The sequence below is a fragment of the Bactrocera tryoni genome, chromosome 1 (assembly GCF_016617805.1).
Source record: "Bactrocera tryoni isolate S06 chromosome 1, CSIRO_BtryS06_freeze2, whole genome shotgun sequence".
NCBI classification, from domain to species: Eukaryota; Metazoa; Arthropoda; class Insecta; order Diptera; family Tephritidae; genus Bactrocera; species Bactrocera tryoni.
This window is the reverse complement of record NC_052499.1, coordinates 53,113,827-53,185,915: the sequence shown is the minus strand read 5'-3', so window position 1 is coordinate 53,185,915 and position 72,089 is coordinate 53,113,827. Positions and strand designations below refer to the sequence as shown.

The following is a 72,089-nucleotide window of genomic DNA, read 5'->3' as shown; positions in this document are numbered from 1 at the left end:
TTTCTATAAAAAAGGTAAAGTCATTAAATAGCCTTCAAACTTGATTGAACAATAATGCACATAGGGAATACCACAATTGACAATTTGTCATTGCAAATGCAACTCTATGCATTTGATTAGTTTCCGCGCTCCTTTCAGTTGTCTTGTAGAAGTTCCAAGTGCGTTGGTTAAATAGTGTGATACAAAGTGAAAACTCTGATTTTTAGCAATAATAATCTCAAAAATTTAATTTTCAAGCATAAAGCAAAGCAAGCAGTGTCCTTTTTAAGTAAAAATATGTGCAAAGCTTGTGTTTTAATAAATCAAAGGCTTAAGGAGCTCTTAATACAAATGTATGTAGATGCGCAGCGCAGACAAAAAGGCTAATTTATGCATGTGAGTGCCATTGGATAGAAAAGTGTTGTATAAAGACAATTCTATATCAAATTCTGCATCATCATATAGGTTTCGATATAAAATACGGCAGAAAGTTAGTCTTATTAATGATATATAAAAAATACTAAATCAAATACTTGTACTTAAGGCATTGGCCGTAGAAGTCGCCTGACCACAGCCCAGTTTATTCACCAACACATCGGCAACGTTTGAAATGGCGGCGGAAATAGGATAAAGCAATGCGAAAAATAAAGTTGCCGGTGCGTAATAAAATTTGACAGTTATACTTTTACTTTTCAAACTTTTAATCGATTTGGCATCATTAATCTGTTATTGCGCTTCGCACGTATCCTGAATGGTTATTGCGCCATCTTGTAGTCGCATATGAGTTAACAATAATATTGTTAGTGTTTCAATAATCCATCTAACCGTGATTCCGAACCGAACAATCTGTCAATGCAAATGCAACTCTATGCATTTCATTAGTTTCTTCCGCATTTTCAATTGATGCGCATACATTTCCTACGCGCTTGTGAAATATTGTTGAATATTTGTACTTTTAGTATTAATATCGATATAAAAAGGTGTTTTGTGGCAAAAAATAGATGTAGTTTGTGTTTTAAGTAAAAGAAAGTCTATGCATCGTTTGTGTTATGAATAATCAAGTGCTAAAGGAGCTCTCAATAAATGTAAATGTGAGTGTGTGAGATGTGAGCAAAAAAGTTTTGTTGTGCTGTGTGTATATGTGGTGCTTTATTAAATAATTGCCGTCTCTTTATATCAATTTCGATTAAAAATATAAAAAACTGAGTTTTATTAAAAATCTATAAAGTTTGAAAGTGATTGTGCCGAAGACTTTGGTTATAGCAGTCATTTGTGAAATCATGTTTTTTTTCATTCGTCAATAGGAAGCGAATGCAAGCGATTTGAAATGGCGGCGGAAATAGGATAAAGCAATTGAAAAAATAGCGTTGCCAGTAGTTCGCAGAAATGTCAAATAAACTGTTTTATTGTCAATGTCGCTAGTGCATGGTAGGATTTTATGCTTATTATGGTGCCATCTTTCGAATTCGGATATCAATAATATATTTGAATATACATATGTATGTATGTATATTTAATATAAAAGTTGTGGCAATTATTAGGTTAGGATATCGCGAAGTAAAATTCTTTAGTAAATGGCACGGGAAGATTAAAATTGATAAAAGGCCTAAGAGTATAATTAATATGTTCTTTAGATATAAATGTATATACATATATTTACTATAATATATAATATATATCATATATATATAATTTAATATAAAAAGTTGTGTACTAATAATAATTTGGTCATACACATACGAAAAACGAGTTTCAAAAATTTAATTTTGTTTATGAAAAGTTTTAGTCTAATGTAGTTTATTCGATATATTTTTTTGTTATTATCATTTATCTACACAAGTCAGTAATGTTTCATGAATTGCTGAAAGATATATAATAAATTAAATATATATAATTACTGAAAATATTTTTTAAAGCATATATTATAAATTTAAACCTTTTTCCATTAAATAATAACACACTATTTTTTATTTACTATGCTATATACTACTTGCTGTAGTAATAGAAACAAATATATAATATATGTAATAATAAAATAATTAAAATTTAGTAAATGATTAATTTTAATCATTCCTCAAGTTGTAAACTTACAAATTTCCATTGTAAATATTGATCTATGCTTCTGACAAATTTCCGTCGCCAATTCAATTATCGTATACATGCTTCCGATTCGTTTGTAAAGTTAGGGAAAATTAGTGAAATTGTGTTAATCCAAATGTCAAATAAAATAAAGCGTTTCATGTCAAATGAAATAAAGTGCTTAATATCAAATGGTAATGCAGCAAGTGCCTTTTAATGTAAATATGTATGCGTTCACATATGTATAAGCTTGTGTTTTAATCAGTGTTCTAAATATGAATGCCTTGTGCAATCAAAGTTTGTCTCACTTGTGTGAAGGAGTGTTTAGTTCTACATTTATAGGTTTATTAAAAAAACTTCGGCTTCATCGGAAGAGTTTCATGGATTGATCGCAGGTGAGTCTTCTTAAAGAAATCTTTTTAATTTATGCTTGTAAATATTTCTAATGAAGTGTCACTATATTTTTACTTGTCTTCAAATTGCTTTTTTTTTATTCCATGATGAATTTGCTTTATAGTTTTATATTTATGATAGAAACATTTGTTAGATACTAATACTTTTGGCGATTTCAATATATCAATATTTTTTGGCAACAGCCAGTATATTATAGCTTCGGTGCAGCCGAAGTTAACGTTTTTTCCTATTTTCCTTTACTTTTTGTCATAAATTTGCGCAAACCAATAAACGAAAAGTAGAATTTAGAATAAACTATTTTATACTTCATACGCTAAAAAGGCGAAATGCGTTTCTTTTCACATTTTTGGTAGTGGTTATCTTATCATTTAAGTTCTGAAGACATCTTTGCATATCTTCATATAAGCTATGTATTTATTACCAATATAAAGTGGAGTAACAGAATAGAAATAACATTATATGTGACCTGGTCTACGAAAAGGGAGCTAACGTGCGAAAACTAGTTTTCTGAGAAAAGCTGTTAAAAATAATCGTCAGTTTCTAGTTATCTCATTAATTGTTCTCCTTTTTTTTTGACACCTAAGCCTCCTTTCCGTAGACCAGGTCACATATATATTTTAAAGCATGAGTAGGCGATGTGCGATCGTGTTCATTTTTAAAGTGGATTGGGCATAAAAAGTAAAAATACATATCGTACTTACTATATTTTTTAAAGAATTTTAAGGAAAGCAGTATTTAATATCCAAACTCAATTCCTTTGTATAATAACTGTCATTTTAACCAATTCCAATATAATTACAAAACTCATATATTTATCTCATTATATTTCACAATCAAATAATTCTAAAATTGTTATTAATTCTTGAATACAGCGGGTATATGCGTATCGTTTTAAATTTTTATTTGAATAAATAAGCCTTTTCCGAACTTAAATAAAATTGTCACTTGTTATTTTCGTTCAAGTATGAAGAGTTTAGTAATTAACAGTCCATTTAAAAATAGAAACACTTAACAAAGGCAACAACTTTTTTAAAATTCCGGTGAAGAAAGACCAAACTCGAAAATAATTCAAAATTTCACAGCACTCTGCGTTGATTTTCGTCACTTGCCGGCAGTAAAACTTAAAATGAAACACTTCTTCCGCAAAACACAACCGATCACGATACAAGTCCAGCGCAGACTGAATGTCATGACCATAGCTTGTGCGACTTTCTTGAGCACCAAAGCAGTTATGCAGAAGAATTGCTCGGCTAGGTGCCAATGCCAGTTTCAGTGCTAAAGCCAGTCTCAGCAGCAACAAAAGGCAAAAAAAAAACAAAAACAAGTGCTTAAAAGGTGTAGGCTAGACTGTGGCAGTGGCACTAGAGTGATGGGGAAGCAATGGTAAGACAAGCTGCTGTTGTGTGGTGGCACTTGCCACAGTGAGGTTTTTGTTTGCGTTTTCTCGAGCTTCGACCAACAAATCTTCCAATTGACACAGAGAGTTAAAAGCAGCAAGAACAATAGAAAGAGATAAGAAAGATAAACAAATTTATGAAATAATTAAGAAAATTGCTTAAGGAGAGAAGAGAGAGCTTATAATAAGATAGTATATGTATATGTATGTATGTATATGGATTAAACTCAGATACTACCATAATTACACTGATTTCCAGTGCAATTGTTGCAAGTAACTTTGTTGTTGTGGTTGAGTAAGCATCAATGCTTATGCTTATATTGATCACATTTCAATTTTTAAGCTAATATTTTATTCACATTTATCATTCATTAAGTTTAAAATCTGGTTTTAATTTTTTTCAGAAAATTCTTTACAATAAGCAGAAAAGAAGAAGATAAGAATTAAGACTAAAAAGATTATCAGACATGTTCTGAATTTCGACTCGTTTATAAGTACTTTTCCAATCAAGCATAGTTGGACTAGAATGGCATTTGATCACTCTATGAGCCGATTTGCAAAACAGAGCAGGGCAGAGAGATACACTAGCTTACATGTTTAAGGATTTAGGCTTAAAGTGCACTTAAGGCATCTAAAAACCATTATACAATGGGTAGCATTGTGAAAGAAAATCCTCTGTCTTTTTCTGGGTGCCGTAAGAAACTTAAACTTTAAGTACGTTTTTATCTTAATTGCATTTTTCAAGTCGTGCGACAATGGTGACAGGATACTCTTGTACATATTTTCTTAAAAATTACACTGTATCTGCGATCTACAGATTCAATTATTATATAAACATTTTACTACTAATTATTTCTGAAAAAAATTGGAATCTTAAAATATACTTACGCATTATGGAAATTAAGATCCCATTTTTTAAATTTTCTAATTTTCAAGAAATCCCAAAAATCCCACATCACCTAAAGAGCCTCTTGAAAAGAGTGATTCTGGAGATTGGTCCAAAAAGCCAATATTTTATAAAATTTAAATATATATTTTTTTCCATACGTTCAAAACACTAAAAAAGAAGTTCTATTCCGTTTTTTCTACTCCCAGAATAAATTATCAATGTTAAGCCTTTGGTGAGAGCTTTAGACCAAAGAAAACTTTGACTTTGCCTTTAAAGCCATAATGGACAGCTTATAACGCCGGTTCATTGTGGTTTCTAAAACTCTTATAAAATTGATAATAACGACCTTCATTAATCCACCTCACCTTCTTCCGTACAACTTTGACAACTGGTCTCCAACTGGATTTTTAACATTATAGCATGAATTTCTTTTGGACAATGTCCAACGATTGCGACAAGATGAACTACTATAGGTCAGAAGAATCTCGCTGTCGGACAATAGATGGTCGTGGTACAGGACCAGCGTTAGCACGAAAACAAAAGAGATACATGTCGTTTCCATGATGTGAGCGGGGTTGGTTCATCGGGTTATAGTTTCCGCTATGAAAATTTATTCCACTTATGCTCATGTAAGTAAAAAAATAAACTTTCTCTCTATTTCTCTTAAGACATCTAACCCTATACTATGAGGAAAAAATAGAAGAACTTTGTTTATAACTTAATATTTCTTAACTTATTCTTCAAAATCTCCCCTCAAAGTAATCCCCCTAGGCCCCAATACACTTCTTTTTTTCCAATCCTCGAAATAGTTGTTAAAGTCTACTTCCGGAACAGTATTCAATGTGCGTAGCGATTGACTTTTACAGTCTTCCGCTTTCCCGGAGCGGTCGTTTGAGTTAGCTGAATAGCTAGAAGTCACACAGAGAGTGGTTGCAGCACGATATTGTTTGAAAATTTGCCGAAAAATCACGAAGAATCAATTCAGTAGTGGACGGTGCATTATCGTGGTGCAAAAACCAGGAGTTTTCGCTTCGCGCAAACGACGCACAACATTTAAATAGTATTTCTTGTTGACAGTTGGGCGGTCGGAAAGAATTCGGAGTGCACCACACCTAAATACCGAAGAAAACTGTCAAATTAACCTTGATTTTTGACTTGAAATGTGACTTTTCGGCTTCGACTGACCTTTGCCAAGAAATTTGGCCAATTTATTGTCTGTTTCCGGGAGTCAAGACTTACCGCCACTAATAATAGACGCTGTTTTCGAAAAAATTTAGTGACTTTGGAGCCAATCGTGCAGTTTCACTTTTCATATGCCCATATTATCTTCCAAAATGGTTTTTACTGATCCTCCGATATTCCAACAATGTCAAAGATCCCTGACTGTTATTAGTTGACTCTTAAGCACCAGTTCCTTTGTCTTATTCACGTGTTGGTCATCAGTTGATTTTGACGGCTGTCTTGAATAATTTGTGCTAATCAAGAACACTTGCTCGCGACAAACAATTATCACCGAAGCCCTTTCCAACATTCTGAACTTTTCGGCACCAGAAATTTGATTCCGCACATAAAATTTATTAGAATTTCTTTGTTGAATAATTTCACCCATTGTAAAAATCACCGAATGCACCTTATGTACTTGAGAAAGAATAGCGAAGACTAAATACTAATAATTATTTTGCACAAATGTTACAGACAGTCATACCAGCTTAAAAAAAATATTGCGACGAGTTATTTTTCGCGCGAAATATAAATTAAAAAAAAAAATCTTGCTAATTTTTGTCCACAGTAGTATATAAAAAATATTTCATGAAAAGTAGAAAGATTTTTTCGCTATTCCAATTGACAGTTGTTAGTGGACTGAAGTCTAAAATGCTGCCAAACTCCTTCGAGAAACTTTACTTAGCATTTTAATCAAACTCTGTGCATTTTAGTATCGATTGCTTACAAAAAACCAACACCACTTGAAATGCAATAAAACTTCAATATTTCATAAGTTTACCAAATTACTTAACTCATGTTAATGGCTTCATTTTTACAGTGATTTTTTGGCGGAGAGGGAATTTACATAATCATTTTGCAAATAAAACCATGAATTAAGCATTTGGGAAATAAAATAAAGAAAAAATATGAGTAAATGTCTTTAAGCACTAATTGTTTGCTAAAAGTCAAATTAGGTGAGCGAGCGGTGAATACACTCATATACCTAGCTGGAACCACTTCGGCGCACAGTTTGGGGGCCAATGTCTAACTAATTTATGCATACCGCTGGTTTCACCCGTACAAAGTTTGGGGATGTCGAAATTTCTAACTTCTTATATGCATTTGTTACATATATTTTTATGTATAGATATATTTATATGTTTTTTTCAAATTTTTTTATTGTGGATTTACTCATACATAAATAATAGCATCTGCTCTTTCAGCTCTTCTATGCAGAAGTTTTCTTTAAATAAATATTGTAGTTTGACTTTTCTTGTAGCCGTTAGTGGCTGTATTTTTTGTTTAGCAATTTTTTTCCAGCAAATAAAATATCGTAAACAATTATTAAGGTTACAACAGCGTAAAACTATGTAAATGTGTTCATATAAAGTTCACATTATCTAATGTGTAACATTTAGACTAAATTTGCATACCGCTATAGTCATATGCAGTCACTATGTTATGTTGTGTACTTTGTTAAATTAGGTGTTAAGAAGTCAAGGTTATAAATAATGGTAGTTGTAACTTCTTCAGTGTTAACATCCGTAATTATAACCTAAGAATTAATGCAATAAGCGTACAAAAATGCATATACGAAGTAATAATGATAATGTGGCTCACGTAATAAATTTTGTGACGGAACTTCTTCAATATACTTATGTATGTTAGATGTCAATAAGATGTCCCGAAAGTGAACGATTCTTTAATGCTAAAATAGGTGCAAAGCGGTTTTGAATCTTAAGAGATTATTAAACAATTGCCTAATTATTTTGGGGGGTTTGATGCTATCGTTACCATAACAATTTCTCCAGAATTTTGGAGTAGTCGGCAAATTTGTCTGAACGATTAAGAAAATGTAGATAAAAAGTTATAAAGTTAACACCAGTCACGTTATTAAATGGTATATACATTATTTAGAGCAAACATTTTACCATATATGGTATACAAAAAAATTACCCGAAAACGCAAAATACTTAATTATTAATCAGTATTTATTTTGTCGCTTTCAAGGTTATTCCCAGCAGATGTAATACACTTATGCCAACGATTTTTCTGGTCCTCGAAACATATTTCAAAACCACCTTTTGGAATGGCCTGCAGCTCCTTCAGTGAATTTTGTTTTATCTCTTCAATCGACTGAAGTCGGATACCACGGAGTAGAAATTTCAGTTTGGGGAATAAGAAAAACTCACAAGGAGCCAAATCTGGTGAATACTGTTGCTCGATGGTATTCATTTCGTTTTTGGCTTTAAATTCGGTCACAAATGTGACTCGATGCGATGGTGCGTTATTATCGCGTAAAATCCATCAATTGTTCTTCCACCATTTCGGACGTTTTCGACAGTTATTCTTACCCAAATGCATCAATACGGCAAAATAGAACTTCCTACTGACCGGCTGCTCCTCCGGAACAAATTCATGATGGACCAAACCACGAATATCGAAAAAATAATGAGGATCACCTTGACTTTTGAGAGGCTTGGCGTGAGTTTTTTGCTTTCGTCTCATTTTTTTCTCTCCATTCCGATGATTGTTTACTTGTTTGCATGTAAAACTCATAAACATATGAATATATCGGCAGTTAATATCTCTGAGATCGGAATTTGCACGATCAATCACTGTCCAAAGAGACCTGTTTACGGTACTCTTTTTACACAAATTCAACTTTATAGGGACAAGTCGATCAAGAACGCGTTTCATACACAAAATTTCCACCAAAATCATTCGAAAGCACTCGCGAGAGATGTCGAGCTCTCTTGCCATCTCTTTAACGCCATCTTTTTTAATATTTTCTCTTGCCATCTCTCTAAACGTAGCAGTCGACGTTTTCGGCGGCTTTTTCTTTCGTAACAGTTGCATTTGCGTATATTTTTTGAAATTAATTTTTGAATATATTTGCAATTTAATTTTCATCTTTTGGTGTATACAAATATACATAATATAATATAAATATTTTAGAAAATGGAGCATGACGAAAATCGAATTAATGAAGATTGCCTGACGATTTTCAAGCCCCATTCTCAAAAGGTTTTAATATTTCCATCAGTTGAAGAGGTCGAAGGTAGTCCAAAACGAGGCATGTCTCTACCCTCATTATGGCATAGTACAGGACAGTCCTACCAATTAGGAGAATACATTTTTTTTGAAATTTCATTTATCTGTGGAGTTTAATTACAATTCTCGGATGCTTTGTTGTCACAATGTATAATATCTAACCAAATTTGACAGACTTAGTAATAAAAAATAATTATAATACCCTTCATAATAAACTCAAGAGACATTACAAGCATGCAAATGCTTAGTCCAAATTTTCATACACTTCAATTTTGGTTTATTGATAAGTACCAAAATGATACGGATGTTTTACTTAAGATTATATTAAAAAGACTAGTTAAATTGCATAAATTGTGCATTTTTGAATGAGTAACTATTTTATTATCTTAATTATCCTAACTTCACATATACATACTTATAAGAATATGAAATGTATCATTGATTTAATAATAATTTAGCAAAGTGTAGAGACCACCTTCCAAGATGAGTTCATGATGAGCAATTAGAATAGTTTATGATTCTCAAAAACGTTATTGTTTTCTTTGCTTAATATACGCTTTGAGAAGTTTAACACATTACTCACTTGGTAGGTAACTAAAAAACTGTTTTTTCTCTGTCCAAATCGCTGTAGTGTCGAAGTGTTCGAGTCAGTCAGGTCAGCATATAACATTTCAAAAACGTTTTTCTCAAGAGCGCACTTTTCAAATGACGTACTCGGAGACTTTAGCATTTCTTGATTTAAAATTTTAATTATACATAGCTTCACAGCATTATTACCTAATAAACCACTTAAGATTTCTTGTGCTATTTTCGAAACTTTTCGTATAAACAAATTACTACTCCGCCGGCATTAGTACCTCAATTGTCGTCTACCATAGAGGTGTTTAGAAAAACTTGATTGCGAAGTTTCGCCTACTAGCTGACATTTTGTCTGAAAATATTAAGATAAGAGTTTCCTTTACCTCCATTAAATACTTGTTTAATATAGCCTCAAAGAGAGAATTTCGATTCTTACTCAAATTGTCAATATTATATGGCTTAGGACCTTGAAATAATCACTATAAGATTAATTTAATTTTTTATTTAATTATACTTTTTTAAATTAAAATTTGTATAAACTAAATTTTTTGCAATGCTTTCATTTAAGATTACATTTATTTACAGCATTAGGCCTTGAGGCTTAACTTGATGTCGCTGTTGATGCACAAAATTATCAATATTATTAAATTCAAATCATTTTATTTTCTCTTTTCGCTATATATATTATATGCGTAGCTAGCTACCAATCCATGCAACAGATATGATAACTATTTAAATCAAATACAGCAGCATTTCGATTAGATGAAACACTTTTACGGCCATTAAAAAATTGATGACTGAAAATCATACATAAAACTATTTTTATGCGAATGACATATTGCCATGCTTATGTACATACATACATATTTATATACAGCGCTGGACGCATGATGAGGCCATGATGATTTTATGGCGCATTAACAAAAAAAAACAAATGAATATGTATAAGTGCAGATGTTGCTGCAAAAGCGCTAAGCCTAATTGCAATAGTTGGCAATAGTGGGTATTAAGGCTTTTCGAACTTCTTCGCTTGCATATGTTTGTGTGCGCACCTTGATTGTGTTTGTGTGTGTGCATTCCGTGCAACATTGCTCATTGTCGCTGCATTTCCACATTAACTTTTCCATGAATGTTGCAGCTATGCAGTGGAAAATGGATTTCTCTTTCGAGGAAATTACTTTGAATGACTAACAAAGTCAGTAATGACAATTATTTTTATAAATACGCACAAATATGCACTGCCAATAATTATGAATAATGCAACGATTAATCGGTAGTTTTGTTTTTTGCAAAGCAGGGTGATGTATCTGTTTCTCAGATGAGCAGACATATTTGTAGAAGCTGGTTTCTGGTGTGAGGGCAAAATAATTTTTCAACATTTGGAGAAAATTATTGCAGAAGTAATAGCAATTACTTTATAAAATATTTTAGTATTTTTTAAATAAAAGAAACCTTATTTTATTTTTGTATTTTCTTATAATTATTATTTTTTTGACCAAAGAATAATAAAATGTAGAACTTGTGTATCAAATTTTGTTAAACTATTTTTCGTGTAATAAAGGAAGAAAGCTTTAAGTTCTTGAAACAACAAATATTAGCGTTTTTGGCATCTTTTATTATCTGTCTTTAATTTGCCAAGCGTTACTCTCCAGCCAATCAAATGAACTAAACAAGTTGCTCACACAAACGGGCAACACTTTTAATGCAACCTTCTGACGCATTCGCAATAGTGCTAGGATTCTTTCTTAGTGTAGATCACTTATTATTATTGTAATTGTAATACACTAACCTATACCAACGATTTTTCCAGTTCTCGAAACTATTTTCTTAAGCACTTTTTGCGATGGCCTTCAGATTCAGATCAGCGAATTTTATTTTATCTCTTCAATCGACTGAAAACGGGTTCCACAAATCGGCAATATCAGTTTGGGGAACAAGAAAAAATCGCACGGAGTCAAATACGGTGAATACAGGGGTAGATTGATGGTATTCATTGCGTTTTTGGCTTTATATTTGGTCACAATCATGCTCGATGCGATGGTGTACTATCATCGTGTAAAATCTATGAATTCTTCTTCCACGATTCCGGCTGTTTTCGACGGATGTTCTCACGCAAACGCCTCTATATGGCCAAATAAAACTTTTTATTGACCGTCTGTCCCTCTGGAACAAATTCATGATACACCAAACCACAAATATAGAAAAGAACAAGGAGAATCACCTTGATTTTGAGCGGCTTTGACATAATTTTTTTGGTTTCGTCTCATTTTTTCCCTCCATTCCGATGATTGTTTACTTGTTTGCATGTCAAACTAAAAAATCCATGTCCCATCGGCAGTTTTAATGCTCTCCATGAATGTGGAATCGAAATTCAAGCATGTTCAGAGACCTTTTTACAGTACTATTTTTTATCGGCACGAGTCGAGCAAGAACGCGTTTCATACCCGAAATGTCCACCAAAATCATTCGAACGGACTCGCGAGAGATGTCGATGTCCTTTGCTATCTCTCTAACACCTGTCTGATGATTTTCAAGGCCCATACCTTCACGTTTTTATACTCTCGCAACAAAGTTGCTAAGGAGAGTATTATAGTTTTGTTCACATAACGATTGTTTGTAAGCCCTAAAACTAAAAGAGTCAGATATAGGGTTAATATATACCAAAGTGATCAGGGCGACAGTAGAGTCAGAAATCCGGATGTCTGTATGTCCGTCCGTCCGTCTGTCCGTCCGTCCGTGCAAGCTGTAACTTGAGTAAAATTGAGATATCATGATGAAACTTGGTACACGTATTCCTTGGCTCCATAAGAAGGTTAAGTTCGAAGATGGGCAAAATCGGCCAACTGCCACGCCCACAAAATGGCGGAAACCGAAAACCTATAAAGTGTCATAACTAAGCCATAAATAAAGATATTAAAGTGAAATTCGGCACAAAGGATCGCGTTAAGGAGGGGCATATTTGGACGCAGTTTTTTGGAAAAGTGGGCGTGGCCCCGCCCCTACTAAGTTTTTGTACATATCTCGGAAACTACTACAGCTATGTCAACTAAACTCTACAGAGTCGTTTTCTTCAGGCATTTCTATATACAGTTCAAAAAACGGAAGAAATCGGATAATAACCACGCCCACCTCCCATACAAGGTTATGTTGAAAATCACTAAAAGTGCGTTAACCGACTAACAAAAACGTCAGGAAACACTAAATTTTACGGAAGAAATTGGCAGAAGGAAGCTGCACCCAGGCTTTTTTAAAAATTGAAAATGGGCGTGGCCTCGCCCATTTATGGACCAAAAACCATATCTCAGGAACTACTCTTACCGATTTCAATGAAATTCGGTATATAATATTTTCTTAACACCCTGATGACATGTACAAAATCATATGGGTGAAATCGGTTCACAACCACGCCTTCTTCCAATATAACGCTATTTCGAATTCCATCTGATGCCTTTTCTGTATAATATGAGTATATTACATTAGGAAACCAATGATGATAGCGGAATAAAACTTTACAAAATACGGTATTTGAAAATATGTAAATTAATTTTACAGCAAAATAAAAAAAATATGCAAATGACGCATAACGACGAGACGAGAGTATAAAATGTTCGGTGACACCCGAACTTAGCCCTTCCTTACTTGTTTGTTTCTTGTTTTGTCCAGTTTTTCATTCTTTTTATACGGAAAAGCTTTATGAAAATCGATCCATCCATCCATTATTAGCAGTAAAGAATACGGATCTTTTACTTAAAGTTTATACATATGTAATTCATTCACTGTGTCTCGCCCCAGATAAGCAAAGAGCTCCATATTATAATTAAAAATACATTTGGCCTACATTAGAATCTTTTTTTTTTAATACTTTATGGATAACTTTATATTTTTACATAATTTTGAAAATTAAACTAAATCGGTTATACTTAAATACAAATATATAGTATACCACTCAACAACTTGAGATCTAAAACCCACAAACATGATAACCTGATCGTCGATTTACTCAATTGCGACATAAATCAAATAGCCGAACAACGATTTGTGTTCGTCCACGCAAAGACTCGTTAAAAACACAGTCACTTTCACATCGATCCTGTTTGCTTCTGCCAACATTCACTGCTGGACATCATCAGACAGGTTGGTGGCGGTTACTTACTCACTCACTTATTTACGTACGGTACTTACGCGCGACGGCATTGACACAGATTGTGTGTGGATGCGTATGCGGCTAGCGGCTAGCGGCTGGCTACGGCAGTTCATACATTTTGATTAGGCGGCTTAATTGCGCATGCGCGAGTAGCGACAGCGAGCAATAGATTTCGTTTTTCACAGAAATGACAACGAAAGTCATCTGACCGGTAGTAATTTGAATTGAATTATAATAATAAAATGCAAACTTTCAAGAGCAAAATACTTGAATATGCAATATGGTTGCAACAACATGCATAAACACCGTTATGCATACACGTTGTTTGTGGTTATGCAGAAAGCGAAGAACTTTTCTTTTCATTCACCAGTTGGTATGTTTTGTTGTTGTTTCCAGAATTCACTTTTCTTTATGTGTGCCATTTGGGCTACAAGTTTTGCCGACGGAGTAAACGGGTCACTCGCCGGGCGACATGCTTGTGTTGTGTTTGTTTGTGTATGCGTTTTGGCTAGTTTTTGCTAATGCTGCCCGATTTGGGCGTTAAAGTATTTATGTGCACAAGTGTATACCGGTCAAAATTAGAAAGTAAAACTGTTTGAGCTACAGATCGATAAGCAAAGAAAGCTTGTCAGTCTACATAAATGGGATGAAAGGAAAAAGGCACAAAACACACATGCACAGGAATACGTTCAGAGCGCTGAAGCGCATGTGTAAATAAATACGAGCATTTTGTTGCTGACTTTGTAGTGTAATACGTAGTATTCTTAGCCATTAATCATTATTTATAAATGCATTAAGGCTTTCATTAAAATTAGGGATACTGACTTTTCTTAAAAACATTTATACTATGTAAAATCGGTTTGAACTCGACCCATTTAAACTGCTCACACAAACCGAATGGATAATAAATATTTAATTACCCCAGATTGATTAAAATCGTTTTTAAGTTAGTGTGATATGATCTCGATATGTCAATTAGTATGCGTTTGGTGCCTCTTTCTTTAAGATGCGAACAGTTGGTCAGGCGAATTTTATCATGACACAAGATTGCATAACGAATTTGCTTAAAATTATGTGTTTCTAACGGTAAAACGATTCCGGGATCGTTGATAAGCTTACAGAAGTGTTTTAGGGAGTCTTCTTTATCACGAACACAAGTATTTGAGTGGCAAAAAACATGCAGTGAAGGTCGTGAAGTCGTCGAAAACTTGCCGCATTCGAGGCATACATCCACCTCTGTTAATGGCAAAAATGTCGAAAAAGTTGAAGAAACAGTGCTTGAAAGTCATCGTGTTGGCATCAGAGAAGTAGTAGGGCGATTTCAACACCTCGTAACGAATGTCGTGAATCTTTTGCAAAAATTACGTCAAGTAGAGATCGCAAAAGATAAGATTGTCAACATAGCTGAGAACCCTATATTCATCAGGCGCATCATTATTGATGACGAGGCATGGTTTTGCGAAACTGTTTAACTGCTAATCTAGAGATTGGCACTCGAAAAATGCGTCGAAACTGAAAACACCAAAAATCGCTGAAGGCACTGAAACCAGCCGAGGTCTATAACAAGTGTATGGGAAAATGGATTAAACCTTGGCACGCTTGAATTCACTCAGGAGTATATTTTGATAGCGATCATCGAAAAAAAATCAATTTTTTTATTGGCTTTTAGAGAAGCATTCAGATATCTTTTTTCTTCTCTGAAATGTTACCAGATAAGCTATTACTCTACTTCGTTCTGATGATCTTCGTGTTAGGTACTCACCATATAAATTAATGCGCAACTTGTGTTACAAAAAAATGGATCACAAAGCATTTCGTGTGTTAATTAAGCATTGCTTTTTGAGGGAATAAGGGAAAACACTATTGGACCGTTTTTATACAATAAAACCTTAAATTTACAAAAAAAGCGGCGGAAGTAAAGTTTTAGACCTAATGTTAGCGAGCTTTATTCGTTTGATTTCTTCGTGTTAACTCACCAAAATTAATGCGTTGTAAATAATATTCTTTGGAATTTATGCCATCCTTGTGATGATTATTCGCCAATATTAATCAGAACGTGGATAATGTTTATTATTCCTTTGGAATTTATTTTGTGATGATTATCTTTTTCAAATGTTGGCCGCGGCTACGTCTCAGATGGTTCATCCGTTGAGTCACTGACTCACTGACTCGTTCGAGCATTTGTGTGGCGAATGCCACGAAGGCCTGAATCGAAGCTGAATTATCAGCATATACTTCAGTCTTTACACAACCTGGAAAAAGTGTGATATCACATTATGTTGGTGGTCTATCGACCGGCCCAAAACGTGAAATTATCTGCTCACCGAAGTGTTCCTCAATAAATCCATTGATTGATGCGATGTGTGGGAAATGGCACCGTCTTGTTGAAACCAAATGTCACCAAGATCACTAGCTTCAATTAGTCGGTTATTATTTTGGCTCGAAAACGTCAGATGTTTGTGGAACTTTTCAATAGCCCGTAGATCGAAGCGATGTCGCTTGGGAAGGTCAAGCGGTTTCAGTTCTTATATCGGGTGATTTTTTAAGAGCTTGATAACTTTTTTTAAAAAAAAAAACGCATAAAATTTGCAAAATCTCATCGGTTCTTTATTTGAAACGTTAGATTGGTTCATGACATTTACTTTTTGAAGATAATTCCATTTAAATGTTGACCGCGGCTGCGTCTTAGGTGGTCCATTCGGAAAGTCCAATTTTGGGCAACTTTTTCGAGCATTTCGGCCGGAATAGCCCGAATTTCTTCGGAAATGTTGTCTTCCAAAGCTGGAATAGTTGCTGGCTTATTTCTGTAGACTTTAGACTTGACGTAGCCCCACAAAAAATAGTCTAAAGGCGTTAAATCGCATGATCTTGGTGGCCAACTTATGGGTCCATTTCTTGAGATGAATTGTTCTCCGAAGTTTTCCCTCAAAATGGCCATAGAATCGCGAGCTGTGTGGCATGTAGCGCCATCTTGTTGAAACCACATGTCAACCAAGTTCAGTTCTTCCATTTTTGGCAACAAAAAGTTTGTTAGCATCTTGGTTGACATGTGGTTTCAACAAGATGGCGCTACATGCCACACAGCTCGCGATTCTATGGCCATTTTGAGGGAAAACTTCGGAGAACAATTCATCTCAAGAAATGGACCCATAAGTTGGCCACCAAGATCATGCGATTTAACGCCTTTAGACTATTTTTTGTGGGGCTACGCTCAAGTCTAGTCTACAGAAATAAGCCAGCAACTATTCCAGTTTTGGGAAGACAATACTTCTTGAAGAAATTCGGGCTATTCAGGCTGAAATGCTCGAAAAAGTTGCCCAAAATTCACTCTCTGAATGGGATTCACCCAAGACGGCAGCCAAGTGGTCAACATTTAAATGAAATTATCTTCAAAAAGTAAATGTCATGAACCAATCTAACGTTTCAAATAAAGAACCGATGATTTTGCAAATTGCTCGTTACAAAAAGTTTTCAAGCTTGCAAATTTTGTATCCCTTCAATTTAAGATTTCGACGTAAAATGCGGCAAGTCGTTCCATACGTCAGTCCGAGTAACTGCGGTCGGCGTCGAATCGGCTCTCCACGATCTTCGTTTGCACTCTCAGCTACGGCTGCTATACTATTTTCTTCTCTGCGTGCTGGACATAGACCACGTCCAGCGAAAATTTTTGAATTGAAAAATAGGTGAAAATTCGTCAAATTTAACCGAGTTTTATATTTAATAGTTTCTCAAGCGCTGCAGAAGTGTTACCCAACATTCTTCAATTATAGATCGACATACATATATTTCTTTTGAATAATGAGTATTTATTTTGACTACTCACATAACTACCTATATTCATATATAGCTTAACCAGATATTGTTGGCTAATAAGCATCATAACACTATAGTCATTTAAGGGTTAATATAATAGTAAGATGTAAACATACATAACAATTAAAATAAATAATAAATGTATGAGGAAAAATTCGATGGCCAATGTTAGGAGCACAAAGGGATTTGCTATGCCGTAGGTAATCAGTATGAACATTTCCAACCTAAATTACATACACATTTGATTATGCTTAATTTGCCGAACTATAAACAGCGAGCGTTTAAGTGGCCGCAGTAGAATGGACTTAAACGTAAAGCTATAATATTCATTTACTCTTGTATAAAGAGTGATAATTGCTTGCTGCGTGAACTCTCAAATCGATTTGGTGTTTTAATATCCATCAATGCAATCAATCCCAGTGACAAAATGCCGACCAAGAATAGTGTTACCAAAATGCCAGCCCAAATAGGAGCAGTTGTAAAGCCAACACAATCGTAAACATCGCCAAAATGTGGCACACCATTCAACCACGGTTGCACCTGAGCATATGTGTATAAAATATTTGAACTTGGTTACAACAAAATATTAATAAGTAAACACAAAATTTTGTCACCTGAAAGTCATTTATGACAAGACTGTCACTGTCATTGCCAAATTGTAAGCTGCGCGAGGAGCAGCGATATGAAAAACCTAATGGTGCCGACGGAATGCTATAGATTGTACCGACAACTGGTAGCACTGCTTTGTAATCATTGTACTCCACTTCAACAGCCTTCATGTACCAATAACCACGACTCAATGTGAAATTGAAGCGCAAGAATAATTTCTGTGTCTCCACCGAGAATATAATATTGAGACGTCCATAACCTTTACCCTTTTGATCATCAAAAGTGACATCTTTGTTATGCGAAACTAGCTTGGTGTCGTTTAATCTGCCGGTGATATTAATTACTGGAGCCGAAGTTACATAAAGCACCGCCTTGTCGCCTGTAAAAGAAAGGGGTGAGATTATCAAAATTTATATAGTCGGTTTCACTATTTTTTATGGCTCAATTATTCATCCATTATAAGTAATATAGATTTGGTCTTGCTGGCTCTAAACAATTTTTTTTTTCAGATATACATATCAAAGTATATTGTGACAGAAATTTTATATTAATTCCCTTTAACAGCCTTTAAAGAAGCTTGAGAGATCGTTGCAGACATTCCTCGTTCTGGACGACCTTCGACCACTTCAACTGATAAAAATATTAGAAAGGATATGGTGCTTGAAAATCATCAGGCAAGTCTTAGAGAGATGGCAAGAGAGCTCGACATCTCTCGCAAGTTCGTTCGCATCATTTCAATGAATACTTTGTTACGAACCGCACTCTTGCTCGATTCGTCCCGATAAAACCGATTTTTTTTTAAAGAGTTCAGTAAACAAGTCTTTTTGGACATAATTGATCGTGCGAACTGCGATCTCACATTCATGGTATAAAGATCTCAATGAATGTGAGATCGCAGTTCGCACGATCAATCATGTCCAAAAAGGCCTGACCCTGCGGATTAGACATGAGTTTATGAGTTTGACATGCAAATAAGTCTAAAATCATCGAAATGGAACTCGTTTACAGTCGATCAGCGTGGCTGTGAAAAAAATTCAAGTCTTTATCGCCTTCAAAAAAGCCTTACTTTCGGAAAATTCAGTCTTGACAACATTTAGTCCGATTTTACAAATACTTGTCATAAATCTTAGTTAGAAATTGAATCCCTTCAGCGAATTCGTTCATAGAAATGTGCTTCCATTCGACCCATAATGCGTTCCAGGTGGCAAAAAAAATAGTTTCGAGAACAAAGAACTACCATAGAGTCAAATTTAGCAAATCTGCCCTCTGCTGGTAGTTTTTTTAAAACCAGCGAACAATATTTTACATAGTTGAAATTGACCAATTTGAAGTGGAAAGTAAAGAGTACATATATCAGCACCAATCCACCATAACACTTCTACTCGCCCTCTCAAAAATTTTGTCTTCCTCTCCTACAACTATTTGTATTAAGAATACATTGCGTATACCCACCAAGTGCTACGTAAATGAAAGTCTTGTCTTCTTCCTCAGCGGTTGGTGTTTGGGAAGTTGTCGTTGCACCGCGTTCCTCTTCTGTGCGTTCTTCACGTTCTTTAGCGTCTCTTTTAGAAATGTAATGTGTGTCATCTTCGCGACTCGCTAATATGCCCAACACCTCTCCTTCGCCGTAAATGGTAAGCGCATCATTATAGCCAGAAACAATTGATTCGTCTTCTTCTTCAGCATTGCCGCTTAGATTAATGACCTTCGGGTATGCAGAAAGAAAGAGAATTTTAATTCACATCTACATACATATAGGCAGTCTATATCTGTCGCGAATGGATGGAAACATATGCAGCGGAGCGCGAATAAATAAATCAATTGGCAACCCAGTGAGCAAAAAAAATTTATTATGTAATTATTAATGCATTCTGAGAAATATTTTTTAAATTTTTGGACTTGACTTTAGTTTTGTTATATATTGGAGATGACATTAGTTCTTAGCATTTTTTTTTTTTTTTGGATTTTTTCTCATATATATTTTCGTGGAACAATTTGTTTTGAACAATATTACGGCTATTTTGAAAGCAAATATTGAGAAAAATTAGTTAATTTCATTAGAAATGTTCTGATTTGTTAAAATTAAAATGGTGCGAAGAGATTTTTAATCTAACGAGAAGAAATTCTGTACAAATAGTTTACCTTATTCAATACTTCAAGTGCTGCTTTTTCAATTTTAAAAAACTTATTTTTTGAAATTATGCAAAAAATTGCTTTTCCTTACTATTAAAGGTTTACACTTGCAGTATAATTAATTAACTTCTAATATACTATAGATATGGATAAAATACATATATTGTGCAAAAAATGCATCCAACATATTTAAGGGGTTACATGGATTTACGGGTTTCAAAAAATCAATTTTTTTTGTCTTATTAAATTCTACATGACCTCTAGAACATTGTCTTAAACTTTCAAGTGGATCCGAGTAGTAGTTTCCGAGGTACAGCCTTGAGAACTTGTGCGCTCGAGGCTAGCTAAGCTATGTGCGCCGTTTTTAAACGCGCTTTTCTTGAAACTGTGTTTTTGAAGTCGGCTGGCAAGATTTTTCGAGAACTATTTCACCGATCTTTATGAAATTTTACACAGGTCTTTGAGATACAATTCTTAAAGACTTGGATGAAGAAATTTTTTTAATTTGCAACTCTTTGAAAAAAAAGGGCGCGAAATTTTCACTGAAATTTTTTATTTTTTTGAAAAATGTTTGGCAAAAAATTCAAATTCGTAGCTGTAAGAATATATTTTTTTGTTGATTTTTGGAATATTTACAAAACAAGCAAAAATATTCAAATTATACTGCATTCCCGATTTCTCACTGGGATGCGTGTTGCGAACGCACCTACATATGTATGTATGCTGTTAAGCGCTTGAGCTCAAACCAACAAACTTCCATATGTATAACTATACACATACATATGTATATGTATGTATGTGCAATTCGCAACAAACATTGACAAACTCTCGCATTTTTCATCCTTACATACTTATATACATAATTATGTATACGTACATACCTCTATATTGGCATTGTAGTTAAAGGGCTCCGCGGCAAGAAAATGTTGTGGCAAATAGGCCCAAGCGTTGGACTTCACCACTTGCTGAAATCTCGGATATGCCTTGCCATCAATGCGTCCAGTTGTATTCCGCACAAAAATCACAATTGCCTTTGTGTCCTGAAACAAATTGGTGAGATCTTCTTCGCTGGCCTCGACAAGGGCGCGTGGCTGCAAATTAATGACACTGTGATGACCCCAAAAGAGGTACGGACCACTAAGTCCAGTAGCACTGCAAGTCGTAACAGCTAAACACAAGTAAATCGCTAGAAAAACGCAATGCATTATTGATACCAATATTGTTAATTATTTGCTGTACTGCTTCTCTGGGCACACAATGGCTGGCTACAAAGGTGACTTTTCACAACTGCTGCTGGCAGGCTAACGCTTGGAACTCGACGTGATTTGCACGAAAGAATTTTTATCCATTCTTCAATCGATACTGACGGCGCATGTTTACAGCGCAGACGCAATGCCAATGCTGAGAAACAAAACAATGAACTCATTTCCAACAAGCGGCTGGGAGAAAAGTCAAATTAGGGGTGGCGAGCATGCCGGTCTCTACCAGTGAAAGGTGACGGCATTGTGGTGAAAGAGATTCAAAAGCTGTAAATATTGCTGAGCGCAGCCGTTGAGAGAGATAGAGAAAGAGTATTTGGTTTTAAAAATAAATTATGTTTATTTATTCATCGCTTTTATGCACTAAAATGATATAAAAATTATACAACAAGGTGCGATTTTTAATCAACTCTCGACTATATGTACATCTTTAAGTACATAGGTGTGTATGTATGTGTTTGCGTATTTGGGTAAACAAATATTGAAGATCAATATAAACTCAGCGCAATCAAAATTGTGAGTAATATGTAATTTGGCAGCGAATGACTTGAACGGTTGGTGAAACTTCCGTAAAACGTCTTAGTGCCTGAAAAGAAATTAAAAAAATTGATATACATATTTATTTAAATAAATTATGTAAATAAGTTTTCTAAAGTAAAAATACTTGACAATTATCAATTTGAAGATTTTTTTTATTTCGGGTGACTGATTTTATTTGAAATTAAAATGGTCTGCAGTTTTGTTGACTGAATCATTAATTAAAAAATAGAATTAAAATAGTTTTTATAGTCAAAAACTTATTACTATTAATAACAGAAAACTTCAAAAACATTCTCCAATTCAAAAAACTGTTAGGTGTATGAAACTATTATAAACTGTGTGATTTGTTCACTCTCATAATGAGTAAACATAAAATTCTAATGAGTCATGCTCAGAGAGGAAACTGTTATACACTGTGGGTTCATCATGAATAAACAACAAATTCTATTGAGTATGACAGAGATATGATCTTAAGCAACTAGCAGTCAGGTCGGGCCACGTACTGAAGGAATCCTCCCTATTAGACACTTGTAATAAGAGGCATTGCTCATACTTAGCAAGTTCCCATATCTACCCATTATTACGGATTTTCGTAATCACTTTGAAGTGAGTTTAATGTTGGCGATTTAATAGTGGGGTTTTTGTTTTCCCCTCCAGGAAGCAGTAGGATAGGTTTGAAGTGGACAACGACAGAGTTATAATCACGGAAACATTAGGATAATCGAGAGAGAGAGGTGTTGTTTTCAGCAAAATTGGATGTCATAATTACATTTCGGCTACCAGATCAGTGAAGTGTCTTCCAAGCGGAGATAAAGAAAACTTCTTGTTACGACAAAGAGAGAGCTTACAACAAATATATTTATATTCAAAGATAGTCCAAGTGGCCTTGAAATCACTGAAGAATATTGAAGATAGTGAAATAGTGCCTTAATCTAATATCCTATTTCACGAATAACCTACAATGGATTTCAGCATATTCCCGGTAACCGTGAAACAGATAAATTAGCTGAACAAAAACCACCCTACAATTAGACTCCAATTAAGAAGGAATATGTCTGCCTATGACTACTTGTAGATATTTAATCGACAAACATGTTTTAGATATAGTTCAATCTCGGGGGGAAAAATCTCCTCACTTGTTCAAGAAACCGACAAAAGTGTCATGAATGGATTATGGAATGACATAAGAAGTCTAGTAGGTGTACTAACAAGTCATTGTGTTATTGGGATACATGCCAGCAGGCTGGGGATACCATACAATGATTACTGTAGAAGCTGTTGAGAGGTAAAAGGAGAATACTAGTAGACTGTGGAAAATCTGCCATGCGAATGCAAGGATCATATCGGAAAATAATGGCTACAGTCGATCGCTGTTTTTCTGACAATGTCTCGGGAGGAATATGTGAATTGACATGTGTCAGACATCCAACCTACCTACCTATATACCGACAGAGCTATTATTCTCTCACATAGTGCTGAGTGTATAACACTTTTCTAAAGAAAAAGTCCTAAAGTATATTAAAATATTCTTAGACCACTACTTCATAATTCTCACTCAAGTTTCACACCTTTCTTAACTAATCTACCTTAAATAAAATTAAGCAATCTTCGTATAATAGACTCTAGTGCCGAAAACCGATGAATTCTATCAGATTTCTTGAGTTCTTAGAAAGCTACTTTTTCTTTAATTTGAAAAGTCTGATAAATTCACAAATAAATTCCATAAATAACAATTTTTCACTTACGTTTCTCATTTGGATCCCGCACACCACAAGTTCTATACGAAATGGTGGCTTTTCTTTTGGTGTTCACATAACCGGGAATGAACAGACTAGGCGCATCTAAACGACCAGCAGCAATTAGGCGTGACATATCCTATGAGAAATATTAAAGATTATGTTAACTTTGTTTCCCTTAAAATAACAATTGTCTCACCAATTCCAAGCGATGAGCAATCGGTCCCTTAAAGTGTATGATCATTTGAATGCAGGCGCCTCCATGCAACTCCTTCGTTTTACGCGCGTCCACATCCAACATCCATTCTGGAATACCCATCACCGAGCGTAGTTCTTCCAAAAATTGTGCGCTAACAAAGCATGTCAAGTAGAAAATTTTTTAATATTTTTTATCACAAAGTACTTACACAACGAATCTCGGTGGTTTCTGTAAATTAACATATTTAAAAACATTATGATCCGGTTCAATATTAGCGCACGCAAAGCGTTCCGAGGAGTATTCAGGGCCGAAGATGACTATTGAACGACCGATGGCACCCACAGGTCCTTCAAGCGGAAAGTTAGAGTCTGTGAGGACAACACGCTCCACGCCGAGGTCTAGGAAGTCAAACAGTTTTAATATCGGTGGATTTCATTTAAAAACCACATTTCTTACTTATTGTGCCAAGTCGCGCGCCAACATCGCCTACATAGCAACGTAGTGGATTATCGGGACCACATTCCTGCTCGTACAAATCACGCTATAAATTAGAAGAGATACATTATATTTGCTATTATATATTTTTAAAACATTCGTACATTTAACGGATCTGCTAGTTGGGTATAATATGGGTTCCACACATAACCGCCGGCAACACAACGTGTTATGGTGGGTTTGACTGCAGCATCCACACCGACAGGATTCACAAATATTTGCCAGTTGTGATTATGGGTCTGAAATTAAATATATTCCCCAATTAAAAACTAACCTTAGCATAATTTACTGTATACCAAACCATATTTCGATCGTTTTTGCCCGGATGCCTTAATTTCACCTCGATAACAGTTTCCGATTGACTACCGTCCACATGTATTAGTTGTGTCATTTTGATATAACCATAAGCATAGCCGGTCGGATGATGAAACGAAGCTATTGCACGTATCTCACGCGCCTCGCTGGGGCTGTAACCGCGCTCCAGCGTACTACAGGCCCAGCGTGCATTTCGACGCTTCTTATGTATTACCACCGAACGACCGATCACGCTGTTGTAACCGAAAAGCGGTAAATTTGTGTCATTATAGGCGTCTTCGTACTGCACAAGCTCATCGAGTGTGCCGAATTTGCCACTCAGATCGCCCATTTCATACTGATCGGTTGTGCCTTGCTTGGGTGGCGGGGATGATTTGACATTTATATCGAAGGGGTTCCAGTGACCATAGAGTGTTGTGGCTTCACAAGGAAATTCAAGATTCGCTTCAACTGGTGTCTACAAGCAATTGAAGTACATAAACATATAAATAAATAATTTTATATCCCGTAACTGTTTAAAACAATACCATGTGTATGTGATAGCCGCTGTTCTCCTTTAACCCCTTCAACTGCACCTCGATGTTGCTAATATCGTATTCCGATTGCTGTGTGATTTCCAAGCGCCCATTAACGGTCAATTCATCTCCATTGGCATACCAGTCTTTGGCCACTACTTTGCGTCGAAAGTGTCCTATAATGCTGTTGAAAGAAGTAGTAACTTTGTTAAAAATCTCCGCTAAAATTTTAACTGAATTCAAGTTTTCACTTACACAGAGCATGCTAGCCGTTCGCCGCGCGCTACGGGCCCGAAATCATCGTAGATAACTAATGACTTTCCCAATATATTATGTCTACCCGATAAGGGCAAATTCGTATCCGTAAACATGAGACGACTCAGCTTCTCGGCATTTTTCTTTCTACCCGCTATGGTTAGCTTGCCCACGCGTGTATCCAAAGCTCCCACACGACACATTGTCGGCAAATGTGGTTTACAATAGTCATCGAGCGAACGATTGCCCCACTGTACTTTGTGTGGATTGAAAACATTACCGGTGGAAAGACAGCGATTCTGCCAGTCGTAAAAATCTTTGCCCGGCGCATTACTATGTATGGCCCAACGATGTTCGAATGTATTGTTTTGTGTGGAACCATCGGCATGTATTAAGTATTCAAATATGACGGTGGTGTCTTGCCAAGGCTCTTCAACCGGCTGACGAAAGAGTACGCGTCCCACCACCGGATAGCGGAGTAGCACCTGCGCTGTATACATCGGTTTCTGATACAACCCATTCTTAAGGTATTGTGTTATAGACGAACAGCTCCATGGATTTTCAGTAATGTTATCAACATTTGTGCGATTATAAGTGAAGATGACCATACCGCGGTGTGCGATACTATTAAGTCCTTGTAATGGTAAAAATGTGTCCCAGTACAGACCGCTTAGTTCTGAACTAGCACCTGGCAGTAAATAGTTATGATAGTAATCCTTATTGCGACTTTGTAATTTTCCGCTCAAATCTCCAGTGGGATATTGATCTTGTGTGCCGAAACCTGGTGGTGGTATGGCAGATTTTTCCAGTTCGCGTGGATTATATAGGCCACCAGTGGATTCACAGTAACTTGGTAGACCTTTGCGATGTGGCACCGGAGGTAGAGTATGTACACGAAATGCAGAGACGTCTTCAGCAAATTTGCGATTAACAAAACGTGCCTGTTTGCCAGCCGATTCGAGCGTGAAATTCAGAAAAGTCGGATCAAAGCGAGAGCGTTGTGTAAACGTTATTTCACCCTTAATGCCACCAGAGTTCAAGAAGGTTCTACAGTAAAAGTATTCAAAGAAAAGAACAACATTAAAAAGGGAATAATTCTTACTTGTATGTCAGTGGTTCCACATGGCGAATTTGTGTACATGCCAGAAAGTTATCCGGATGTTGATCCTCGAATAACACCAGGTAGAGCGTGCGATGCGGTATAGATAAATCTGAGGGCAACAACACAAATTTATCATCTCTATAAACTGCGCGTTGTGACGTTTGTAAAGCATTCTTCGCCACACTTATCTTGCCCAATCTAGCGTCCAGATCACCTATACCCTTGTTCTCGCCATAACCTTGTGGATCGAATACCAATTGCAAGAAATTGCAATTATCTTCAGTGCGATGATGATCATTTTTGAATATGTCGGTGACGAAAATTTTCCAACTATGACGTGTCATAGGTTTGCTGGGATCATCGTTAGGCGGTTGTGCTTGTATGTGATAGAGATCCGAGTAGATCAGTGTGTCACCGCCTGCACCATCTACTGGCGCCAACCAACGAAAATGCACAGAGCCCGCAATGGGTGTGTTAAAACGTGCCTCTGCCATATGCTCCACTGACATCTGTATGGTGGTGATGGTGGCACAAATGCGCGCATGCGAACCGACTTCGGTTAGAACGAGAGATTTGCCCCAAATACCATTTTCACCTGCAGTGCCGAAAGAATTTAAGTTTAGCTTAGAAAAAATTTTTTAAATGTATTTTTCTCACCTATTAAAGTCATATCACGATACCAGGTGGTGGACTCATTGCCGGGCAACATCAGAAAGTCAAGCTCTTCGTCGAAATTCACTATTTGTGCGCCCAATTTCTCCACACTACAACGCGACCCTGGATCAATATCAGTATAATCTACAGGAAACTGTCTGACGCCCCAACTCCACACTTGTTCCGGGTATTGTAGTGTGGTCTCTAATTTGGCGTTGATCTCCACACTTGTTGCATTCGCTTGACGGAAGGTAATCTCACCGTGAAGGCCATGCTGAGAGAGATACGCGATTAGCTGTTGTGCGCCGACTATTTACGAAATGCGCACGAAAACAATAATACGATAAACGAGGAAATTAGACATAAGGGAAAATAAGCGTGGGGTACAATGCTTGATTACGAATAACTAAGTTAGAAACGACAGTATTTTGAGGTAGTAAGCGAACGCTTAAAATGGTTGTAAAGAAACGCGAAGAAAAGGAAACCAAGCTTAAGTTTTTCTTGCGTTTTTTCCAATATTTTGTTTTGTTGGCCTCGCTTTCTCATTTACTTACCAATATTTTGCGACAAGATACAAGTAGCGATGACTAATAGCAATGTATAATTGCCAGTGGACTTCATTTTGTTTTTCTGTACCAACATTATATTTACAAATACTTTAATCAAATAAATATTTTTACGATTAACATTAAATGTGTTAAAAAAATATTGCACGAACGTATAACAAAAACAAATAATGTTGAAAAATAAATTGAAAATTCCTTTCACTATCACATCGTGTCGAAATTTTCACGACAAATCGCCTCGGCTGACCGCTTTGCAAAGTCGCTCATTAACGTTTTACGCACAACTAAATCTGGTTTTCTTCGCCAAAGCCATAGCAGGTCTGCTGAAGTCGACTTGAAACGCATTCGAGTTGGTTTGAAAGAGAATTGGCCATTTGGTGTGTGTTGAGCTAAAGCTTTCGTAACGAAAGTGGTACTCTTCCGCTTCTGCTATGCGCTGCGGTTTACTTCGCGCTTTCAAACTGGTTTTGAAGAAATCAGCTGTTTAAGTGGTTTGGCCGAAGCTGCTGGGGTTCTTAGTGTTATGCCGGTAGTATGGCTGTTTTAAATGTTTATATTTAACATCTACGTGCAATGAATAAACAAAAACGTAGTTTAGTATGCATTCAGGAGCACTTATATTGTGACAAAAAAGTTGCCGAAAATTGTAAATAAACGCGAAATATTTCATTATATATCAATATTTATTTTGTCGCCTTCAAAGTTACTCCTACCAGATATAATACATTAATGACAACGATTTTTCCAGTTTCCGAACCAATTCACATAAGCACTTTTTGGCATGGCCTTCAGCGAATTTTGTTTATCGCTTCGATCGACTGAAAATTTCGATGATTGTGGACTTGTGTATTTAAATTGCTCTCCTTGAATGTGGGATCGGAATTCGCACGATCGCAGCATGTCCAAAGAGACCTGTTTACGGTAATCTTTCTGAAAAAAAATCAGCTTTTTTGGGACGAGTCGAGCAAGAACGCGTTTCATACCCAAAATATCCACCAAAGTCATTCGAACGGACTTGTGAGAGATGTTGAGCTCTCTTGCCATCTCTCTAACACTTACCTGACGATTTTTCAGCACCATGTTCTTTATATTTTTTAATATTTTCATTAGTTGAAGAGGTCGAAGAACGAGACATGTCTTCACCGATCTCTCAACCGTCTTTGAAGCCTTTGTACCACTCATATGTTTGTGTTTTGCAACGATTCCGAACGCAAAATTTTGTTAGAAATACAACATTTCTACTCAACTCTTACAAGACTCCCAGAAAATTTTTATGAATTAAAAAATTATGATGGGCACACAGGTAAATCTTTCATTATTTTCATGATGCGAACTCCTCAACCGGAGTAAACGAATTGCCGAAATTTAATATAAGATGTGGAATAATTAGAAGAACCATCTTTTAAGGACCAAGCAATCCCATTTTAGAGAAGTGGTCGCATTGGTGTATTGGCTTTCGTATGTTAAACACTCAAGATCAACTTTGAGGTTATCAGAAAAATTTGCGTAAGTTGCTAAGAAGCGGAGTAGACCTTTCCAGAATGCTTTGTGCCACTCAAATACCTGTGCTCGCGATAAAGTAGACTACCTAAAATGGTTACCTAAAATTTTCAACGATTTCGTAGCCATGATGCCATTGGAAATATACAGTTTGAAGCAAACTCGTTGTTAAATTTTTTTTCATGGTAAAAATCGTTGGATAAACTTTTCCCGTTGTAAAAAACCAACTGTTTAATAACGGGTGATTCAAGTAGAGGTATTTTTTTCAATAACTTTTTTTGACAGGTTTGTGGGTCGGTGGAATCGTCGATGCATATTTCTTCAAAAATGATGCCGGTAGGCACGTAAACGTCAATGGCCACCGTTAACGTGGCATGATAACCGACAATTTGATGCTCGTGATCTCGGCGAAATTGGCTTCAACAAGACGGCGCCACTCCCACACATCGCCATCTATGTGATTTTTTGGACAGGTCGATTAGCCACCAAGATCGTGGCCTAAAGTTTATGTGGACAATTCCGTTTCGATTCTGGCCTTGGAGCAAAACATCACGATTGTCATTCGCCAGTTACCAGTCGAAATGCTCGAACGAGTCACTGAAAGTTGGACTCAATGGATGAACCATCTAAGTCGTAGCCGCAGCCAACATTTGAAAGAGATAATCTTCAAAAAATAAATGCCAAAGAATGTTCTTTCGAATAATAATAAACATTTTCCATTAAATCTGAAGTTTCTGCGTTTTTTCTTTGAAAAGGTAGGGAACCTCGAAATAGTTCTCCTTTATGTGAAGGTCAAACTTAAGACGAACCCAAATACATAAATGGTGGTATCAATCTAGGATATTTTTTTTGAGTCGATTTTTTTTTGATTAGTCAGCTCTTGAGTGTATATGTACCATGTTACATCAGTTTTCATATTCCCAGCAGTAAATGTGATCCTTTCAAGAATTCATCGACAAAAAAACAAATCCAAATCCTCAATTGTTCGGAAATACTTACCTTTCAATAAAAAAAATTGCTCAAAGTAAAAAAAGTTGTATAGACTTGATTCAGTATAGAAAAATTGCTACAACTTAACAGGTACTGGTAATACTCGTATAAAATGAGTTTGAAATAAAAAAAAAAACCAAAAAATAACTTTGTCACATTATTCTTCAATTGCTAAAAGGCCAACAACTTCTGGCTCACATCCATTTCATGGTTTGCACTGAGTCTCGATGTCATATTTTAAATTGTAGAGACCAGGCTTTTGCCGACTCTAAAATGTTGGCAGATTTTTCTAAGAAAAAAAATCCTCTCATAAATACTATCTTAGGTATGGTTTTGCTTAAGATTACCATGTTATTGTGGCTATAAGATAATCGTCGAATAGTCGAACCGAATCGCGATCTACCGAGTGAACAGCACCGGAGAGCCAATTGTTGAAAAATGTATTTATAATGTGTTACTTTTGCAAACTCTAGGGTAAAAAAGCTCTCGATTGTTCAGAATTTTCAGCATCTCTTTCGACCTACACTAGTCTAATAAAACCTAGCTAAATATTTCATGTGATCTTTAATTGGCAAAGAAGCGGGTATTTTATGCCAAGTTATGTTACTTTCGTCAATTTTTTTATTAAGGCACTATGTTTCACAAAGGCTATATATACAAGTACATATTTATATATATATACATATATATTTGTCACCTTCTCTCAACTTTGCTCAACCATTATTGGTTACCCAGCGACATCGTAATCCTTTTGATCGATCCTATAGATGTATAGTAGGTTCATATGATTTGTGGTACACTAGCGAATGAAAATTGTGTATGACATTGTGATTGTAAAAATTTTGTGCGTTAGTTTTTGGCGTTTTTAGTTTGAAGAAGACGTGACAAATTGTTTAGTAATGATTTTCGTACTCATTAAAAGTGTATGTACAAGTACCTGTTAAGCAACTATACAAAAAAAAATTTTAATAATAAAATTAGGATAAAAAATGTTTAATTATAAAATAAAATTTAATAAATTACAAAAAAATTAATTATGAATTAAAAATTAAAAAATTAAATTAAAAAATTGAAATTAAAAAAATTAAAAAAAAATTTAATTATAAAATAAAATTTAATAAATTAAAATACAAAAAAATTATTAAAAATTAAAAATTAAATTAAAAATTTCAAATTAAAAATTAAAAACAAAATTTAATTATAAAATAAAATTTAAAACTACGAAAAAAAATTAAAAATAATGATAAATAAAACATTTGTAAACAATTATGTAAAAAAAAAATGTTTAAACATGTTATAAGCTAAAATTTCAAAAATACAAAAAGAGAAATATTGAAAAAAATTTTAAAAAAATAATTTTACCAAAAAAATTATAAGAAAAAGTTGTTTAAAAAAATTTTTAAATTAAAAAAAATAGTAACTCATTTTCCGTCACAACCGCTTGAGCACACGCATAGTGATATATAAATGAAACAAGCGTTCTTTTTTTTCTTTTGCTGTTCTATAGATGACTTAAGTTGTTTTATTCAGCTTGTTTTAGTATTTTGTTTGATTATGTTTTGAAGTCATCTTGTTTTGCTATATACTTTTTCTCTATTGTTAACGTTGCATATTATTTTTCTATGTACAGTTGTTGGATGTTTTACAACTGTTGTTGTTTTTTCTGCTTTTTTTCTATTTTTTTCATAACAATTTGTCTATAAAAGTCAGAGTCATTATATTATATGGATTAGTAGTATTCATTTGTCATGATTTTAGCCCTCTTTCTCAATATATATATATATATATATGAATAGCTACAAACTAATATATAATTTTATATACTTAAAAATTTCGTCGTTCATTTTGTGGGTTTATAATTAAAATATTTAAATGTTTTTGTCATTAAGAGTTAATAATAGCTAGAGATGCCTTTAAGTTGCATTATATGTAATGTATGTATATATATATACATATATATATGTACATAGAAATATATATGTATGGGGATATTTCAATCGAGTAAATAAATAGCTTATATAAATTCTTTAGGATTTTCGAAAGAACGCTCGACTCAAAAACTCTAAAAAAAACGCTATTTAGCATAAGCTATAGAGTGCTTTCGGAACTGACACGCCCTAAAATACCTTTTTATATACCATACGTTTATGTGTGTTGTGTTTTTCGTCTCCCAACTGTTCATGCCAAAAACACTGTGCGTTTGCAGTTTGAGTAACAGTGTTGTATTTGCACAAAAATGTTCATAGCATTAGTATATACGTACAGGTTTGCTCAGTTTATACATTATATACAGTTAGTTTGTGTTGGTATTAGCATTTATAGGACTAGTGCGTATCTATTTGCTTATATATGCTTTATATAAAATAGATATTTTCAAAGTATTTGAGCGCTCGTTTAAATGAGTTGAGTATTTTTGATAGTATTCGTGTTACTCGATAGTAGCATCGTTCGGTTTTGCCGCTCTTTGTGTACTTGTTGTACTAGTATTGTGGTAAGTGCATGCATATATATATTTATGTATATAAATATCATATATATATATATTTATTGTATATATAAATATGTATTATTATATATATATGTATATATACATATTTATATATGCATGTACATACATTTGCCATAAAATACTTTTTTTCTCACTGTTACCTTGTTGTTGTTTTCATTAATGTTCGTTGTTTGCTTGCATGTGAGTGTAACATTTTTGAGTATTTTATGCGGTTAGTAAATATACATATATGTTTTTATGTATTTTTTTTTTTCAAAATTGGTTAGTAGCACATTTTCTTGGCATATATAAATATATGTAAATATATACCAAGCATATAATAACTAATAGTTTCTTTTATATATATATTTATAAAATAATGTATAAGTGTAAAATAGTAGAATTTTAAATATTTTTTGGTTGTAATTTGTTGTGAATAATCATTAGACTTCCTAAAGCTTTTTCTCTTTTCATATAACAGCTAATCGTTGATTAGCAACATATTTACAAACACAAGTATGTAAGTTATTAATGCATAAATTTCAAAAATGTTAAATGTTTCGTTTATATAAATACGTATATATGTATATATAAATATTGCATATAAACGCACAATAGCTTTCGCAAAGCATATGTATGAATATACTTCCTCTATACTTGCGTGTTAGTAACAGAACAATTGAATTAAATTGAAACTAATATAGAATGCATCATAAGTTATGCAATATGTATATATAGTATATATGTGAGTAAATAATAAGTTCAAACATGCATGTTGTTTTCGAATATATAAGTATTTTTTTTTAAATTTTTTTTTATATCATCTTCATATTTGTTTCGTTATATATGTATAAGTTCTCCAAGGGATGTCTCACTTTTAAATTTTATTTTAAAATTGCTAAAAGCAAACATGCAATCGCTAAAATATTTATAAATATACATTTCTTTAGAAATGTTTAAAACATGTTTCGTAATAATTGTAACTTTAACGCTTTCTCAGTTGAATTAAACTGCGCTATATTTATGTAAGTCTTTGTTAAATTGCAAAAAATCGACAGAACATCTCATATTCATATAAGTGCATGGATTCAGTGTTGCAATAAATTATATTTATATATTTTCCTAATATTTTTTCAATTGGGTTTTAAACAAAAAGTAAGTTAAGTATAACGCAAGTGACGCGCAAATGTTTAGTAAGTTGTAACTATAATCGTCATATTAAATGAACGTTTCTCATAAGTTCGTGTTAGTAAGCCAAAATCAAACACACACATTTTTATATATGTGTGTATATAATAACGTTAAATATAGAGAATATATATATATAGAAGTTCATAAAACGTACACGGATCGGGTAAGGGTTTAATAAATCTAAACTAAACGCTATAAAGTAACATAAACGGATAGGGTAAGGATAATAACAGTAAATATCGAACTTCATGAAACAAAATTAAGGTTAGTTTGGGTACGTATGAATAAATACATATAACTTGAATAAAACATTTAGATTTTTTTTTTTTAATATATGTACTAAATCGTGAAAGGTTATAGATCTTGTTTGTCAAATTTTTTGGTAAGCACTTAGAAATTAGGTTTCATGCGTACATTTCGATATTTGGTTTGGTTTGGTGATACGTATGTATATATATATATATGTGTTAAAATAAATATATAGGCGAAAAGCAATATTTATATAGCTGAATGAGAGTGATGAGTGATGGTTTTAGAAATTTTCACATTTTGTTGAATGATTAAGTGTGCCTTTTTCTTCCTTTTTACTACTTCATATCTTGTTTGTCTATTCGTACTAAGCTTATTCGCAATAATAGTTAATAACAATAAACGTGTATTGTTGCTAGTAGTTACAAATAGTTATGTAATGGCCTACAATGGTCGCCTTTAAACTGCGCTGAAACATACCCAAGTGTGACGTTTAAAACACGCGTCCCTAAATTGAGTGTGCAAAGGATATGGACAATTGTTGTTATGCTTGAAGTTGGTTGAATAGACTGCTACAACAAATAAAAATCCGCGAAAGTTTTCTGTTTTAAAGTTTTTTGTTGATTTTTCTTATTTGTTTTTTTTTTTTTTTTGGTTTTTTGCTAAAATAATATTTTAGTATTTTTTTAGTTTGTTTGTTGTTTTTATAAAATTTAAATTTATCAACTAAAAAACTAGCTGCCAGTTGTTGCTTGACATCTAACCGATGCGCGATGCAGGTGGAGAGGCGCATCTCTGCGTACAATACACAAATTGTATCGAAACTTTCTGCGTGCCGTTACACATTTGTTGCTTTGCTTTCGGTTAACTGTTCATTGCTTCATAGCGCGCACACTAATATAGGGACTAACTTTTGTAATGCTCTTTGTTTGCACTGAAGAAAAGTTGTTGTGGTTGTTTCTTGCAAATAACTGAATGCGTCAATTTACACACAAAGTATGTTGTTGTTAATTATTTTTTTAAAAAAGTAAAGATACATTTTTTTTTTGGTTTTCAAAACAGGATCTTAGTGTTTTGTATTAAAGGTTATTTTTTTTTAAGATTATATATAATTTTTTTTTTGTTTTTACTTATTTGTTTGCTGGTGTTGTTGCTAGAGTGCAGAGTGTAGCGCTGTTTATGCGGCGGCTTCCTCCTCCTCTTCCTCACCCTTGCCGGTGAGCATCTCAATAAGGGCGGCGGTATCGATTTGATTCTTATCGTCAATGACCATCTGATCCCAGGCATCGTCACACTCCTTGGCGGAGAATTTGTCACCGAAGTTCATGAGTGTTTCACGGAATTTATCACCATCAATGAGACCATCGACATCGAATGTTTTGAAAGCGGCAATGACAACATCATCTTCATCGTTGGCACCGGATGATGCCATACGGTTGGCGAACAAGGTCAACAATTGTGTGAAGTTGATGGGGCCGGAGGCCTCACCCAACATCTGGTCTAATTCCTTGTCGGCGGCGATTTTGCCAACGGAATCGAATGCGGCGCGCAGATCGTTCTTGCCAATGATGCCATCCTTGTCGGCATCCATTAGTTGGAAAGCCTACGCAGGAAGCAAATTTGTAAAGTGTTGGTATTAGTAACGTATTCGGTTTTAATGTTTCTTATTAGTAACCAAAGCAACTAAAAGTGTTTCTTATAACACTTAAACGGTACTTACTTCCTTGAATTCGGCAATCTGTTTCTGCGAGAAAACGGAGAACACGCTGGAGCCAGCGCGCTTCGATTTCTTTGAGCCACGTGAGCCACCTGACGCTCTCTTCGATCCAGTGGTTGAAGCTGGAGCTGGAGTGGCAGCTGGTGCTGGGGTTGCGGCCTCAGATGCGGCTTCAGAAGCGGTTTCAGAAGTACCTCCCTCTTCCTTGGTCTTCTTCTTCTTAACCTTCTTCTTCTCATCGGCCTATTAGATATGGAAAAGTTTGCGTTTAAAGACTTTGACTTTAACAGTTAGCAAGCGAGTTGCAGAATTTTCAAATATTCACACAAAACTCAGTAAATTATGGCAGTAAGATATAACAGTACTGCATACAGTAGTGGTGTAAAGTAATCAGACGAGGGGGTAGGTTTTGTTTAAGTAATTTGAAAAATAAAGTTCGAACATTTTTCGAAATTCTTTTCAATTAGTATAGAATTTTTAAGGTAAAACTTTTTTTAAGAAAAAATATTAAAATATAGGTCAACTGTTAAAATAAAAATTAAATTTAAAAAATGTGTACAATTTCATATTTTTAACACATTTAATTAAATTTCGAAACAATTACGCAATTTCAGATATTTTCCACTAAAGCTAAGACCATTTAGTCGACCAACACTAATCTTCAAACTATATGTGTGTATAGGTACATATATCGTATTACGAATTCCATTTATAGTAACATGTAATGAAACAATCGAGTAACGCATAGAAGTCCGATTTCGTCATAGCATTCGTATTTCTATGCGCGTATGCACGAGTGTTCGAAGGATGGACATGCGTGCGTTAATCACTCAACATTACGACGATCGAAAGTTTTGAAAAAATTGCTTTTTCACATAAAAATGGTAAGGGATATTTTCAAAATTTCTTTCGTTCGAAAATGTAAAGGGATATTTTTCAGCATTTTTTTTAATTTCGTGTGTGCGTTAAAATTTTTTTTTCACCCAAAAATGAAAAGGGATATTTTTCAAAACTTTTTCCATTAATTAATTTTTCATAACAATTTACATTTAAAAATTAAAAGCGATATTTAAATTTTTTTTTCAACCAAAAAATGAAAAGGGATATTTTTCAAAAATATTCAGTCAAAAATTAAAAGGGGTAGTTTTCAAAACTGTTTTCATTTCAAAATTAAAGGGGTTATTTTTCAAAACTTTTTCCATTAAAACTGAGAAGGTAAAAATTAAAAACTAAAAGCGATGTTTAAATTTTTTTTTTCACCCAAAAATTGAAAAGGGATATTTTTCAAAAATTTTCAGTCAAAAATTAAAGGGTTAGTTTTCAAAACTGTTTTCATTTCAAAATTAAAAGTGATATTTTTCAGTTTTTTTTTTCAATTTCACTTATAATTAATTTTCAACATTGCATTAACCGTTATTTACGCACTAATCTCACTTCCGAAACATTTTCAATTTCAATTCACTTTTCCAAAATTACTGCGTTCGAATTCCACTCATTGCGTGCATTACTTCATTCACTTTACTGTTTTGTGTAATTATTTGCATATTCAATGATTTTGAATTTATTAGTTTGGTATATATCCTTTGCTAGTCCATAGCGAGTCCTTACCATGTTGCTGAACTTTTTACTGTGCTGTCTAAACGGATCGAGCGGTCAGAGCACACTGAGTGTTCTGGCTGATTTTATCGGGAAGACATCATTTCTTTTGTAGAATTTGCGCCTCGAATCTTTCCAACCACACACACACTAACACACCTCCTCACATGCACACACAACCATACACAGGCATTGGTAATCAGTTTGCCTACCTCCCACCACCCCTCTTAGTATTAATATAGCGCCATCTTATGCTGTTTCGGCCTTTGGTCTGCATTGCCGAACTTGCCGAACTATGTAGATTCGTGTGACACATCGTTGCCACGTCGGATTTTCCATTCGTGCATTCACATATTCGTGCTACCTTTTTTAGTAGCCGTGCTGCGGTTCGCCCGGCTGCTCGGTGGGGTATATTGGCCACTTTCATGCCTGTATCTCGTACACAACCCGACATAAATTTCGTCTAGGTGCGTATATCAATGTGTTTAGACATGTGTGTGTGTGTGTGTGTGTATGTGTGTGTGCGCCTGTATGCGCACTTTTCCTGCGCATTTTTTGATGCTCGAAGAAATTCTAATTTTAAAACCGATTTCTTCTTCTTTTTCTCAGTTTCAGTGTTTCACTCGATCGCACTGCGATCTGGTGTATATGTATGCTTATAGAATTCACATACTTGATTATATATAGATATATGTACATATGTATATGTAAGTGTATGCTTGTATATACTCAAGTAAATTTGTTGGGTATTTCGATGTGTGGGCCTGATCGAAAATTCTGTACCAACGAAAACGAAATTTCGTCAGTGGTTTTGAAAGCATCTAATGTTTATGCGCTTGATTTTTATTTTAATTTTTTTTTCTTATTTTTTATTTTTCATTTATTTTTATTTTTAATTTTATTTGTATTTCGAATTGTTTTTGCTATCTTATGAACGAAATTTAAATTCGGTCGAAGGCACCTACGGACCAAAGCATTCTGTATTCCGTCTATGCGCATATATAATATATACATATTAAATATTTTATATATGTACACACACATATACATACATACATATGAGTGGTGCACAAACACTTTTACTCTCCCACACCCTAGAAAGAATCTAGGAATCGAATCCGTGGCATTCTCAAAGAATTCGGCCGCCGCACGCAATCGGTTGAGTAACACTTGTACATACATATGTTATATATTTAGTATACATGTAAGTATGTATGCATAAAACATATGTTGGTATATGTTTGGATATTGTAGCGCAATCGGTTGTGCAATAACATATTTTGTTTTGCTTTTGTTTTGCATTTCCAAATATCTTTCGTTTTACTGAAACTCAAGACTATTTTCATTATGATATTTTTAATGTTATGGCACAACATTCACACACATATACTTATGCAAAATATTATTGTGTTAACCAAGCATAATTTAATTATATAATAAATGCATTTCAATTTATTTTTGGTTGAAGCACCTTTCATGCACTCACCGTATTTTTGATAAATATTATTGAAAAAGGCCACGGAGTCAGGCTTAGGTATTTAATAATGCAAAAAGTTTTACATAATATTTACAATTAATTAAAGCTAGAAAAAAACGCTATCTTCAGCCCCTTGGCAGCAGCAATTTTTAGAGCATAAATAGGTATAAAGAGATCTTTAACTTCATTTTGATCGTTCGGTTTGTATGGCGGTTATAAGCTATAGTGGTCGAATATGAACAGTTTTTTCGGAGATTGGACCGTTACCTCGCACAATAATTCATGCCAAATTTCGTGAAGTTATCTTAACAAATAAAAATGTTTTCCATACAATGACTTGATTTTGACCGATCAGTTTGCATGACATCTATATTCTATAGTGATCCGATACTGACGTTGACGCTGACGTCCGACAAATGAATAGCTTATTGGGTAGAAAAGCACATACATATGTCGACTCAGCTCGTCAAGCTTATCATTATGTACCATATATATGGTATATGTATTTATAGGGTCTCCGACGCTTCCAAATGGCTGTTACAAGCTTCGTGGCAACCCCGTTTAGGGCATAAATATCGAATAGATTGTTATATGTATATTACTTGAATTAGTTATTTTGAACACAAATTATAAACTTATATAATATTATTCAATTTTTGAGAGTGGCGAATCGAACAAATAACTGGTATAAATCAAATTCACAAATATAAAAAAATACAATATGAAAAGTAAGCTATACTCGTTATAATCAGACCGAACAACATCTATGAGACCATTACTAAAACTCGTAATCGTCACTTTTTTCTATGCTTTAAGGAAAATTTTATATATCCACACTTCTACTTTCACCCCATCACAAAGTTCGCGTTTTGATAAAACTTACGTTTGAATAATCTCTTCAAAGGCTTAAATTTTGAACCAGTAAGGAATTTATAGAAGATACGGAAAAGTCGTTTCTTTGTTCTTATACAACATAGTTCGCTTCAAGAGTGATACACTGATAATAGCGGCTCTCCAACTTTTCGATATCATTGTTGTAGTAGTTTTTTTTCTTAGTTTGTCCTTTGCTTCAAAAAAGGCCTCAGTTTCGGTAATCACTTTTATATTCGACGAAAGTTTCTTCCCAGCGCGCATTCTTTTGAGATCTGAGAACTGAAAAAAATCGCTGCAGGCCAGATCTGGAGAATACGGTGAATGCGGAAACAATTCGAAGCACAATTCATAGATTTTTGCCATAATTTTCACTGATTTTTTACACGGTGCATTGCATTGGTGAAAAAGCACTTTCTTTTTCGTTTTTTGGCAATTTCGTCTTTCAAACTACCAAAACACGTAATTCAAGAGTCGCTGCTAATGCTCCTTCCTTTTTCAAGTTGGTCAATATCTCATACGTATATTCAAACTGAAGACACCATAACCTTGCCAGCCGACTGTTGCGTTTTTCTACGCTTTCGAGCGGGTTCTTCGTCTGCAGTCCAATTGGATGAATTTCGATTGGAATTCGGAGGGAAATGATGTAGCCATGTTTGATCCATTGTTACATAAGGACGCACAAATCCAGTTTTAATACGCTTGAGCATCTCCAAACACTGCTTCGATTCATCAACTCGTCGTTGTTTTTGGTCAAAAGTGAGCTCGCGTACCCAAATATTGGTCAATGATATGACGTAAAATTTCAGTTGATATCTTTAGAGTGCCTGAAAATTTTTTGTGAACTTTTTTGATATTTTCGTGGGTAACAACCTGCTTTTGGCGTCCATTGACTTCACCGTTTTCGGTGCTCATTTCACCACGTTGATTATTTTAATTTTGAGGACCTTTTATACTCTCGCAACAATGTTGCTAACGAGAGTATTATAGTTTTGTTCACATAACGGTTGTTTGTAAGTCCTAAAACTAAAAGAGTCAGATATAGGGTTATATATACCAAAGTGATCAGGGCGACGAGTAGAGTCGAAATCCGGATGTCTGTCTGTCCGTCCGTCTGTCCGTCCGTCTGTCCGTCCGTCCGTGCAAGCTGTAACTTGAGTAAAAATTGAGATATCATGATGAAACTTGGTACACGTATTCCTTGGCTCCATAAGAAGGTTAAGTTCGAAGATGGGCAAAATCGGCCAACTGCCACGCCCACAAAATGGAGAAAACCGAAAACCTATAAAGTGTCATAACTAAGCCATAAATAAAGATATTAAAGTGAAATTTGGCACAAAGGATCGCATTAGGGAGGGGCATATTAGGACGTAAGTTTTTTGGAAAAGTGGGCGTGGTCCCGCCCCCTACTAAGTTTTTTGTACATATCTCGGAAACTACTATAGCTATGTCAACCAAACTCTACAGAGTCGTTTTCTTCAGGTATTTCCATATACAGTTCAAAAATGGAAGAAATCGGATAATAACCACGCCCACCTCCCATACAAAGGTTATGTTCAAAATCACTAAAAGTGCGTTAACCGACTAACAAAAAACGTCAGAAACACTAAATTTTACGGAAGAAGTGGCAGAAGGAAGCTGCACCCAGGCTTTTTTTAAAAATTGAAAATGGGCGTGGCGCCGCCCACTTATGGACCAAGAAGCATATCTCAGGAGCTACTAGACCGATTTCAATGAAATTCGGTATATAATGTTTTCTCAACACCCTGATGACATGTACGAAATATGGCTAAAATCGGTTCACAACCACGCCTTCTTCCAATATAAAGCTATTTTGAATTCCATCTGATGCCTTCTTTGTATAATACGCGTATAAACATTAGGAACCAATGATGATAGCGGAATAAAACTTTACACAAATACGGTATTTGAAAAATATATAAATGACGGATAATGAAATCTCGATTATCACTTTACCATGCGAGAGTATAAAATGTTCGGTGACACCCGAACTTAGCCCTTCCTTACTTGTTTTACTTATTTTCCTGCAAGTTATCGCAATTATAACAATTAAGACTATAGGTGACGTTGATTTTCAAAATCAATTTACTTGGAGGAATACTTATATTCAGTTCATACAATTTTCTTAAATTTTTACTCTAACAGCCAGGAATTGTAGAAGTACTGAAAACTGACTCTGTGGGGGTGATATTCCTATTATATACACAATATCGCGAATATGCAAACATTACAAGTGGATTTATACATTACAAGTGGATTTCTTTATGATCGATTAAATCGATCGATTTTAAATTCCGATCGTTCGGTTTGTATGGCCTATAGCATATAGCTAACCGTCGGCATTTCTTCGGAGATTATATTGTTGCCTTAGAAAATAATGTATACAAATTTCGTGAATATATCTTGTCAAATATTTTGTCCATTTATTCATTTTGAAATATCTTCATTTTCCAAACTCTTCTCCAACACTGATTGTGCAATCCTCGTTATCGATCGATTCTCTACAACAAGCAATCGAGACTGTAGACGGATCTATTAACTGCCGATCCGTCCCCGCCCTCACAGCGTCCGACAGGATGAGTCTAACTCCATTCCCGTTTGGGTCTCCTCTCTCTTCTCTTTTGTAGCGGGTAATTCCCCCTGGCTTCAGTTAGGAGTGTCCTGAGAACCACCCTCTCGAAACAACTGCATATGACTCCTTTGTGAGCTCCAGACTCCTTATTTAGAAGTGCTTGATGCTCAACCAACTAGATCCTCTCTGGCCTAATAATTGTGTGTCTGAGAGCTCGAAGAAGCAGCGAAAGATCAGCTTGACCATCGACACGAATCTTGCTACCTTTCGTACTTTACCCGCCTTGGCTACTGCCTCCATATAGTGAAATGGCGGTTGTTCGTCATACTTATCAGTTTGTGCAAACCGTAGTTCCACACTGTCCTTCGAACTTAGCAGATTCCGATCGTTCAGTTTGTATGGCAGCTATATGTTATAGTGGTCCGATATCGGCAGTTCCGACAAATGAGCAGCTTCTTGAAGAGAAAATGATGTTTACAAAATTTCAAAACGATATCTTAAAAACTGAGGGACTAGTTCGTATGTATACAGACGGACAGACAGACAGACAGACAGACAGACAGACGGACATGGTTAAATCGACTCAGCTCAACATACTGATCATTTATACATACACTTTGTAGGGTCTCCGACGCTTCCTTCTGGGTGTTACAACCTTCGTCACAAACTTAATATACCCTGTTCAGGGTATAAAAAGGACGCAATGGAAACGAATGTGCTAAGAGATATTTGAGCTGTCCTGATTACGAATTTGACTTTAAAAATGTTCCATCACCTATTTTTGTAATTTTAGTAAGTGACGGTGGTTTGACCTCTACACCTCTTGACTTCAACAAAAAACCAAAACGTAGGTGCTAGAAAATTTTTAATATGATTTTCGGTTTTATAAACCCAAAATTAGCAAGAAACAATCGCTAAATGACTGTAAACTAGTGTAATTTATAGGTGATATCAGGTCGGAAAAATGCTAGCTTAAAAACAGTTTATCTCGATTTCTGACAAAACTACGGGTCCTATAGAAAAAAGTTTTAGGTAATGAAAAAATCTACAACTTTTGAGGTAACATACTTCTCACATAAACTCAAAATTTATGCGACAATTTCAAATAACCGAGTTTGTTATTATTTAAGTATTTTTTCTTTTACAAATACGTTTTTTCTTTAACGAAAATTGCAGTTAAGTAAACCTATTTAGTATATACCAAATATACTGTTCCATTTTATTTATATTTTGACCTAATATGCGAGAATGAACATAATTTTCAATCGAAAATTCTGTTGTCAAAATATCTGCTTTTTCAATAAAGTCGATGGGCTTTTTCTTCGCTGAAATGTCTACTTTCTAGTGGTATAAATATAAATAAATATAAATAAGTTTTCTCAGAAATACAAAACGCACTAAATGGTTCAATTTCGAAGGAAATAATATTAGCAATCATAAAACCAATACTAAAGTTCTAATCTCATGCATGGGAAGTGTTTCTTTTAGCTCCGTTACATAAGATTGTTTCTTTCAAAATGTATTTTATTCTGCCCGAAATTGTGTTGTTATTAATGATATTACTTTTAGGTCCTGACAGCATTAAAACTGATGACAAATAAAAATTTTTGTTATGGTTTGGCTTCGATTTTTAGAAGTTCTACAAAATTTCCAAAGAGCATATATACAGTGTTGGAAAACATAATAGGCACAAAGTGATATGTTTGAATGTTTACAATTATATATTTAAATTAAACGATATGCAATAAAATAATCCAAATATTATCGTTCATTTAGAAAATTAATTAACATTTGAGTAAATATTTAAGGTTTATTTGAGTTTACAAAGTGAAAACGAATAAATTTTGTATTTCAGCTTGGAAATAAAAATGGGTACAAACATTAATTCTTTATTTTTGTGTTATTTTATTTAATAACTACTTTTTTCCGTTCAAATCTAATATTTTGTTGATGCTCCTTTCGTTTTAAGTATCCTTCTTTCGCAGTATGGAGCGGAAAAGGTTAGAGCAAGTCGTGACCGGTATTGAATACCATGCTTCCTGAACTTTTCCCCATAATTCGTGCTTATTTTTCCACTTTGCTCCACTTACTGATTTTTTCAGCACTCTCCATAGCTGTTCTATAGGATTAAGATCCGGCGTCTGGGAGGGCCGTTCTATAGCTTCAACATTATTGCGCTGAAACCACGATTTTACTAGTTACAAGCCATGATTCGGGTCGTTGTCATGCATGAACTCGCATTTTAGTGACATGTGCTCTCCCGCATAGGGCAACATTACAGTATTAAGGATGTTGAGATAATCTGTTGAACAAATTGTCAGAGGGGGCCGTCGCCCGATGCGCAACGTCTTCTAGTTCCTAATTTTGTATATACTGGTTTGAACCACCTCCTAAAACTTGTAGGTTGTTTGAACCACCTCCTAAAACTTGTAGGTAGGTAGATAAAGGGGGGCGGCAGAACATCCTTGGCGCCGCGCGCCCGAAGTTGTAGCTACGCCACTGATAATGTATAATGAATGGTTTCAAAGATATTAAATATCTATGTATAATATAATACTTTGCCTGAGGCGTAATTAATCGGTGAACTGGTGATGAATTGAAAACTAAAGCAGAACCGTTTTACTATCGACATTTCCTTCTGGGATCGTGAATGGCAATATTGTTGTTTACAATTTACAAGGTATAATATTTAATGACGTGGGAGTAGAGCAGTATAATATTATTAAATTTATAAATTTTTGGTTTCGTTTAAATTGAGGATCACTCTGAGAAGGTTATTTATTCCTTTTAAGGCACCTGCAAAGTTATAACAACAAATATATCTACTGTTCCATACAACTTCGAGCATAAATTTCATGTCACTGTATATATGACCCATATTTATATGATGGTTCCACAAAATGGCATAGTAACAACGAGCATTTACTAATTTTTTTCCTGCGGATATACTCGTATACATCTCATATATGTATATATGTATGTGTATATTTAAATCATGGGTCATGCCACTTGTTAAGTAATTTAGAAAATATTTGTTTAACTGCCATTCGATATAGGGTATGTATTTGGAAAACTACTTCTAAAAGTCTCTCACATTTTTGTTTTTACTTCTTTTTTTGTTATATTTTTTTTAGTTATGCTATGTGTGTATAATTATAGTTTTTCAAGACTTTATCCCAGAAAGCACAAAATTTTTAACTTACTGTACATATAAATATGTATGTATACATATGTATATAAATATGTATGTATATCAAGAGAATATAAGCATTTTTTACTTTACCTAATCAGATAAATAGTTTCAGTAATTTCTGAAAGAAGAATTTTCTATACAATGCAGGGCTTTTAAGCTTTAAAACTTTTGCCTCTACTTGTTTACTGCAAAGGATTTTTAATTTTAGAAAAGCCATTAAAAGTGCTTACACACAAACGTATGTATGTATGTATATATAGCCAAAAACAAACTAAATATAAATTATTTTTCTTTTTAATATTTTATGTATTGTATTGTATTGTATTGGTCACAGTATTCAAAAATAAGTGATAAATTTTTTTTGATAAATAATAATAATATCATGTATGGATGAATGCTCAAAAGTAGTTTTCTCAAGCATTCGATTATCAATCATAATAAATTTGCTATTTCAATTGAATAGACACAATGGAATTTTAGACCTTTACGCTTACAAGTGTCAAAATACTTTCTTATATGCCAAATGCTTTGCTATGCATACATATAAACTTATATATCATACAAACATATGTATGTATGTACATACACTTATATAGTATATATATGCATATATGCATATTCAAACGCAAGTTTTCGTAGAAGCGTAAAAACAAATTATATTTGGGTGAATTCCACCAAAAGAGCTTACTTTTACGTACATTATATGTATATGTATAAAGCAGATTTTGAAGCATAAATAAACACACTAACATTCCCACTGGCAAAAGGCCAGCGAATTTCTTTAAGAGATGAATCAACGGCTAAATAATAGAAAAAGGTAAATTTTTCGTACTGATTATTAGGTGCCCAGAGAATATTTATGTCGGGACACTGTTGAAAATGCATGCATCATCAGTTTGTAAACTTCCGCATAAATGTAAAATCATATTTTGTAATTACATATGGTAGCTACCCACTACGGTGGTTGTCTAGGCGACCTTGTTTAATAATTTTGTGAAGTATTTGTATATAAATATTCAGAGTGGATCGTAGACCACTGTAGCTTTCGAAACCAAACTACATATAAACTAAAAATAATTAATATCAACTTGCTTTTATTAGCTTTTGTATTTTACAAGTATATTGACAATTTTCAGTTGTCTCTGCTCATTTGTGTTGAGTAAATATATGTGACCTGGTCTACGAAAAAGGAGCTAACGTGCGAAAACTAGTTTTCTGGAAAACAGCTGTTAAAAATAAACAACTCGTTTCGTCAGTTTGAAAGTGAAAATTGATTTTTTGGCACCTAAGCCCCCTTTCCGTAGACCAGCCCACATATATATTTAAATTAAACATATAATTTTAATACAAATCTTATGTTAATTGAACGCTCAAATTATTGTTTAATTTTAGGTCTAGCTTCTTCTACAATTTGTTAATCACAGTTTTGAAATCTTCCTGTTAGTTTGGCATAACATACTAAGAGTTAGGGAACAACTTTCCATTGTATGGCTGAAAAATATGCACAGAGACTAAGACTAATTGTAAATTTATGATTTTTGTTTATTTTATATCTCAAAAGATTATTATTTTTAAATCTAGACAATAACCACATTATCTGAACCTTACAGTGTGCTTTTGATTGTGAAACAATAATATTTATGTAAACATACATATATATTCTTAACGCTTAAAGCTTTTGTACACTTTTCATAGCGTATTATAACAACATAATATAAATTTACAACGCTCAAAAAGCAACTAAAAAGTCCACTACTTATTTTAGTATATATTTATGGAAGTTTAGAACGTTAAACAAGCAAGCATCGTATTCTTTAGTACGAAAAACTACTTCATTAGCGCATTAAGCACTCTTTTTCGCACGAAAACCAAAAATTGCGCTTCCAACACGCACAATAGTGCTGCCCGCCTCAATCTAGAGTAAAGTGAAACGCAAAATTTAGTAATGAGATGAGCAAAACAAGTTATGCACAAATACTATTTACCGCATGTTCAAAGTCATCAGACATGCCCATGGACACTTGCACAGCCTCTGGGTCCAGATTATTCTCTTCACAGATTTGTTTGTGCACATTTATGAGTGACACGAAGTCGGGATTCGGTCCGGTTGAATAATCAAAGCCAAATGCGCCAATTGTCATAACTCCTTCTAATTGCAGGTGCTTTAGATTTTCTTTTATATGTTTGTACAGTGCTGGCGCTTCGCTTGGTGGCACGCCATTCTTGGCTAGTAAAAATAAATTTTTAGATAATTACTTAATATTACGGTAACAACATTTTTGGTTTACCTTCTTCGCCACTAGTGTTGATTTGTATTAAAACTGAAAGTGGCTGTTTATTGTCACCTTGGAATTTTTCCCAAGCGGTGTTTAGTCCGTTAGCTAATCTTTCGTTGTCAACGGTTTGAATCATATATAAATTGGGCAGCTTCAGCACCTTAAATTTGAAAATAAAATTGTAATGATATTAATTCAATAAAAACAACTAAAAACGACAACATCGGTTGCATCGAAGCTAAAATACCCTTCAGAAATAAGGAAGTTTCCATGTATATACATACTTATATTCCATGGCGATTTTCGTGAAGAAATTTTGTCAAGTAAAAAAGTGTTGCCTACATAGACATAATTTTGAATCAGTGTGTTTGACTTGGTTTGAACCTTTTCTGGTGCGAAATTGGCGGTTCGAAAAACTGAGGAACTTCTTGAGGAGGGGTCGTGAGCCTAATTTCGGATCGATATACCGAAAACTGAGGGTCTAGTTCACATACAGACGGACAGATAGACCGACAAACAGACAGACGGGCTCAGTTCGTCTTGTTGGTTATTCAAATACACATAACATATATTTTATAGGATTTGTGCCGTTTCCTTCTTGGCGTCACAAACAAACTTCGTGGAAAATTTAACAGACGTTGTTCAGGGTATAAAAAAATGTTCGACGTAGCAAAAACCAAATCAAAATATTTTCATATAAATTTGTAAACACCTCATTAAACTTACCTTATTGATTTTATTATTTTGTAGATGACCAATAAAATGCCATTTAATATCCTGACAATGTTTCAGAATTTCAGGGTGTTGCGCTTTTTCCACCAGCTCCTGCACGTAGTTTTCACCGAAATGCCGTTGGCCAGCTTCATAGGCTTCGATAATCATTTCTACCGGCTTTGTTTTACTAACCGCCACAAGCTGTGGTTTTGGTGCTTTAATATGCTAATGTAAAATATATAAATTAGGAATGTAAATCATATTACACAATTTAAATAATATATTAAGTTATTTACCGGTGGCCGGCGTGCAAGGGCCGCATCGATGCGCTTTAAAATGCATTCTATGCCCGCTTTGACATTCACATCCGACATTGCGCGTATCATAGAGTTCGAGGCGTTAAATGTAATGAGTTTTTAACAACTTCGTTTAGTTGTTATAAATAAGTAAACGTTATCAGTAATTTATGATAAATAAATATTTTGCGATATGTGCTGGAAAACTAGTAAATGACAAAACAAAACCATGTAAAAACAGAGAACGTATATTTATATATATATATTATTTTATAAATTTACGTTCTCTGGTAAAAACATAAAACAGCTGATTGTGTATGGTGGTGACATCTGTGTGTAAGATTTTTCGAATTGAATGATGTATGAAATTTCAGACTTGGATGTCGCACTAATATTGCTCTCTCAAAGACAGTTAATAACATAGAAAACGAGTTCAATGTTTTTTGTTAGTTGCAGGAAAATATATTTATTAATTTCTTTTTTTGTAATGAAAATTGGTTTGTACACATATATAAGCATATTCATACATGTTTTTTGATCATATGTACGCGTATATATGTCAGTCACAGCGATTTTGCAGCCAAATTATAACTGTAACATTTTTTGACGCTTTTAAGTGAATTTTTTAATGGTGAAGTATTGTATTTTGTTTTTGTTACCAAATTATTACAAGGCCCAGAACTAAAATTCGAACTCAAAATTGAATTCGATAAAGAAGAAATCATAAATCACAAAATCAAAAAATAGACAATTAAAGAATTTAGAAAAATAATAAAAACAAATAAATTTGTATTCCAAAAATCCGAAAAAACTATCAAAATTTCGCAGTTTAGTCGTTGTGGTGTACCAACAAAGCCAAACATAATGGTGAACGCAATAGAAAATGTGTTCTACACCTTAAGGAATATTCTCATTAGAATAACACTGGGTCCGATATCTTTCGTATTTCTTGAACTTTCAAAATTTGTGCTAGTGCTGGCGTTGGCCTTCTGGATAACGGTTGGCATTTTTATGATGGTATAACTATTTATCTCTCGACACTTTATTAGTACGAAAACATTTAGTACAATATTTAATTTTTCAGTGGGAGAGCATAATGCCTGAAGCGGCAAGTCGCCTCTCGGCGGCAGCCGCCGCTGTTGTCGCCAATTCAAGTGGTCTTATGCCCAGTGACGAAGATAAGGATAATGCTAAAGAGTCGGGAAGTTATCCCTTTGTTGTAGATTTGCCAAAGACTGAATCGTTGTCTCTGGAGAAACATATTATAGAAGAAGCATTGCTCCAAAAAGTGACGTCAGAAGGAAAAAGTCCGAGTATAGTGGCGAGTGGACTTCCAGCTGTTAAAGGCGTTACATTAGAAGCTAAAGATAACATTCAAATTGAAATTAGCAAAGCTGAAGTGGCGTCTGCAGAAGCTGTTGTCTCCAAACAACCTTCCACAGCAATGGGAAGTGAAGCTGGTGATTCTGGTAAACTGATTGAATGAAGCAAATGCTAATTTACCTTTTGATCAAGACTCTGTAATAAGAGAGAAGCAGAAAACGCGAAAAAACAAATTTAATTTGTTTGGTTGAACTGAATTTTTGGTGAACTCTTTAAAAAGTTCGATAATAAAAGTCTAGAAATGTATGTATAAACATTTGCGAATCTGTTTATTTAACCAAGTTCTCCTTCTTGTGTGAAAATCTGCAGACTGTCTAACAGAGAAGACAACGTACACCACAAATAACTGTTTTGACTTTATGTAAAGAGTATTTATTTTTCGATTTACTCGTTTAACCCTCCATGTATGAGTATTTATGTACTCCATATCCTTACGCTATTGACCCCACCTAGTACTGTATTAAATATGAAAATAAAATAGTAAGAGTAGACTCACTCATTCTGTAAGGAATCTTTTTTTAACCAGAACTTAACTGACAGATGGCTGCTGGCCAGACATTGAGAAAACGGCCCTTAGTGTAATACTTAAAGTTTAATATTTCCATTGATACATTAGATTAGATTCTTCTTCTTTCTTTATTGGCGTAGATACCGCTTAGGCGATTATAGCCGAGTTAACAACAGCGCGCCAGTCGTTTCTTCTTTTCGCTACGTGGCGCCAATTGGATATTCCAAGCGAAGCCAGGTCCTTCTCCACTTGGTCCTTCCCCCGGCGGTTACTGCGCCGAATACTTTCAGAGCTGGAGTGTTTTCGTCCATTCGGACAACATGACCTAGCCAGCGTAGCCGCTGTCTTCTAATTCGCTGAACTACATATGTAAATGTCGTCATATATCTCATACAGCTCATCGTTCCATCGAATGCGATATTCGCCGTGGCCAACGCGCAAATGACCATAAATCTTTCGCAGAACTTTTCTCTAGAAAACTCGCAATGTGGACTCATCAGTTGTTGCCATCGTTCACGCCTCTGCACCATATAGCAGGACAGGAATTATGAGTGACTTATAGAGTTTGGTTTTTGTTCGTCGAGGGAGGACTTTGCTTCTCAATTGCCTATTCAGTGCGAAGTAGCATCAAAAGGGGGGCTCTCATTCGAGGCTGATTGCTAGTTTTCATTGGTAAGATTTTTTACGTGACGGGTCCCAAACCCAGCGCACAACCCTGCGGAGAGGATGTTTCGCGAAGTAGCAGGTCAAAACTTGGGGGGAAGTCGTCTCTTGAGTCTTTCGAGAATCGCTGATTGCGATCAAGAACTTTCCTCACTTGCGTGAACTTCTACACATGACTCTATCCTCCATTAGATTAGGCGTGGCTAATAAGCCAGGTAAAGACCAAAAATAGCGATGCCAGATGGACAGCCTTTCGGTAGTTCACGTGTAGTAACCATCATTCAAGTAGCCAACTTTTGACTTGAATTTCAATAAGTTCTGCGGCCTTACTATCGATAGCTCTTCCAGTGTCTCTTACCAAAATTGTTTGAAGCGTTTCTTTGCACTGTTTTCTTGGTGCCTTGGTCTTGGTCTTGAAATTTCCTGCAGTCATCTCGATCTGTCAGCCACATTATACAGATGTGTGCCACCACCACATCGTGTTTCTGCAGTCTCTTCTATTCAGTGTGTTTAGGAGTAGAATTTATTTTTGATCAACCGATTTGTACATGAATTTTGCAGTTTTTTTATCCTTACAGATCATTCTATCAAATTTTAACCTTCCTAGTCACGCTATTGTCCAGATCGTCGTAAAGACAACGCATTAGTTGACCAGTGTCGGTACCATTATAGTATGAGAATCATACACCATTATCTCATTGCCATTGATTGTTGGCTGCCTACGTAGATATTAACTGTGGAGTTATTTACTTTTGCTTTATATGCTAGCTCCGCGGCTTTTCCAGTAATCCGGCCACTTAAAAGTTTTCCTTATGCCTTACTCTGGACACGCACGCAACCAACTCGTCCTCCATTTTCGAGCTATGCGTATAAATGTTTAATGTGCGGCGCGCAGCTTATATACTCTGAACCATTTTCTTTTTTGTTTTTTGTAGTCTGTGCTTGCCAAACCGCCATAACTCACCGAGCTATGGCCGAAGGTTTTTTATGTATATTATCCTGCAGCGAGTAGCTGCCTTGCCGACTTTGACGCGCAGTTTTTAGCGAAGAGATCTGTAGATGGCAAGTTTAACACTTGCCGTCGTTAGAGTGGTTCATAGAGCTACTGTTATGCACAGGGCAGTGCGCCTCTGCGCTTTCCATTCGCTTCCGGTAGGTGGATTTCCGTATGCCTATTGACCATACTACTGCACCGTAGAGCAGAATTGGTCTTGTAATAGCTGCGTTGCACCAGTGAATGTGAGAGGCAGAAAGCTCCAATCATCTACCTACATGTATATAAGGCCTTTGTTCCACATAATGCTTTTACAGAGGTTTTCTGTAAGTTACTTGGTGCTGAAGAGAGTGTTGTGCCCCATTTATCGAAGAGTGCTTCAGGTGCGGGATTTTATATTTTCTTGTGAACACAAGCTGTTCCATTTTCTTCGGATTCAAGCCCTAATACATTAATTTTATTAAATAAATAATATAATAAACTATGTAGTAAAAAAATATTCAACTAAAACCTAATCGGGTGGCAACCTTTCCAAAAAATTTCAATTGTAAACATTCTTAAACCTGTTTCATTTAAGCTTTATATTGTAAAATTTAGTTTATTTAAGAAATTGAAATAATAAAATAAATTTTTGCAGGTGGCAACGTTACAATAATTTTTATTATTAAAAATTTAAAAATAAAATTTAATAAATATTTTCGACTCCAATGTGGCGTGTGTGACGGAAATTTGTTGCGTTAAAAACTTAATCAGGTGGCAACCTTAAAATCATTTTTATTTAAAATACTATAATAATTTTGTTAAATATGTTCGAAACGAAGCAGCCCGCAACATGGCGTGTATGACGGAATTTTGTGGCGTCACGGAAATTCGTTGCAGTTCAAAGATTTTACTGTTTTACTTACTTATCTAAAGGCCTCTCATACTTTATATATAAAATTACATAATTCATGTACTATATGTGCACATAATTCCCAAAATTCTCTACCGAATTTGTACATATGTATGCATTATAAATGTTTGTGCATATGTATATGTATACATACATACATATGTGCATCGTACATATATGTATGTATGTATATGTATGTATATGTGTGTGGATTTGTAAGTGACACAACAACGTCAAAAATGATCACTATTGGATATCAGCATTGCTGAGTGTTACCCACGAACCCATTATACAATAATCCATACATACACATGCATGTTATGAACTCATTTGTTCATATGTATTGATTTTTTTTTCACTCTTATGTATGTACATCTGTATGTGTTGTGTTTGAATTACGCTTAGAAAATTATTTGTGACCCTTATGACCATTGATTGTGAAGCATAAACGAACAGGTGAGCATCAAACACGAAAACACACATTCGCACACACAAGCTTCGACACATCCATTCATATATCGAAAACATAAAATATTTCTATGCACGTGTGTGTATGTGTGTATGGCGGTGCGAAACGCGTATGCGCAATAGCATCGTTATTGCGATACGAAAAGGTGTACGAAAATCTAGAAAGCATACAGAGCAGTCGTTAATGAATATAATTAAAAACACGAATATTATTAAAGTGAGTAATAACTGTACATCAAGGGGCGGACACGGCGAGCCACAAATTAAGCAAATATGTGTGCATTGCTGTTTTAATTGTCCTGACCCTCGAATTGGGGCATAGAGTACAATTTTTATCGTTGCGGCCGTAAATTATGAGCAAAAAGATGAGAGTAGATGACCACATTATCACTAATTACCACTTTATGGTGCTATTTTTGTTTTTTCTTACAAAAAAGTGTCGCAAAACCGTTAAACAAGACTAGATAACTGTAAAGGTTGTGAACTGATGTCGTGGTTTGCCTCTTTTTGAATGAAAAATGAATTTTAAGGCGTGTTGTACGTAGGTTGCCTTTTATATTTCGGGATTTGGCAACCCTAGTGTTGCAATCTGGCAACTGACAACTTTGATGTAAATTTTGATGTTTTTGATGTTATATATACTCGGATCGTTTTAACATAAGCCCGCTATTTATGTTGTTTACAGTAACTTAAAATATTCATCTCGGCCAAAAAATGAAATTATGTTTTACGACTTTGGTCGCGGATTAAGGCAACAACAGCGTATCGATAACCTCAATTAAAATTTGACATAATAAAAACAAGAAAAAACGTTAACTTCGGCTGCACCGAAGCTAATATACCCTTCACATGGGCATTTCTTTTAGTAACTATATGTTCAGTTTGTATGGCAGCTATAAGCTATAGTAATCCGATTTGAACAATTTTTTCGGAGATTATGTTATACCTTAAGCAGTAATCCATGTTAAATTTCATGAAGATACCACGTCAAATGAGGAAGTTTCCCATGCAAGCATTTGATTCCGATCGTTAAGTTTGTATGGCAGCTATATGCTATAGTGAGCCGATCTGAACAATTTCTTCGGAGATTATATTGTTGCCTTAGAAAATAATGTATACCAAATTTCGTGAATATATCTTGTCAAATGTGAAAGTTTTCCATACAAGAACTTAATTCCGATCGTTCAGTTTGTATGACAGCTATATGTTATAGTGGTCCGATATCGGCAATTCCGACAGCTTCTGGAAGAGAAAATGACGTTTGCAAAATTTCAAAACGATATCTTAAAAAGTGAGGGAATAGTTCGTATATATACAGACAGACGGACATGGCTAAATCGACTCAGCTCAGCATACTGATCATTTATATATGTATATATATACTTTATAGGGTCTCCGACGCTCCTTCTGGGTGTTATTAACTTCGTGACAAACTTAATATGCCCTGTTCAGGGTATAATTAAAATGATATCTGAAATCGTTTTTTGAGTTATAGTCTTCTAAAATGTAACTGCTCGGTTCAATCAATTTAATCAGTTTGTCTTTAAATGCGATTTTCAAAACTACATTTATGAAATTTCTTTAGCAAAGTTTTTCTACATCTTCTGTATAACATTTTTTATAATCATTTCCCTTACCAGTTTTTTGATCTGTTCAAAACGACCAAATTTTGGCCGCAATTCAGCATTTTTTGAAACACCGTCATTTTGTCAATTCTCTATTTTTCTTGGACATTAAGCTTAGAATGGACAATATCATCTCGTGGAGTTTTGTTTTTAAGTTTTATCCACAGAAAAGGTCAGAAAGGCTGCAGCATTGAATGATCTTTGTTTTAGCGCCGTCGGAGGTATTGAGTAATTAGAAAAATATTTAATTAATTTCAAAACTTTTACTATTTATTCTTAAAATAAGTATGAATATATCCTTAAAATTTTAAAACAATTGGACAATAGTTCTTTTTTTTAATTCTCAAAATTCCGTAATATGTATGCCCCTTGAATTTTTTTAAGTATCTCGTCATTCATATGGTATAAGAGGAAGTACGAATCGATTTTTGGAACAGAGATCTATAGATGACCGGAACGTTATTTCGAAATCTCTTCTAAAGTCTCATTAACTGAACATTGGAAGTTGTGGTGATTGAAACAGCGATTCATTTTCAAACTGCCGTTAGAAGATGTCATGAATCAAAACAGTCGAATTGTTTCAGCTATAGGAGTTTAGATAATTGCCATGCGATGTAAGCTGGTGGGCGGGCAACATAAAATATATTATTACAAGAGGTCAAAAAGAGATTTTATGAAGATCGATTCCACAAATTCCAAAAATGTAAAAAAACTGTAAATTTTTAAACAGACGTCTGGAACACTAATGTAAATAGTCAAGACCACTCTTAATGATTTTAAAAACTATTTTTTTGATTATAGTAAATTAGATCTGAGATGCTTTTTTATCATATATTGTGACATAAAAGGACCCGGAAATTGTAAATAAAACGCAAAATATTTAATTATACATCCATATTTATTTCTTTGCCTTTAAAGCAATCACCACCAAATGTAATACACTTATGATAAAAAATCGTTTTCCAGTCATCGAAGCACTTTCCATAAGCCCTTTTTGGGATGGCCTTCACCTCCTTCAGCGAATTTTGTTTTATCTCTTCGATCGACTGAAAACGCGTTCGATGGAGCGGCTACTTCAGTTTGGGGAACAAGAAAAAACCACACGGAGCCAAATCTGGTGAATACGGTGGTTGGTCGATGGTATTAATTGCGTTTTTTCCGTTCAAATCGGTCACAATCGTGCCTCGATGCGATGGTGCATTATCACCGAGTAATATCCATGATTTGTTCTTCCACAATTCTGGCCGTTTTCGACGGATGTTCTCAAGCAAACGCCTCAATATGGCCAAATATAACTCTTTTTTGACCGTGTGTCCCTTCGAAACAAATTCATGATGCACCAAACCATTAATATCGAAAAAAATAATGAGCATCACTCTGATTTTTGAGCGGTTTTGGCGTGTTTTTTTTTTGGTTTCGGCTCGTTTTTTCCCTCCATTCTTTAGATGACACTTGCACGATTTTCAAGTATCATATCTATTACTTTTTTAATATTTTCATCAGTTGAAAAGGTTTAAGGGTGTTCAGAACGAGACATGCCTTCAACTATCTCTCGACCGCTTTTGAGGGCTTTGTATCGCTCGTGTTTTCGACAAAACTGCAGCACCGTAATCCTTTTCCACCTTGGCAACGATTCCGCGAATTACAAAATTTCAGTTTACAATTTTTTTCAGAACATACGTGTTTTAATAAAAAAAAAATACTGATTCGGTGTCTAATTTTCAAAAAAATTTTTAAGTATGTTGAATTTCTTATTAATTTTTCGACTTTAGTCAGCATGATTCATTCAAAATGGTTTGTTAAAATCTGATATTCGAGCACCCATAAATAACTGACGTTAGTACATATTATTTCCAATAGGTTTTTGTGTGTTACACGGTAAATTATATTTGTACACATGCTTATGGGCTGATATATATGTATGTATGTGTGTATGTAGGTACGTAAAAGTGATGAAAGCTCTGCGGGAAATATTTCGTCATACTCTTCCAATCAATGAATTTCAAATAATGCAATATTTGTGGGTCAAAAATGTGTAATGCCGGCGTATGGACCACAAGCCAATACATTTCAACAGTTCACCGTATTAGCGCTCCAAAGACAGGTTTCGGCGCATGCGCATGACTTCTTGCACGCTTACCTATACACTTACATACATATGTGGCTGTGTAAATATATTTATTTTATTTTTAATTTTACTTTTGCTTTTAACATTTTCCCACTGCTTTCTTTTCGTTGGCGAACAAAGTGTTTTTTTTATTTTATTTTTTTCACTGAAAAAATGCTCGTGAGCTTAGATGTGTGTACGTATGTATGTATGTATGTCTTTTTGAAGGTTGTAATTTGCGAACTATATGAGCTGTATGTTTGGTAATACATACATATAATGCAAAACGGACGTTATGTCTCGATATGCTGCGTAATTGTGACTTCCCAAGTACTCGGCTATATAGGTGTATATGTAGATGTACATATATTGTAGTTGAAATAGTAATGAGGGTTTTTAAATATTTGCTTGTCAAATATCTCCCTTCCGCTTTTTTGCTCTTTATTCAATGCTTTATAAGAAGTGTTACAGTGGTCGGATTTAGTTCAAATATGCGCCTTTTCGTTCGATAATCTGTTTCCATCTAGACGGCAATTTTATAATACCCCCCTCGTAGAAGCCGCCCCTTTTATTTGCGAAGAATTCGGACAATCACTTTTCACAAGTCTCTTTTGAGTTCAACTTTACACCAACAGGGGCGTTCGCCATGGACAGGAATAGGTGGTAATCACTTGGCGCTATGTCCGGGCTATATGGTGGATGCGACGAAACCTCCCATCTGAGCTCCCGTAGCTTCTGACGAGTCATCAACGAAGTGTGTGCCCTGGCGTTGTCCTGGTGGAACACTACACCTTTCCTGTTGACCAATTCTGGACGCTTTTGGTGGATCGCCTGCTTCAAGCGGTCCAGTTATTCGCAGTAGATGGTAGAATTAAGCGTCTGGCCATATGGGAGCAGCTCATAGTTGATGATTCCCTTCCAATCCCACCAAACACACAGCTAAACCTTCCTGGCCGTCAATTCCGGCTTGGCCACTATTTGGGACGATTCACCGGCCTTCGACTACGACCGTTTTCACTTGATATTGTATGTGATTAATTTTTCGTCGCCAGTCATTATCCGCTTCAAAAATGGGTCGAGTTCGTTCCGTTTCAGCAGCATATCACAGGCGTTGATTCGGTCCAGAAGATGTTTTTGCGTCAAATCATGCGGCACTCAAACATCAAGCTTGTTTGTGTATTCAGCCTTCTGCAGATGGTTTAAAGTGGTTTGGTGACTAACTCCTATCTTCTGGGCGATGTCACGAGGTGCCACATGCTGATCTAACTCGATGTTTTCCGTGATTTGATCGATATTCGTCGTCACAGTTCTTTATCCGGCTCTCTTATCCATGGTGTCGTTTTCACCCGCTCTGAATCGTCGAAACCATTCTTCCGCAATTCGAAGTGATAGAGTACCATCCCCCAAAACACCATTAATCTCACGGAATGTTTCCCTAACGGATTTGCCTTTAACGAAGGAAAACTGTAGAATAGCGCGAATTCGGCGTTAGTGAACTTCATGTTTACACGTCCATAATTGTTGAACGCAATATCCATGCATATCGTCGTTTTGTAGGTTATGTCAAGACCTTTCAAAGGTGTATGGTATTGCCAGATATGAGCTCTGTAGCTTTACACATAGCCGCGAAATTCAAAAGACAAAAAGGCGGAAGGGAGATATTTAACAACCTATATGTGACCTGGTCTACGAAAAGGGGGCTTAGGTGTAAAAAAAAAGGAGAACAATTAATGAGATAACGAGAAACTGGCGATTATTTTTAACAGCTTTTCCCAGAAAACTAGTTTTCGCACGTTAGCCCCCTTTTCGTAGACCAGGTCACATATATGTAAAAGTAATGTACCTTTCTGGAATTTAATGTATTTTAAAAATTGGTGTTTTTTCATTTTGAAAATTTCTTCTATTGACTCGATCCCGTTGCGATCCGCGAAGCATCAGTCAAACATGTATTTGGCGGCGGGAAGGATTTCTCTGCTTAAAATTATCTCAACTCCAAAAAAAAAAAAATAATGAAAATATTAATTAGTCTTTTAGATGAACGGAGCAACGGTCTCCTTCTTTAAAATTAATAAAAAAAAGCTTATGAAATGTATTTTCCATGCATATTTTAAGTGCGTGTGATCATCTCACCAATTTCGTCTGTTAATTGCACAGTTTAAAAGCCAATTTAATTGTCAGATCTAACGGTTTATTTTTGAAAACTGCATAAATATATGTACTCACATCTCAATTAATTTTGTGATTACTTGAAATACTTATGTAATAGTCATCAACTCGTTGTAATTGTTTCAGCATAAATATTTTACGAGGCATCTCATATTACCACTGATTGCAAGAGTGAAGATGAACAGAGGAGAAGGGGTATGTTAAAAACGAATTTGGCTACATTATCAATTTTGTTATTTTTTTTGTATATTTGATGATTAAGATTTTTTAAAATCTTGCAAAACCGCAAGAAAAACACATTATTACAAAAAGAAAAAAATATTTAAAATTTTTCTGCACCAAACAGGTGTCTTCAAAATGATATTTTCTTCATCGACCGTGTGCGAGTGTAACTACGAGGGTTGCCTTTTTTAATTCGTGATTAGAAAACGAAAGCAAATTTTAATCCTCAAAAATCGCTTTATTGTTTTTTAAAACATGCTCCATTAAGATCTATAGATTTTTGTATGCGTTTGTACCAACTCTCGAAGCACTTTTACTGCTCTCATGCCTCTTGAACGCAACAACCACCTCTTCAGGTATAGACCTCTTCGTTTAGCTTTATCATACGGGAATAATAATAAATCATCTGTGGCACATCAGGACTATGCGGTGCATGACTCATCAAAGTGAGGGTTTGAGTGCTCAAAAACGCAATTATTTCGGTCGATGTTTGAGAGCTCGCATTGTCGCGGTGAAGAGTGATCCGTCTCTGGTGGGTGGTTTTCCTGATTTGAAAGACAACTGGCAAGCAAACGGTTGTGTACCTATCAGAGTTTACTGTTCTGTCTTTTTTTTATTGGTATGGTGGGAACACGTTCAGTTTTACCAAAGAACAGGCAAGGATCTGCTTGAAAGTGCTTGCATACAGTCAACTGCCGTTTTTTGAGCGATTGACAAATTGTATGGGATCCCACGTGAGTCATTTTTCTTTACAGTCAAATTATCATGCAATATTGAATACATGCTAGGCCCACTAATGCCAATAGTTGTCTCCATTTCAATTCGATAGATCACGAGAGGAACTTTGCGCACAACAACAATAGTTGCCGGAACAACAACTGATTTTGGACGACCTTCATGATACTCGTCTTGGAGTGATCTACGACCCCGATTGAATTCACCATACCTTCGATAGACATTGGCCGTTGATGGATCTTTATCTTCAAACAATCAATTAAATTCACCGATGCACTGTTGCTGAGATAATCCACATCGAAAGTGGTAAAATTCAAATGTTGCGAAAATGTTCGCAATTTAACTCCATTTTTTGGCTGAGATGAATATTTTCAGTTACTGTAAGCACTCGTATTTTACCGCAAAGTTGTTAGTTGCCTGATTGCAACACTAGGGTTGTCCGTGGGCGTGGCAGTGGCCCGATTACGCCCATCTACGAAATCGTATTTTTTGTACTAAGGAGCCCGCATAGTTTCTTTAAAATATCTCAGACCGACAGTTACCCGGTTTTCAACTTTTCTTGTAATATTGATCATTTATATGTATATATAACCCTATATCTACATATCTCGCTTAGTTTTTTAGGTGATACATACTACCGTTAGGCGCGCATAACTATAATACTCTTTAGCAACAGGTGGCAGGAGTATAATAATTCACCATAATAACTTTTTTAGGCGGTCACACTAGGCGTGCCCCTTAAGAAGTGGAGGAAAGCTGGCTGTAGATATCGCGAAAGCGGGAATGTCAATAGAGAAGCTGCCTGATGATGCTACCTCATCAAGTCCAGAGACTTAACAGTATTTTTTCTTGAAAAGTTTTGTATAAAGAGTGTGAAGAAGTGTTTTCGAAACAACTCACGTAGTTTTTGAGATTTTTGTAAACTATACTTAACTCAATGTCTATCTTCCACAGTCTTCACACATTCGAAAACACAAAGAGCACGCATAAAAGTAATTATTTTGCCGAAGTAATTGAAAATTTATAAAGACTACGTCTAAACCTACATAGATATGTATGTATGTATGTACATACTTACATAAGTGCTGCGCAAATTGCAAATTTATGATTTCTTTTCATTTGCTGAACTTCAGACATTTCGGCATCCCAACAACACAGTTATGTAAAATTTGCATCTCAATAAATACATATGTACATACATACATACATACATATGTGTATGTATATAACACAATTACCATGCACATGCGCAACACTTATAACAAATGAGAAGAATTTTTATTAGATATCGGCATTTGTGTGTGAGTGTGTGTGTGTGCGCGCTTCATTTTCAATACAAACGGTAATTTCTGCGACTCTAAGCTTCCGTTTAGAAGGTCGTTTTGGCAATCACTTTTATTTCAAAACTATTAAATACAGTTAAGTGCGTGTATTTGTCGTGTAAAGCATGGCAAGGTTAGAAAATCTATTTTTGGAACAGAAAACTATATAAATGCTTAAATGGTCCAACTGCAACAACGCTAACTACGCGCTGACTTAATTCATGGCTAACTTTGAATCAGTTGTAATTAGCATACGAAACTCGATAACCAATCAAACTAGTATTTTATGCCTACCGAATACACACACACAAACACACGCATATACACACATACACACATACATTTTGTTATCTGCAGTGTTTTCTTATTGTAAAAGAATGCCAACTTCTTTTGTCGCTGTCGAAAATTCAAATTGTTCTAGACGAAGTTTGTGCGCTCTGAATTTAAGCAGAAATATTATTGCTTTTGATTGTGGCATTGGAAATTGCTTTAATTCATCAGCAAAACAAATGTGGAAGGGGTAAATTTGCTTATTTTCAAATTTCGAAATTTATTTTGCTGTTTTAATTAAACACTTATACGTTTATTTTTGTGATGTGAAGCACTAAAAATAGCACCAATAAGAGAAAGAATAAAGAAAATATTACTTAGCAATTTTAGCAAGAATCTTGAGAAAAAATGATTATGAAGCCGATTTTGTGGAATTGCTGCGCTTTTGTTTTTATCATAGCTATTACGTTAGGCTAATCTAGTAGGCTTGTAGCCACACCAGAGGCCAGTTATGGTCCTTAGCGATGCCAGATGAAGTGCCGTTACGTGGCTCAAGAGTAGTAGTCATCCTTCGGGATGCCCGCGCTTGACGTAATTTTCAATAGGTTCTGCGGTTCACTATCGACATCTCTTCCAGTGTTTCAGACCCCAAAATATTTGAAGCTTTATCTCCTAAGTGCACATGAGCCTTCTCGATGTGCTAACCCCGTTCTGCAGGTGTGTGTCGCCAGCAGACTGACCAGTGAGTATTTCAATCATGTTCCTGCAGTCTCTTCTATCAAGTGTGAGTAGAAACTTTGTGTATTTTTGAACTACCGATTTGCACGTGACTTTTGCAGTCTCGATAGATCATTCTACCGAATTTCAACCTTACTTGCATTAGATATTAACTGTGGAGTTGCCGGCTAGCTCCGCGGCTTTCCAAATAACAAAGACCTGCAGTGGACCGGTAGCTTAAAAGTCCGCCTTATGCCTAACTCTGAGTGATATATTCCCTCGTATCCTGTACAAATGTTTAAAGTGTTGCTAACATACCTTCGCGCCAGCCGCCTTTTCTTAATTTTACCTTGAATCTTATTTCCCAATTGAGAGTGGTGTTTGTCACACCGCCATTACCCACCGATCATTGCTCGAAGGTTCTATATGTAAATTATCATGCAGCGAGTGGCCGCCCCACCGCAACGCAGTTTTCAGTGAAGCGATCTATAGGTGCAAGATTTAGCACTAGTTCAAGAGCCGCCGTTGCTGTAATCCTTAGAGCTCCTGTTATGCACAGCACAGCGAGCCTCTGAATCCTTTCCATTGATATCCGGCTGGTGGATTTTCGTACGCCTATCGAACATACTACTACTTCGTACAGCAGAATAGGTCTTACAATTGCTTTGTAGCACCAGTGCATGAGAGAGGATGAGAGACCCAGGGTTTTGCATAGCATCTGCCTACATGCATTTAATGCATTGCTTACTTTTCTTAGTCTCTCTATTATTTATTATGTCTTCCTCTTATCAAGATGGAAATGTCGCAAGCATATGCTACTATCTTAGGGGTTTTGCTATCTAAGTTCCTTAGCAGTTTATGCCCCTCTAATGTCCATAGGAACAGAGATAGCGTTCCACCTTATAGAGTGCCTATACAGACTTCCTTGATCATTTTAACGTCGACGTCCATTCTTCTCTTATTCTTCTAGATATCAACAGGCTTCTGATACAAAGCAGTATAGCAGGATCAATACCTATTGACTGGAAACCATTCAGGATAAGAAGTATAAAATTAAACAAAAAATCCAAAATTCATTTTCAACTAAATTCAAAACTGTTATGAAAGTAAAAAGAGTTTTTTTGATTAGTACTGAATAACCAGCTTAATTTGAGATCTATAAAAACTTGACCTGGGCATTTTGGGAGCAAGGGGTAAGGGCTAGTTTATTTAAAAATTAAATTTCCTTCCATCTTGTCACCATAATTAGAAAAAATTCGACCAAGCCTCCACCATAAACAAAGCGTTATATTTTACCAATTGACTTAAAATAAATACATGCTTACCTTTGTGATCTTATACATATGTATATCCGAATTTAAAAATAGTAGCAAAGATGGTGCGCTGAATAACGCCACGTGCTGGCATAAATCCATTCACCAATACACCAAAACGTGATTAAAGTTTGCGACTTGCACGCTTCAAATGTAAAAACTATTTTGGCTAAGCAAAACTATTTTTTTTTTATTTGCTTTTGATAAAACAAACATATTTCTTTCTACGACAGCTTATGATAATATTAAATCTGTATCAATTTACATATCTTTGTTCGAAAATAAAATTACGTTATTTGAAATGCTAATTTCGTGCCGATCTACAAATTTCGATTTTTCGTTTTTCGCACAAACTTCATTAATTCATAATTATTTTTAATACGTAGGTTGCCTTTTATATTTCGGGATTTGGCAACCCTAATGTTGCAATTGGGTAACTCACAGCTTTATCGTTAAATTTGTTTGTGTTGTTTAGAGTGACTTAAAATATTCATCTCGGCCAAAAAATTTAATTAAATTGTGAACATATTCGTGCCATAATATTTTACAACTTTCAATGTGCATTGCTGAGCTTAAGGGAGCCTGCTTTAGAGGTTTTAAAAATTCAATTTTTTTGCGGATTTTTTGGGAGGGAAAGAAATAAGTGATTGAAGCAAAATTTCTAGGGTTTATAGTTATATATTCAAGCATCATTCACAAATTTTTTGGATACGAAATCTTTGATATTCTGCCTTTGTGAAGCAATTGCCCGTTGCATCTCGCATGTACATTTGTCGGACGGCGGGCAGGATGCAGGTCGCAATTTCTATCGTAAACAAAAAAATTCAAAGAGATTCATATTTTTTAATAATTTATCTTGTAGTTAAACTAAAAAAATTCCAAAAAAGCGTAAAATTTTAAAAAAATATTAAAAAAATTAAAAAGACGTGGTTTTTGACCAAAAAATTTTACTTCACGTTGTTTAAAAATATTTTAAAACTTGACTTATTTTAGTTTAAATAGAAGATAATTTAATGCCAAATACAATAAAATTTGGGCCAATTCCATACGACGTTTAGTTTTTTTTCTATTCTGCCCGCCAATTAAGAAAATTCGTAAAAATGAAAAACCGAGAAATCACGCGTCAAAGTTTTCACTATTTCCCTTCTAGTTTCGAAAATATTTCGAATTCCCATCTATAACTTTGGGGACATACTATTCTTAAATTATTTTTAAAGAGATTTAAGCAAAAATAAAAAAAAATCGATTTTTTGAAGCTTCTAAAGCAGGCTCCCCCCTTAATTCCACTTTTGGTGATGAAGCTCCAGTGTTTCTCGATGGTATGGTGAATTTAATCCAAGTCGTCGATCACTCCAAAATGAATTTTGTGAAGGTCGTCCAAAATCAGTTATTGCTCCTGAAAAAATGTATGCTGTGCGCTTACTAATATTACCAGATCCGCATGCGACCTATCGTGAGATGGAGATAACTATAGGCATTAGTGAGACTAGCATACATTCAATATTGCATTAATTTGTAGAAAACTTTTTTCACACTGGATCTCACAAAAATTGTCAATCGCTAAAAAAGGCTCGTGTCGATTGATCGAGAGAAATGCTTCGAAACACGTCTATGACAGCATGAGTCATCGACTGAAACAACTGCAATTTTTGAACTTTATTTATACCCTGAACAGGGTATATTAAGTTTGTCACGAAGTTTAGAACACCCAGAAGGAAGCGTCGGAGACCCTATAAAGTATATGTATATATAAATGATCAGTATATCGAGCTGAGTCGAATTAACCATGTCCGTCTGTCTGTCTGTCTGTATATATACGAACTAGTCCCTCAGTTTTCAAGATATCGTTTTGAAATTTTGCAAACCTCATTTTCTCTTCAAGAAGCTGCTCATTTGTCGGAACGGTCGATATCGGACCACTATAACATATAGCTGCCATACAAACTGAACGATCGGAATCAAATGTTTGTATGGAAAACTTTCGGTCACTATTTGACAAGATAGCTTCGAAATTTCGTAATTCCATCTATAACTTTGGGGACATACAATTGGATAATTTTAAAGAGATTTAAGCAAAAATAAAAAAATCGATTTTTTGAAGCTTCTAAAGCAGGCTCCCCTCTTAAATCAACTGTGATGTTCTTGTGATGAAGCTCCAGTGTTTCTCGATGGTATGGTGAATTTAATCCAAATCGTAGATCACTCCAAAACGAATTTTGTGAAGGTCGTCCAAAATCAGTTATTGCTCCTGAAAAAATGTATGCTGTGCGCTTACTAATATTACCAGATCCGCATGCGACCTATCGTGAGATGGAGATAACTATACGCATTAGAGGGTCTAGCATACATTCAATATTGCATTAATTTGTAGAAAACTTTTTTCACACTGGATCTCACAAAAATTGTCAATCGCTAAAAAAGGCTCGTGTCGATTGATGGGCCAAATCGACCCACTGCCACGCCCACAAAATGGCGGAAACCGAAAACCTATAAAGTGTCATAACTAAGCCATAAATAAAGATATTAAATTGAAATTTGGCACAAAGGATCGCATTAGGGAGGGGCATATTTGGACCCAATTGTTTTGGAAAAGTGGGCGTGGCCCCGCCCCCTACTAAGTTTTTTGTACATATCTCGGAAACTACTATAGCTATGTCAACCAAACTCTACAGAGCCGTTTTTTTAAGGCATTTCCATATACAGTTCAAAAATGGAAGAAATCGGATAATAACCACGCCCAGCTCCCATACAAAGGTTATGTTGAAAATAGCTAAAACTGCGTTAACCGACTCATAAAAAACGTCAGAAACACTAAATGTTACGGAAGAAGTGGCAGAAGGAAGCTGCATCCAGGCTTTTTTTAAAAATTGAAAATGGGCGTGGCGCCGCCCACTTATGGACCAAGAACCATATCTCAGGAACTACTAGACCGATTTCAATGAAATTCGGTATATAATGTTTTCTTAACACCCTGATGACATGTACGAAATATGGGTGAAATCGGTTCACAACCACGCCTTCTTCTAATATAAAGCTATTTTGAATTCCATCTGATGCCTTCTCTGTATAATACGAGTATAAACATTAGGAACCAATGATGATAGCGGAATAAAACTTTACAAAAATACGGTATTTGAAAAATATTTAAATGACGAATAATGAAATCTCGATTATCACTTTACCATGCGAGAGTATAAAATGTTCGGTGACACCCGAACTTAGCCCTTCCTTACTTGTTTTTTTTACAAGTCATCCACAAAGATAAACTAAGAGGTCAACGTTTTTCGACACCTGAAAAGGCGTTGGATATGTTCAGAGCACATATTTTGGATATATGTCCGGAGTACCTCAATCAGTGTAACATAAGTGCCTCGACTGTTGGTTCGAACTCATGCAGAAGCATAGAGATCTCAATGGAAAAAATGTTGAAGAGTAATAAAAAGATTTTTAATGATCATTAAATTTTATTGTTGCACTCTAATCACGAATTATAAAAGGCAACCCTCGTAGTTTAGCGAGTTGTATCGCAAATGGCGCGATTATTCGATCCACTTTACAGCAACGGCCGTTGGGTTGAAGGCCTTGAAAAAACAAAAAGCAAAATTGACTGAAATTGGTTTACTAATTAAAAAAAAAATGGATTGTATATCTATATATACATATTTATAAGTTTTTCTTTTAGTTGGTGCTTTAAAAAATCAATTTTAATATTTTTTTTATCAAATAAATATTCAAAAATTTGTTCTTCCTAATTTGAAGTACTGCGTTCTATTTAAAAAGGCGATTTACTTACATAAATTGTCCAACAATTTAGTAATCATTTGTAATTTGCAAAGTAAGAGGCTTCACATACAATACTTATGCACTCGAGACTTTGCTTACTTTCATTTAATGTGTGTTTAGTTCTTTAAGAACCCTCAAGTATACAATATCCGCTTTGTTAAAACGATCTTGTGGTGAATTACATTTAAAACAAGTTACAACACTGATTTTTTACAACAACTTTCAGACATTATTTCCGCTTTTATAATTGCCGTTGAAAGCACTTTGTCCAAACACTTACATCCGATTTGTGAGAAGATACTTATCGCTTCCATTTATTAAGTGAATAATAGAAAACATAATGTGGAAATGAAATAAGAACAATATTCGAAGTTTTTACACATGTCCATATTAGCCTTTATTGTCTCTTCGAATTGACAATTAAAAAATATTTGTTATCAGTTGTTATTTAAGTGTAATTTAGATATATACAAGTAGTATACCACTTTTATGAGCGTAGAATAGAATTTTAGACAGATGAGCATTTCAACTGCGTTAAAAAAATCCATCCTATCGGTTGACAGGTACTGAATTTCTTCTGTCGCGACTGTATTTGGACTGGATTTAGTAGAGGGCGTTCCTAGCCAACAAATGAGCAGCTGGTCAGTTGTCTCGGAGCACCTGGACTAAAGAGACTCAAATGAAGGGTCAACCGAGTCCGAAAAGACATCGCAGCCGATTGGCAGTTGCACCACGACAATGCCCGACTCACACCGCCTTTCTTGTGAACAGCTACCTAACCAAGGCCGGCATACCAACGCTTCCGCAGCCGCCCTACAGCCCAGATGTGGACTCCCTGATTTTTTTTTTTTTGTTTCCTTGCCTGAAAAAGCCGATGAAAGGCAAGCATTTTGAGACGACAGAGCGGTTCCAAGCAGCATTCACCTCGGTTCTCAAGCCTATTCCCGAGAATGCCTTCCGTGACGCCTTCAATGCTTGGAAATCGCGCTGACAACGCTGCATCGACACAGAAGGGGCCAATCTTGAAAGCTCTTAAAGAAATGTAACGATTGGTTCAATAAATTTTTTTAAATCGGCTCAGTCCTATTATTTTCCGGAAAAACCCTGTACATATAAGTAAATAGAGGGAATAACGTCGAAAACATAAAAAACACCTTATAGGAGCATGTTAAATATGTTCGGAATAGTGTCTGAATGAAAGATGACAACGGAGATCCAACACGTTCCCTCTACCACCTCTTTCTAGCTCATCGGCATTTGTATTATGATTCTTTTGTGCACTATTATTATTTTCAAAGGCTTCAGCACTGGTCTTTTCATTCTGTCTGCAATTTTTCTAACATTAGCAAAAGGTTTTTCCGTTAGTTATTTCGCTACGGAAGGAAATGTCAAAGCTCTAAGCATATTTTTGCCATGAAATCAAGGGGAAAGACGTGAAAATGCTATAAGTTTGGTGTGGGTTTAAAACGTTTAAGTTCCTACATTTAACGGATAATACGTTGGAGCACATTACAAATTGTATGTAAAGAAAGTCTCGGCCAAGCCTCTAGTAGCGGCTTAAGCTTCTTCCTCTTAATTGTATAAATATTATTCCATCTTCTTTCTTTCCCAACAAAAATTGTCTCCAATCTGAATGAAATCGCATTAAATGTAAATATACTATACATCTACATAGATTTACATACATACATCTAAACATACGTAAATCTTAAAATATATTGCACACGATTTTATAAAAGAATACGCGCGTGTTTCACACATGCGTTTGACACGACACCCTTTACCTTACGAGATTGTTAAATTACATAGCAAATGAAATTAGAATGTCTCGCAAAAATGTGGCAAAGGTACACTAAAAAAGAAGAATAAAGGCCAGATTTGTTAGAAAACCTGTCACATAGACTCATTATTTATAAGCCAGCAGGCAAAGACTTAACAACTCTACGTATTGTCTTCTTTTGTGAATTAGCATAACAAATTAAATGGCTAGAAATATGCGTTGTGGTTCTCCGAAGTTTCACGCGGAAGACACTGTAATAGTTCTCCAAAGATCTAAAGAACAGTTTACCATATATACAGATTTGAATGTTATAATACATATGTACATATTTATATTATATTGTATATGTTGAACTGGTATTAAATAATTTAGTTGGCGTTTGTAAAATAACTGGAAAGCCCCAACTAAACACATCTCTATGCATATATGTATGTATGTAGATATTTATGCAAATACCTTTTGTAGCCCATCAGACATTTGGCAAGCAATTTGTGGCACGCTTTTGGAAGTTAGCAGACACATTTTGCATATGTATTTAACTAATTCAGATAAGAAGCACACATTTCTTGAACATAACCTCACTTTCTTTTTCTATTATTATTATTTGAATTTATTGGCTAGACTGCACGAGACGCCTAACCTAATACAGGCACGCGGCGTTGATATTTAAACATGAATATTTTCTGTTATATTTACATAAATTTATTAACGCTATTAAAAATAGTATTCTTTATGCACTTCGCTCTCAGGAATGGCTAAGCGCGAGTATAACCGAATATTTCATACTCTTGCAACTTGCAAGGTTTACGGGGTTTTCTCGGGTTGGATGATGTGAAAAAAACTGAAATTGGATTTTTGGCAGACATAAAAAAAAATGAAAATTTCGCGACATTTTTTTTCAAATAGTTGGAATGGAAAAAAACAGCCTGCGTCCAAGTCTTTAAAGATTGCAACTCAAAGACCTGTGTAAAATTTCATGACATTCCGACTTCAAAAACACAGTTTCGAAAAAACGCGTTTAAAGTTGGCGCACTTAGCCTAGCTAGCCCCGAGCGCACAAGTTCTCAAGGCTGTATCTCCGCAACTCTTACTGCGATCAGCTTGAAAATTTAGGGCAATATTCTAGAGATGTTGTAGAATTTAATAAGCCACTAAAAAAAATCAATTCTTTGAAACCCGTAAACCCATGTAACCCCTTAAAGCCAGCGTAATACCTTCAGATACATAGAACTTGTTAATTAGATTGGGTTTAAGCCGATTTTATTCATTCTAAACACAAAGATGCACCGTTATTGGAAAAACACGCTCTCTATTATATTAAAATAACTTATGTCACACATATTTTTCGATTCTTTCGGTAAAAAGTCAACTAAAGGCACTGGAGTACACACATTTGGTACATGGGGTCTGAACAGTTTTGTACCAATTTGTATAGCTTTTGATCATAAGCTGGTACTGTTCAAAAGCATTATTCATGCAAAATTTTATTCCGATCCATTGCAAGGTTTATATACTGAAAAACGAAATAATCAAGTGATTGTGTTATATGAGAAAAAGGCGTGGTTGTAGTCCAATCACACTGCAACATAGATATATCACAATATGGTCAACATCGAATCCCTTGGCTGTAATCGCTCAAGCAGGTTCCGAGATGGGTCATGCTGATCATCCAATAATCACCTTGGCTCCTATAAAGCCCTCTCATGCCATCTCAGAGTGTGTGGGGTGGTTATCCGATATCATCCATTTTTATAATGCCGCTAGGTGATCCTTTCTACAGCGATCCTCTGTGGCAAATTACAGTTCTATATCTAAATTTAGTGGTATTTTGTGGCAGTGGTCCGATCGCGGCCATCTGCGAACTTTTCCTTCATTTTTTGTGTAGGAACACGTAGTTTTTCCCAAAGTTACAGCTTGCGTAGGCAGACGGACAGACAGACAGACATATGGATTTCAACTCGTCTCGTCATCGTGATCATTTATACATATGTATATACATAACCCAATATCTAACTCGATTAGTTTTGGGTGACATAAAACTATTACACCCTGTAGCAACATGT

At 35.1% G+C, this 72,089-nt stretch overlaps 5 protein-coding genes across 7 annotated transcripts; 1 reads left to right on the top strand and 4 right to left on the bottom strand.

Moving 5' to 3' along the window:
* Window positions 1-17,518: 17,518 nt before the first annotated feature.
* On the bottom strand, window positions 17,519-21,733 carry LOC120778204 (V-type proton ATPase subunit S1). Of its 3 annotated transcripts, none has more exons than XM_040109959.1 (5): window positions 21,532-21,733; window positions 21,174-21,478; window positions 19,612-19,864; window positions 18,165-18,538; window positions 17,519-18,090 (listed from the first exon to the last, which is right to left on the bottom strand). In XM_040109959.1, exons 1-5 carry the CDS (start codon window positions 21,716-21,718, stop codon window positions 17,881-17,883), a joined length of 1,329 nt encoding a protein of 442 aa, XP_039965893.1. In that variant the 5' UTR covers window positions 21,719-21,733; the 3' UTR covers window positions 17,519-17,880. The 3 variants fall into 3 exon arrangements, with proteins under 3 accessions (XP_039965893.1, XP_039965908.1, XP_039965900.1); XM_040109974.1 differs by having other exon boundaries at window positions 17,519-17,774; window positions 17,885-18,090; window positions 21,174-21,623; XM_040109966.1 differs by having other exon boundaries at window positions 21,174-21,621.
* A 30-nt stretch (window positions 21,734-21,763) lies between these two features.
* Window positions 21,764-27,989, bottom strand: LOC120778198. Its single transcript, XM_040109945.1, has 12 exons — window positions 27,917-27,989; window positions 27,366-27,671; window positions 26,709-27,303; window positions 25,607-26,653; window positions 25,364-25,535; window positions 24,823-25,293; window positions 24,626-24,760; window positions 24,483-24,567; window positions 24,235-24,424; window positions 24,027-24,177; window positions 23,837-23,966; window positions 21,764-22,137 (listed from the first exon to the last, which is right to left on the bottom strand). The coding sequence occupies exons 1-12, from the start codon at window positions 27,981-27,983 to the stop codon at window positions 22,040-22,042; spliced, it is 3,447 nt and encodes a 1,148-aa protein (XP_039965879.1). The 5' UTR covers window positions 27,984-27,989; the 3' UTR covers window positions 21,764-22,039.
* Window positions 27,990-35,217: 7,228 nt separating this feature from the next.
* LOC120782172 (myosin regulatory light chain 2) lies at window positions 35,218-37,760 on the bottom strand. The gene is made up of 3 exons (XM_040114308.1): window positions 37,672-37,760; window positions 36,067-36,306; window positions 35,218-35,949 (listed from the first exon to the last, which is right to left on the bottom strand). The coding sequence occupies exons 1-3, from the start codon at window positions 37,672-37,674 to the stop codon at window positions 35,524-35,526; spliced, it is 669 nt and encodes a 222-aa protein (XP_039970242.1). The 5' UTR covers window positions 37,675-37,760; the 3' UTR covers window positions 35,218-35,523.
* Window positions 37,761-47,109: 9,349 nt separating this feature from the next.
* On the bottom strand, window positions 47,110-49,311 carry LOC120775355 (pyridoxal phosphate homeostasis protein). Its single transcript, XM_040105517.1, has 5 exons — window positions 49,079-49,311; window positions 48,795-49,007; window positions 48,081-48,228; window positions 47,778-48,019; window positions 47,110-47,707 (listed from the first exon to the last, which is right to left on the bottom strand). The coding sequence occupies exons 1-5, from the start codon at window positions 49,166-49,168 to the stop codon at window positions 47,636-47,638; spliced, it is 765 nt and encodes a 254-aa protein (XP_039961451.1). The 5' UTR covers window positions 49,169-49,311; the 3' UTR covers window positions 47,110-47,635.
* A 530-nt stretch (window positions 49,312-49,841) lies between these two features.
* Window positions 49,842-50,618, top strand: LOC120766371. Its single transcript, XM_040091804.1, has 2 exons — window positions 49,842-50,095; window positions 50,163-50,618. The coding sequence occupies exons 1-2, from the start codon at window positions 49,943-49,945 to the stop codon at window positions 50,562-50,564; spliced, it is 555 nt and encodes a 184-aa protein (XP_039947738.1). The 5' UTR covers window positions 49,842-49,942; the 3' UTR covers window positions 50,565-50,618.
* The last annotated feature ends 21,471 nt before the right edge of the window (window positions 50,619-72,089 follow it).

Coding starts and splice junctions, on each gene's coding strand:
- LOC120778204 (XM_040109959.1), bottom strand. CDS start 21,718: ATGAGTTCATTGTTTTGTTTCTCAGCATTGGCATTGCGTCTGCGCTGT. Junction 21,479..21,531: donor ATTGTGTGCCCAGAGAAGCA/GTACAGCAAATA, acceptor GCGTTTTTCTAG/CGATTTACTTGTGTTTAGCT. Junction 18,539..19,611: donor TTTCATTTACGTAGCACTTG/GTGGGTATACGC, acceptor TTTCTTTTACAG/GCGACAAGGCGGTGCTTTAT.
- LOC120766371 (XM_040091804.1), top strand. CDS start 49,943: ATGGTGAACGCAATAGAAAATGTGTTCTACACCTTAAGGAATATTCTC. Junction 50,096..50,162: donor CGGTTGGCATTTTTATGATG/GTATAACTATTT, acceptor TTAATTTTTCAG/TGGGAGAGCATAATGCCTGA.
- LOC120782172 (XM_040114308.1), bottom strand. Junction 35,950..36,066: donor AGATTGCCGAATTCAAGGAA/GTAAGTACCGTT, acceptor CTTCCTGCGTAG/GCTTTCCAACTAATGGATGC.
- LOC120778198 (XM_040109945.1), bottom strand. CDS start 27,983: ATGAAGTCCACTGGCAATTATACATTGCTATTAGTCATCGCTACTTGT. Junction 27,304..27,365: donor TCGTGATATGACTTTAATAG/GTGAGAAAAATA, acceptor TCGGCACTGCAG/GTGAAAATGGTATTTGGGGC. Junction 26,654..26,708: donor GTGGAACCACTGACATACAA/GTAAGAATTATT, acceptor CTTTTACTGTAG/AACCTTCTTGAACTCTGGTG.
- LOC120775355 (XM_040105517.1), bottom strand. CDS start 49,168: ATGATACGCGCAATGTCGGATGTGAATGTCAAAGCGGGCATAGAATGC. Junction 49,008..49,078: donor CCCTTGCACGCCGGCCACCG/GTAAATAACTTA, acceptor ATTTTACATTAG/CATATTAAAGCACCAAAACC. Junction 48,229..48,794: donor AAAATAATAAAATCAATAAG/GTAAGTTTAATG, acceptor TTCAAATTTAAG/GTGCTGAAGCTGCCCAATTT.